Source organism: Microchirus variegatus (genome assembly GCF_963457635.1).
Source record: "Microchirus variegatus genome assembly, chromosome: 2".
In the NCBI taxonomy this organism is placed as follows: Eukaryota; Metazoa; Chordata; class Actinopteri; order Pleuronectiformes; family Soleidae; genus Microchirus; species Microchirus variegatus.
In genome coordinates, this window is record NC_139803.1 from 42,269,021 (window position 1) to 42,333,251 (window position 64,231).

At 39.8% G+C, this 64,231-nt stretch overlaps 4 protein-coding genes across 4 annotated transcripts in view; all 4 read right to left on the reverse strand.

Moving 5' to 3' along the window:
• Positions 1 to 805: 805 nt before the first annotated feature.
• On the reverse strand, positions 806 to 31,005 carry slc12a6 (solute carrier family 12 member 6; the record flags this gene model as incomplete). Its single annotated transcript, XM_083910186.1, has 25 exons — positions 806 to 897; positions 2,335 to 2,468; positions 3,317 to 3,624; positions 7,745 to 7,852; positions 8,135 to 8,266; positions 9,769 to 9,938; positions 10,028 to 10,223; positions 10,438 to 10,606; positions 10,844 to 10,948; positions 11,562 to 11,681; positions 11,774 to 11,872; positions 11,990 to 12,108; positions 12,814 to 12,988; positions 13,064 to 13,121; positions 14,063 to 14,161; positions 14,257 to 14,421; positions 15,841 to 16,026; positions 16,118 to 16,245; positions 16,331 to 16,572; positions 17,653 to 17,783; positions 21,188 to 21,242; positions 22,109 to 22,255; positions 23,818 to 23,946; positions 24,170 to 24,264; positions 30,786 to 31,005. The coding sequence occupies 25 exons, from the start codon at positions 31,003 to 31,005 to the stop codon at positions 806 to 808; spliced, it is 3,582 nt and encodes a 1,193-aa protein (XP_083766312.1).
• A 4,892-nt stretch (positions 31,006 to 35,897) lies between these two features.
• Positions 35,898 to 38,050, reverse strand: nop10 (NOP10 ribonucleoprotein homolog (yeast)). Its single transcript, XM_083910200.1, has 2 exons — positions 37,834 to 38,050; positions 35,898 to 36,241 (listed from the first exon to the last, which is right to left on the reverse strand). The coding sequence occupies exons 1-2, from the start codon at positions 37,885 to 37,887 to the stop codon at positions 36,101 to 36,103; spliced, it is 195 nt and encodes a 64-aa protein (XP_083766326.1). The 5' UTR covers positions 37,888 to 38,050; the 3' UTR covers positions 35,898 to 36,100.
• Positions 38,051 to 39,289: 1,239 nt separating this feature from the next.
• On the reverse strand, positions 39,290 to 55,480 carry lpcat4 (lysophosphatidylcholine acyltransferase 4; the record flags this gene model as incomplete). Its single annotated transcript, XM_083907481.1, has 13 exons — positions 39,290 to 39,462; positions 40,588 to 40,723; positions 40,810 to 40,902; positions 43,985 to 44,141; positions 44,288 to 44,413; positions 44,529 to 44,611; positions 44,692 to 44,746; positions 45,902 to 45,936; positions 47,476 to 47,534; positions 47,849 to 47,909; positions 48,834 to 48,946; positions 51,764 to 52,127; positions 55,412 to 55,480. 13 exons carry the CDS (start codon positions 55,478 to 55,480, stop codon positions 39,290 to 39,292), a joined length of 1,524 nt encoding a protein of 507 aa, XP_083763607.1.
• An 8,262-nt stretch (positions 55,481 to 63,742) lies between these two features.
• The window catches only part of emc4 (ER membrane protein complex subunit 4), a 6,126-nt gene continuing 5,637 nt past the window's right edge, over positions 63,743 to 64,231 (reverse strand). Inside the window, exon 6 of the mRNA XM_083910198.1 lies at positions 63,743 to 64,231. This exon is cut by the window's right edge and continues 130 nt beyond it. The gene's annotated coding sequence lies outside the window, so the exon portion shown is untranslated.

Genomic DNA, 64,231 nt, shown 5'->3' on the forward strand with positions numbered 1-64,231 from the left:
AAAATGTCCCACGATTGCGTTTAAACTTTTCATAACTTTTTATGTCAGAAATCTGATTTAACGTCTTAAAAAGTTTGACCCAATCACAATTTTCTGTCTTAAATTTTGACCGTAATTCTGCGTCAAAAACAAACAAATCAAAGTTTTTCGCTAACCAAGTTAAACCTGGTAAAGTAAAACTCCAGCGTGACTTTTAAAGTCTTTCCTGGCAGAAACTGCTTCGCGTTTTGATAAATAACAGCAGATTTTGACAAAAAAAAAAAAGGACATAATTGTGCATAAACAGTGGATATGATGGTTTTTTTTCCAGTATTTACATGCAAGCTTTTCTTGTTTTTAAAGGTTCAGGTTTCAAATAAAAAAAAACGAGAATAAACTTCTCTGGCTCTTCGAGGAGGAAACGGAAAAAACGTCGTAAAAACGCTAGCGTCGAGACGTTTCAGGCCGAAAACTCGCACGTTTTCCAAAATACATTCTGTACAAAAGTCAACCCTGAGTCTCGTCACGCGCTCTCGCGCGTCTGGTCCTGGACTTCTTTCCGACTTTTACACACACACACACACACACACACACACACACAGTTTTGTTGTTTTCCTTTTTGCTCATTCATGGAATTGTGTTAGCATTCCCGTAGCGACACAAGTGGAATGGAAATCCTTTGTCGTGACAGGAAAAAAGTATTTAAAAAGAAAAATGAAAGGAAAAGAGCTGGTTAGGCCGCTGAGGCCACACCCACAGCTCACAGGCCCCTCCCACTTCCCCCCCCACTTGGCTGCTTCCGTAAAACGCTCGGCCCGGCGTCCGATCAGGAGTAGATGGTGATGACCTCACTTCCTCCGCCTCTGACCAACAGGACTCGCTCCAGTCCTTCCGTTAAAACCTCCAGGAACTCCATGTCTGGACGATGAGTTAAAGGTTTTTTCGCACAGAAAAAAATCGTAAACAAACGCACACAACGTAGCATTAATGTTTCCCATCGTAGCTTTGGGTTTTAAACGCGTTATTTTTAACCAGTTAGTGTTGGAGATTAAAAAAAAAACTCTCCACAACTAATCATGTTTATGAGGTGAAATACGTGGGAGGAAGTGGAATGCTAACAGCAGCAAAGGACAGGAAGTTAGCCAAAAGTTAGCAAAGAATTAGCTAAAATTGGAGAAAAAGCAACAAAAACAAAACAAAAACAAAGTTAGCCAAAATTAACAAAATTTAGCCAAGTAGGAGGAAGTGGAATGCCAACAGTAGCAAATGACAGGAAGTTAGCCAAAAGTTAGCAAATAGTTTGCTAAAATTGCGGCGGCAGATAGCTCAGTGAGTATCTAATGAAGGAGAAAAAGCAAAAAAAAAAAAAAACAAAGTTAGGTAGAAGTGGAATGCTCACAGTAGCAAAGGAGAGGAAGTTAGCAAATAGTTAGCTAAAATTGTTGTGCCAGATAGCTCAGTTACTATCTAATAAAATAAAAAAATTAAAAACAAAGTAAGCCTAAATTAACAACATTTAGCCAAGTAGGAGGAAGTGGAATGCCAACAGTAGCAAATGACAGGAAGTTAGCCAAAAGTTAGCAAATAGTTTGCTAAAATTGCGGCGGTGGATAGCTCAGTTAGTATCTAATGAAGGAGAAAAAGCAAAAAAAAACAAAGTTAGCCGAATATAACAAAATTTAGCCATGTAGGTGGAAGTGGAATGCTCACAGTAGCAAAGGACAGGAAGTTAGCAAATAGTTAGCTAAAATTGTTGCGCCAGAAAGCTCAGTTAGTATCTAATAAAGGAGAAAAAGCAAAAAATAAAAAACAAAGTTAGCCTAAATTAACAACATTTAGCCAAGTAGGAGGAAGTGGAATGCCAACAGTAGCAAATGACAGGAAGTTAGCCAAAAGTTAGCAAATAGTTAGCTAAAATTGTTGCACCAGATAGCTCAGTTAGTATCTAATGAAGGAGAAAAAGCAAAAGAAACAACAAAAAACAAAGTTAGCCTAAATTAAAAAAAATGTTAGCCAAAAGCAAAAGATGGCATCACGGAAGTAGCTTTAAATTTAAATGCACATGCACAAACGTTTGATGACTTCAGGAGGCAGCGTGCAAAACAACAGCATAACGTAGTAATGCTAGCTAGCAGTAACTTTGACGCAGAAGTTCTCGCAATGACTAAAGCAAATAACTTCATTAAAAGCCGTCCAAAATTAGTCTGTTTACTGAAATAAAAGTATGGATTCTGTAGATTTAACAAGTGCCAAAACCTTTTTTTTTTAGCTAAAACAAGTTCACGACTCAACAAAATATAGAACATTACGCTTGTCACTTATGTTTATTTCTGTGTAACTTGATGATAAGGATACAGTTCTCGTCTCCGTCGGTGTTTCGCGGCGGTCCCGGCATGTTCAGCAGGACGAGTCGGGCGTCGTGGGATTTGTTCACAATGACCTCGTTGAGTTTGACGGCCGTGTGCATCCGCCGGACGTTAGAGTGATCCCTGAACGAAAAGAACGAAAACATGAAAAATGCAGCATTTATTGATCCCATCAGTGGCGTAGTCTTGGTTTGGGAAAATAATGCAAATTTGTTTGGGGACCCAAAAAAAATCTCATGCGACCCATCTCTGGGTCCCAACCCAGTGTTTAGGAACCCCTGCACAAGATATTTAGCCAACAAATATATTATTTAAAACATATGGACATTAATCTAAACTAAAATTTGGGGAAAATTCTGCAAATTTGTTTGGGGACCCATAAACATTCTATGCGACCCACCTGTGGGCCCGGAACCAGTGTTTAGGAACCCTTACACAAGACTTTTGGTAAACAATTAAAAAAATAAATCATATTTATTGCATATTATTTAAAACATAACATTAATCTTAACTACAAGGTTGGGAAAATTCTGCAAATTTGTTTGGGGACCCATAAAAATTCTATGCGACCCACCTGTGGGTCCTGAGCCAGCGTTTGGGAACCCTTACACAAGATTTTTGGTAAACAAATAACAATAATTTATTTTTTATTTTTTATTTTATACTATTTAAAACATATCGACGTGAATCTTAACTAAAATGTTTGGGAAAATTATGAAAATTTGTTTTTGGGACCTGAAATAATCTTACACGACCCATCTGTGGGTCCCGACCCAGTGTTTGTGAACCCTTATACAAGATATTTTGTAAACAAATTAAAAAAAAAAATCTTATTTATTGCATATTTTATTTTTAAAATTCTGAACTAATTAATTAACAAAATGTTTGGGAAAAATTTGTTTTTTGGGGACCGCTAACAAATCTCTAGCGACTCATTTTCGGGGTCCCGCCCCAGTGTTTTGTGAACTCACGGCCTGATGCTCAGCATGTCTCTGAAGCCCTCGGGCGTGGAGCAGCCCGACTGCGTCACTCTGAAATGCGACGTCCTCTCTTTCGTCCACGTCATCTGGATGCGTCGGTTGTGTTCGCAGTTGCCGCCGCCTCCTCCACCTCCTCCTCCTCCTCCTCCTCCTCCTCCTCCTCCTCCTCCGCCGCCTCCACCACCGCCGCCGCCGCCGCCCGTCGGCCTGTCTCGCTCCGGGCCGTCGGTTTCGTCGTCGTCGTCCGAGCCGATGCTGGTCAGACGCAGCATGGAGTTGCGGTCCTTCACCAGCTGGGCCTGAGTTTGGCAGAAACCGAAATAAAAACTCTGTTAGTTCTCGCCTCTCGTCAACGTTTTTGAAGCTTTTTCTTGTCGTGAGCTAAAGTGAAATCTCGCTCTTCTACGTCGCTGCTCTCCTTACTCTGTACCTGTCGGCCTCTGTTTCCTGTGCGTCCCACACTCCTGTAGCCGGGCGACAGATACACCTACAAAACGACACAAAGTCACCTAATACTTGCCAAGAAAAACGGCAACGCAATCAGTCTACGCAAGCCAGGTCCAGCCTACGCTAGCAGAAGCTGTGGAGGGAAAAACTACAGGGACACGTCTACGCTAGTGTTTCTAGTGTTTTTAAAATGACGTAAAAAAAAAAAAAAGAAGGTAAATTTGAACCAGGACAAGTTCAGGTTCTTTCAAGTGTGGCACGATTATCTCAAGAATTGTGTTTTTTTAGAAGCTGCTCGTCTACTGCTGCCTCGTGTGGTCATTTTGTGTCACTGAGTTAAATCGGAATAAAAGGGTCTCAAACACTGAAGTATTAAAATGAATTTCCTTTTTTAATATTACAAGTTTATCTCATAATAATCGCAACTTTATTCTCATAATATCGCAACTTTATACTCGTAACGTACAACTTTTTTTCCGTAATGTCACAACTTTATTCTCGTAATGTTACGACTTATTTCTCATAATATCGCACCTTTATTCTCATATCGCAACTTCATTCTCATAATATCGCAACTTTATTCAGATATCGTACATTTATTCTCATAATATTGCGACTTAAGCTGCTGGTCTACTGCTGCCTCGTGTGGTCATTTTGTGTCACTTAGCTAAATCGGAATACAAGGATCTCAAACACCGAAGTATTAAAATAACACGGGAATTTGCTTTTGTTAATATTACGAGTTTATCTCATAATATCGCAACTTTATTCTCGTAACGTTTACGACAATTTCAGTAATGTCACAACATTATTCTCATAATGTCACAATTGTGTTCTCATAATATCGCAACTTTATTCTTATAACATCGCAACTTTATTCTCATAACATCGCAACTTTAATCTCGTAATGTATCGCAACTTTAATCTCGTAATGTATCGCAACCTTATACTTGTAACGTCACAACTTTATTCTCGTAACGTCACAACTTTATACTTGTAACGTCACAACTTTATACTTGTAACGTCGCAACTTTATACTTGTAACGTCACAACTTTATACTTGTAACGTCACAACTTTATACTTGTAACGTCGCAACTTTATACTTGTAACGTCGCAACTTTATACTTGTAACGTCACAACTTTATACTTGTAACGTCACAACTTTATACTTGTAACGTCACAACTTTATACTTGTAACGTCACAACTTTATACTTGTAACGTCGCAACTTTATACTTGTAACGTCGCAACTTTATACTTGTAACGTCGCAACTTTATACTTGTAACGTCACAACTTTATACTTGTAACGTCGCAACTTTATACTTGTAACGTCACAACTTTATACTTGTAATATCGCAACTTTATACTTGTAACGTCACAACTTTATACTTGTAACGTCGCAACTTTATACTTGTAATATCGCAACTTTATACTTGTAACGTCGCAACTTTATACTTGTAACGTCACAACTTTATAATATTACAACTTTATACTTGTAACGTTACAACTTTATACTTGTAACGTCACAACTTTATAATTGTAACGTCACAACTTTATACTTGTAACGTCACAACTTTATAATATTACAACTTTATAATTGTAACGTCACAACTTTATACTTGTAACGTCACAACTTTATACTTGTAATGTCACAACTTTATACTTGTAACGTCACAACTTTATAATTGTAACGTCACAACTTTATACTTGTAACGTCACAACTTTATTCTTGTAACGTCACAACTTTATACTTGTAACGTCACAACTTTATACTTGTAACGTCACAACTTTATTCTCATAACATCGCAACATTATCTGCGTTTTTAGCTTGCGGGGACACATAAGCTGTTGGTCTACTGCTGCCTCGTGTGGTCATTTTGTGTCACTATAAATCAGAATAAAAGGGTCTCAAACACCGAAGTCTTAAAATAACACGTGGATCGACAACTCTTCAGTTGCAGTGAAGTAAAATCGATGATTTTCTCTAAGGACTCTGGTGCAGAGAGTAAAGTCTGTCCAACAGTGAAGAAAAGCATTGAAAACATGGTGAAGGTCGGCCAGCAGGGGGCGCAAACAGCTCAGGCAACACAGACTATCCAACACACCACACTTTTCTAGCTACTGTATTATACCTAAGTAAATAAACTCAGCGAATCCTTCAGATAAACAAACTCTGAAAGAGCAAAAGTGTTTGGGATTTTTGAGACTTAATAAAACAATAAATCAGAAATCTGAAGTTTTTTTGTTTCCTGAAGGATTCATTTGCCCTCGTTTTTTTGGATTCACCCAAAAAACTTGAGCCACTTCAAGTCAAAGTTGGTCTACGTCAGAAGCTGCTGAAGCTGCTGCTTCACTACTGATTCACCAGTGAACTCACGTCATCAAAACTCCAGCGAACCCTCTGACGACAGCAGAGGCAACAACAACACAACAACAACAACAACAACACGACATCAAGTTAAAACTGGGAAAGTCTGCATTTACCTCATGTCAAAATTATACATGAAAACTGTGAAAGAAATAACTTTTATCTACGGACATTTATCTACGGTGCAGCATGAGGGTCAAACAACAAAGAACAAAGTAATATGATGAGAATAAAGTCGTAATATTACGAGATTTAGTATCGTTATTTAATTTAAAATTGAATTGCTTTAATTAAAATGTAAAAAATGTTTAATATTACGACTTTATTCTCACAACTTTTTTTTAAATATAACAAGTTAATCTCATAATATCGCAACTTTATTTTCATAATACCACAGCTTTATTCTTGTAATAACAAGTTTATTCTCGTAATATCGCAACTTTATTCTTGTAATATTACAACTTTATTTTCATAATATCACAGCTTTATTCTTGTAATATTACAAGTTTATTCTCGTAATATCGAAACTTTATTCTTGTAATATTGCAACTTTATTCACAGAATATCGAAACTTTATTCTTGTAATATTACAACTTTATTTTCATAATATCACAGCTTTATTCTTGTAATATTACAAGTTTATTCTTGTAATATCGCAACTTTATTTTTGTAATATTGCAACTTTATTCTTGTAAAATTACAACTTTATTTTCATAATATCACAGCTCTATTCTTGTAATATTACAAGTTTATTCTCGTAATATCGCAACTTTATTCTTGTAATATTACAACTTTATTTTCATAATATCACAGCTTTATTCTTTTAATATTACAAGTTTATTCTTGTAATATCGCAACTTTATTCTTGTAATGTCAAGTCTTTATTCTTGTAACATTATGACTTTATTCTCATAATACTTTGATGAAACAAGTTTATCTCGTAATATCGCAACTTTATTCTTGTAATATTACGTTTATTCTCATAACATCAAGACTTTATTCCCGTAATGTCGTGCCTTTATTCTCGTAGTATAATTACTTTTTTAATATTACAACTTTATTCTCGAAAGATTAAATATAGTTTTGTTATCAACGCCAAAGTGTTCAAATTCTAAATTTCAGTGACTTCCAAACAGCAGAAGAAAATCAAACTTGATCTTCAGTACAAAAATATTTTTTCTTGTAAATTTTTTAAGTATTTGTAAATTTTTTTAACATGTTTTTTTCTCCGGATTTTCTTAAAATAATTGAATAATTGAAGCAGAAATACGGCGATAATGTGTCACTATCTGCGAGACACTGCGTCTCAACAGCGTTCAGTACACTTTACATTTGCGTGTTGACTGAATTTGACGGTCATAACCTCTGACCTCACCTGGGACCTTGTAGCGCCACCTGCCTGTGGCCTACTGCTGCTGCTACCAGGGTTTTCCTGATAAAATGATGCACGACATCCACAGACAAGTTCCCTTTGAGTGTGTTTCACACCACCGCCGCTGTTTGACTCAGGTGCAACTTTTTAATCACCTTTTGTTTTAAATATATATCTATATATAGAGATGTAAACAGACATAAATGCTGGTCAGCAGCCTCCAAACGTTACCTCTCGCTCTCGGTCTGATTTGGAGAGTCTCATCTGTCGCAGCATCTGTGATCTCTGCTCCATCATCAGCGTTCGCTCGTAAGTGTAAGCGCTGATGTCGCTGTCGTGCTGAGGAGAGAGAGAAGGAAGACGTTTTCTTTTTGTCCCCAACAAATCAAACAGAGTGACACCTCTGCACAAAACAATGTTTACTATTAGAAATACTGCACTTTTTTTTCTGGCATCTATATTTTACTACAACTCCTTTAATTATTCAGTGCTAATGTGATGCAAGTTTCTCCGAGTGTTTTGTGATTTTCCATCATGATGGGGAAAAAAAAACATCAACACAAACATTTGTTGATGTGGATTATGAAACAAACAACAACAACAACAACAACAACAACGTACCATCTCCACCACTTCCACGTCAGCCTCAATGCGCAGGTGATAGAGGAAAGTGGCCAAGTCTTTCTTCATCTGGATGGAATTATCCTCCATCTGAGCCACGGTGAAGATCCTCATCTCACATTTACGCCAAGCCTGAGAGAGGAGGAGAGAGAGGAGAGGAGAGAAGAGAGAGAGGAGAGACGAGAGACGAGGAGATAGGAAAGAAGAGAGAGAGAAGAGAGAGGAGGAGAGAAGAGCGAGGAGAAAGAAAGGAGATATAAGAGAGGAGAAAGAAAGGAAAGAAGAGAGGAGAAAGAAAGGAGGAGATAGGAGAGAAGAGAGAGGAGAAAGAAAGGAGAGAAGAAAGGAGGAGATAGGAGAGAAGAGAAAAGAGAGGGGAGAAAGAAAGGAGGAGATAGGAGAGAAGAGAGGGGAGAAAGAGGACATAGGAGAGGAGAGAGGAGAAAGAAAGGAGACAAGAGAGAGTGGAGATAGGAGAGAAAGAGGAGCGAGAGATGAGAGACGAGGAGATAGGAAAGAAGAGAGAGAGAAGAGAGAGGAGGAGAAAAGAGAGAGGGGAAAGAAAGGAGTAGAGAGAGAGGAGAAAGAAAGGAAGCGATAGGAGAGAAGAGAGAGGAGAAAGAAAGGAGAGAGGAGAAAGAGGACAGGAGAGAAGAGAGAGGAGAAAGAAAGGAGACAAGAGAGAGTGGAGATAGGAGAGAAAGAGGAGCGAGAGATGAGAGACGAGGAGATAGGAAAGAAGAGAGAGAGAGAAGAAAGGAGGAGATAGGAGAGAAGAGAGAGGAGAAAGAAAGGAGAGTAGAAAGGAGGAGATAGGAGAGAAGAGAGAGGAGAAGAAAGGAGAGAAGAAAGAAAGGAGAGAAGAAAGGAGGAGATAGGAGAGAAGAGAGAGGAGAAAGAAAGGAGAGTAGAAAGGAGGAGATAGGAGAGAAGAGAGAGGAGAAGAAAGGAGAGAAGAAAGAAAGGAGAGAAGAGAGGAGAAAGAAAGGAGTAGAGAGAGAGGAGAAAGAAAGGAGGCGATAGGAGAGAAGAGAGAGGAGAAAGAAAGGAGAGAGGAGAAAGAGGACAGGAGAGAAGAGAGAGGAGAAAGAAAGGAGACAAGAGAGAGTGGAGATAGGAGAGAAAGAGGAGCGAGAGATGAGAGACGAGGAGATAGGAAAGAAGAGAGAGAGAGAAGAGAGAGGAGGAGAAAAGAGAGAGGAAATAGAAAGGAGGAGATAGGAGAGAAGAGAAAGAAAGGAGAGAAGAGAGAGGAGAAAGAAAGGAGAGAAGAGAGAGAGGAGAGGCAGGAGGTGGACATCGTGGGGAAGGAACACCACATCATTTTATTTACCTTTTAATCCCAAAATATAAGCGAAAGTAGAATAATCTTATATTTTCTGCCCCTAAAAACACAAGACGCTAATCAGCGCAACACAAATACAAAATATTTTAAGTCTGTAAATTTGATATTAGTTGAACATAACGTTTCTTTAGCTTCGCTGTAAAGATTATTCCATCACTTTAGTTCTGAATCTGTCTCTTTTTTTCATAATTCTTTACCGTTTATTGGAAGGCAAAATGTTCTTAAAATGAAAACAAGGTATTTCAAACGTGTTTGTTACGATGATGTTGACATGAGTCACGTCTCAGACCTTGTGCTGACGCAGCAGAAACGGCAGCAGCATCAACATCCCGCCGTCGTGGACGATCCACCACACGTCGATGTAGCCCTCCGTGCACGGCTCGCTGTTGCTGGGGAACAGCGAGATGTTCTTGGGCACCAGCAGAGCCAGGTGCGCCGCCGTGGTCACCCGCACCGTGTCTGCACAGAAGAGAGGGGGCGCTGTAAAGACGCGATAACCAAGACGAGACCCGGCGAGATGGCGGCGGAGGAGGACAAAGCGGACTGACTGATGAAGGTTTTCCACGACTGCGGGTCCTCGCTCTGCCTCCAGGCGTGAGGCCACCCCATCACCACCGTGTTGTGCCTCATCCCGCCAAGGCCGCTCGACTGGATCATGTGGCTGATGCCTTCGCGAGCCTTCTGGGCCACGATGCACTGACAGAAGCCCTTCACGCGCTCCTTATCCATCAGGTGCTTCAGAGTCTGAAATGAAGCAGATGCGGCTGCGTATGAGCAAACCCCCATAGAGCTAAACTGGCGTTTTAAGCTAGCGGGGCGACAGCGGCTACTGCTGCCTCACGTCGGGAAGGTTTCCGTCACCTTACACCATCAGAATTGAGGATTTCAAATGCTTTACAGATGACAGATTTAAACTTAAAGTTCGGCAAGATCCAAACCCCGCCCCCCCCCCCCCCACCTGTTCCGCGGCGAGCGCCTCGCCGTAGCTCTGCAGGAAGTTGCCGGAGACGACGGTGCCGACGATGGTGAGGCCCTTGCCCGCCTTCAGCTGGCTGGCGAACGTCAGCAGGCGCGGAGACTTGACGTGGGCGTCCTCGTCCAGTTTTAGCAACACCAACAGCTGAGGCCTGGAGGACGGAGGGGGGGGGGATGGGGGGGAGGGGGAGACAAACAAGACGTGGGTTCTCCCTCTGAGATTTCACTACAAGAAAACGGCTTCTCCTATTGACCGGTTTTAAATAGCACAGTGAAAAGGTTTGATTACAGTGTCAACGTCCGCCATCTTGCATTGGGGTATTTTTATTTATTTTTTTAGACACACACAAAGTAAAGTAAAGTCAAGTAAATAAAACCATATTCAGTACCTCCAGTTCTTGGTGTGCGGTGGTCCCTCTTCCAGCCTCAGGAGGGCGTAGCGGGCAGCGCTGAGCGAGAGACCGCGGATCCCATCCCCCCACTCTTTCTCCGCTCTGATACAACACACATGGAAACATTTACAAAACACACATACATAAATATATAAATATATATATATAAAAATATACATACATATATACATACACACATGTGATACACACACACACACACACATATATATGTATATATATATATATATTAATATACACACGTGATACACATATATATATACACACGTGATATATATATATATATATATATATACATACACGTGATACACATATATAAATACACATGATACACATATATATATATATACACACGTGATACACATACATATACACACACGTGATACACATATATATATATATATAAACACACGTGATAAACATATATACACACACATACATATATATACACACACACACACGCGCACACACACACGCATACATATACATACACATGCATACATATACATACACATACATGCACATGCATACATATACATGCATACATTTTCTTATACATGCATACATATACATATACATAAACATATACATATACATGCATACATATACAAACCACTCTGGACCGTGCAGTACACACACACACAACGATCATGGGTAAATGGTATAAAGTAAGGGAGGCGTCTCCATGGCAACATACCCGTGATACTCAATGTATTTGTAGATCATGCCAGCGATCACCATGGCAACGATCGCATAGTACCAAGAGGATATGAACATCAGCGCCAGGCAGATAATCATCCCCAAAAATGACAAGGCCCTGGACACAGACAACAGGTCACCATGTGTGTGTGTGTGTGTGTGCGTTATAAACTTTATATACTGTGTGTGTGTGTGTGTGTTGGGTCGTACCAGTGGTAATAGGAAAAGCGTGGTCTCCAGTTGGGCGTCCTCAGGAGAGTCTGCAGGGCACAGGCCAGATTCACAAACAGGTAGCACATGAGAAAGAACCTTAGACAGAAAGAGAGAGAATTCCATTGTTTATGTTAATAATACATTAAAACAAAAACAAAAAACACACATGATGCACACTTTAAAAAGTGTCTTTAGGAGACGGCGGCGTCTTACATGGACAGGATGGGAGCCACCAGGTCCAGGGAGGCGATGAGAATCCCCAGCTCAGCGATCAGGGCGGTCAGCAGCAGCGCCCAGGTGGGCTCGCCGTTAGCTTTCCCGTGACCAAAGACCTGAGATAAAGCCACCGTTTAAAACAATTACACCACTGTCTCGCACTATTAACACAACAAACACCAAACAGCTGCTGCTAACCATTATTTTCGGGTTGCTAATTAACGGCGTCAACGTTAACGCACATTAACGCAAGGCGCGTTTCCCTGACCCGGAAAAAGAAGTGCGTAATGTCATTTTGACGCGCCGCAGCACAGGCACGGTTTACCAGTTAGCTCTGTTAGCTGCATTAGCTACTTTTAGCGCCGTTAGTGCGAACTGGAGCGCTGGTCGTTTATTAAAGGAAAATAGCAGCGCTACAAATAACCAGCGAGCCCATGCACCGCGTATGTGTGCCTCTGTTTTTAAAGTTTAGCGCTACTTTAGAGACCGATTTTAACAAATCGGGAGTCACGTAAACACGACGCCACGCACGTCTTTTTCCACTCAATCGTCGTGGAAACGTGTCACGCGTTAATGTTTGACGCCGTTAAACTCGTTTTTGTTTAATAAACAGACCGCTCCAGTTCGACTGTAGGCGCGCAAATGGGCGCTAAAGGAGCTAACGGAGCTAACTGGGTAAATGGTGCCTGGACTCCGGTGCCGCAGCACGTAAAACACGACGTCACGCTGGTCTTTTTCCGGTCAGCCGTCGCGGGAAAAGTTAACCTGCCGCTAACGCGTTAACGTGCCCAGCACTAATTCAACATAATTGCAGCACTGACCCGCAGGAAGGGGATGATGTTGTCCTTGGCGATGGCCTGCAGGAGGCGCGGCGCGCCCGTCAGCGACTGGAGGCCGGCGCCGCACGTGGAGAAGAAGGAGCCGATGACGATGACCCAGGGGCTCGGCCACGCCAGAGTACCGACCACCAGGTTCCCTTTGACCGAGTCGCCAAATCTGCACGAGGTGAATAAGTGTTTATAACATGTAAAACACATATACACTGTACTTTATATAAGAAGAGACACTGACTTGTCTCGGAGGACGACTCCATCGATGCAGGCGCCGAATAAAATGACGCTGCTCAGGTCTGAACGAGGCAAAACTCAGGAAAAATGACACAAAATCCAACAAAATAAACAAAATAATAATCAGTCTTTGTTTTTAATGTAATTGTCTGGATTAGTCAGTGCTGATATAATATATAAGTCAAAGTAATCAATAAAAAGTATTATGGACAAATAGAGGCAACATGTTGTCGTTTAATTTCAAAACAAAACACTTTTAGTACTTATTCTTATTAAATAAAATTAATTTTTTTAAGTAAAAAAAAAAAAAATTGCATTATAGGACCACTTTCTTTCAATCTGGGTTTCAAAATAAAAGCCACCGATTCAGGCTTTTCCCTACTTCCTGTGTAAAACCTTACACTTGTTATTCTTATAAAATACGTTTTTATAACATTTTTCACTGTATAAAACACATTAATTAAAAACTACGGTATAAAATTAGGCTTTTTAAAAAACTTCTTTTAACAAAAAGCATTATGAGTAAATGCTTACGTAGGATTTTAGAGGCAACGTGTCGTCGTTTAATTTCAAAATAAAACAAACTGTGTCTTTTCAAATGTTAAATTCTACATTTTTAGTACTTATTCATCTAAAATAAAACACACATTTTTAGTTTATGTTTTGATTTGAAGTAAAAAAAAAAAAAGAGGGAAAAGATCACAACACCACTTCCTTTCAACCTGCATTTCAAAATAAAAGCCACCAAGTCTGGCTAACAGAAAAACTTATTTTATATGAATATCAGCTCGTTTACTGATATTAAGTTAATTAAATAAAACACACATGTATATAAAAAAGAAACAGGAAGTCTCATGAAACTTAAAACTCCCGATGCTACGTTAGCTTAGCCTGTAAATCCAGGCTTTTCTGCCAGTTGGAGCGGAAAAATTTGAAGTTAAGTTTGTTGAATAATCGTGATGAAAAAAAAAAAAAAGAAAGAAACTAATTGTTGAAAGGATACAGACGATGGACGTGGTGAGGATGGCGAGGATGGTACCGATGGGGATCGAGCGCTGGGCGTCTTTCAGGTCACCTGACCGGTTTGAACCGGCCATTATTCCTGAGAAAAAGAAGGGATTAAATGAGTATTTCCATTCATATTCATACACTGGCCTTAAAAAGAGTTTGTTTCGTGTGACGATAAGAGTCCTTTACCTGTGACAGAGGGGAAGAAAATGCCCACCAGCAGCGTGAACGAGGTGGTGATGTCGGCAAATACGTACGATTGGTGCGTGGACGCCGGGTGTGCGAAGTGAGACGAGGCGAGCGAGCCTTTCTCCACCACGTCGCCTTTGCTGAGGTAGGAACTCCAAACGTTCTCTGTGGAGACGGCGAGACGACGTTTATTCACGGACAACGCAGGTAAAACTCTTAGGTCATTCTTTTGAAAAAATCCCATTAGCCGCGTAAATGTCAAAATGGCGCCATTTCCAACCGTCTTTTACATCACAATTTCGTTTCCTGAGCTGATTTCAGCGATTTTGGTGTCAAATGACAGGTTACAAATATTTCTTTCTGCGATTTACTCAGAATAATTTTGTGTGTGCGCGCGAATTAGTGCCCTCTACTGGTGAAACTCCAGTTCACGCTTAAAACTAGCTTTCCCAAGTGCGTGAGAAAACAACGGTGGCCTTTGTGTACCAGAAAAGACGTAAAATACTCTATAATAACACTATTTCCGCGTAAAAACTATACAGCGTAGCCTATCTGCGATGCTAAAAAAAAGACGTATTTGTTTCCGATGTGCCCGATACCGATATCAAAAACTCAAGTATCTTACGATACCAATATTACTCCGATAGTTATTTTTAAACAGCCCAAACATGACTCGGCTAAAATGGATTTGGAATTTTTAAATTTTGACAGTTAGTGAATCAGAGAAGAATGCGATATAATATACGTAGGAAATTCTAACTAATAAATCCTTTTTATATTACTTTCTGCCATTTAACGCCGAATATTTTCTAAAATAATATATAAACAATATATGTATAGAATGAAGGACAAAAAGGATTTCTGATCATTCGACACCAAAATCACAAAAAGTCGCCCCAGGAAATGAAATTCTGATGTAAAAGCAGTTGGAAACGGCGCCATTTTGAAATTTACGTGTCTAATGGTATATATCAAAAGAATGACCCAAAAGGTACATTCAGTCAAATTTTAGTGCTTCTTTCCACTTGTGAAAGATTTTCCTGAAAATAAAAACGCAAGAATTAGCGCCCTCTACTGGTGAAACTCCAGTTAACGCTTAAAACTAGCTTTCCCAAGTGCGTACAAAAACTACGGTGGCCTTTGCGTGCCAGAGAGAACGTTAAATGCGCTTGTTTTTCTTGAGCCGGAATCTTTCCAGTCACTCCAAGACCTCATAATTATTATTTGCGTACGATCTTATTTATAAAAAGGCCCAGTGTGTGAGAATTAGTGCCCTCTGCTGGTGAAACTCCAGTTAACGCTTAAAACTAGCTTTCCCAAGTGCGTAAAAAAACCACGGTGGCCTTTGCCTGCCAGAAAGGACGTTAAATGCGCTTGTTTTCCGTGAGCCGGAATCTTTCCAGTCACTCCAAGACCTCATAATTATTATTTGCGTACGATCTTATTTATAAAAGGCCCCAGTGCGTGAGAATTAGTGCCCTCTGCTGGTGAAACTCCAGTTAACGCTTAAAAATAGCTTGCCCAAGTGTGCAAGAAAATTTAAAGAAATGCAATAATCTGCTCTACTAAAAGTCTCACACACACCTGAAATGATCCCACTGGCCAGACCGGGGATTCCTTTGATCTCCGTTAAATTATTGGACGTGAAGTATTCGTCGCAGGTGGAGTTGAGCTCCGCCCCCTGACAGAAGTGCTTCCACAGAGACGTGGTCTTCTCCACCAGAGCGGGAGCACGGCTGGGGTCAAAGGTCGGTGCCGCAGTGATGTTTTCTGTTAGCGTGAAGACAAAACGTCACGGAAACGGACGAAGAAACATCGCAGATTGCATGTGTGTGTGTGTGTGTGCATGCGAGTCACTCACCGCTAACGATTGTGGCGTTGACGTCGTCGCTCTCCTCGGGTTCTTGGGGCGGCTGAAAGAAAGTTTTCGCACACTGGTCGTCGTCGATGGCGTGGCCGTTGATCGTCCGGTTTCCCAGCATGCACACGCTGCAGACAGAACCCGCCGATCAAAGTGTCAATCGAAAACCTGCGATCTAGCGGCACGAGGATCGCTAGAAAACGTTTTACGTACGAAAACTGCGGCGGCTTGAAGGCGGAGACCAGCGCTCCGACGTAGATGGAGACGATGGAGACGATGACGCACGCCAAGAAGATGGACGCCAGCTTGTTGACATACTTCACGCCCACAAACACCAGCAGCGACATGAGCAGCAGGCAGATGGAGCCGTAGACGCGCATGTTGTTCAACATGGCCGCCCCCTCGCCTTCCGGGGTGTCCGACTCGAAAATGGCCGCCTTGGGAGCGATGTACATCTGGTGGAGAGAGGGAGCGATTTCGCAAGATTTAAACGCGAAAAAAAGGTGAAAATGCTAAAAAAAATACATATACAAATAAATTTACATTATGGACGAAAAGTGGTAACATTTTCACGCAAATCTCGCTCTCAAACATACACATTCTGAATGATTTATTTTCACGTGCCACAAGGGGGCGCCAGCATCTTTCCAGCCACTCTAACACTTTATAATTATCATTCGTTTACGATCTTTTTTTTTTTTTTTAAAAAGGTCCAGTGTGCGAGAATCAATGATCGTGGTGCATATATAGCCACAAGGTGGCAGCAAGCATCCCGTTAGCTCAACCCTGCAATACTTCCACTTGGTCTCATGTGCTTGTGTTTAAACGGTTAACACATTAAACTAGCTTTTCCCAAGTGCGTAAGAAAACTACGGTGGCCTTCGCGTACCAGAAAGGACGTAAAATGCTCTCGAATAAAACTATACAACGTAGCCAATCTGCGATGCTAAAAAAAAAATATTTGTTTCCAATGAAAATGTACAGAAAAACTAGGGATGGGACGATACCATTTTTTTTTGTGTCGGATACCGATCAAAAACTTGAGTATCACACGATACCGATATTTATCTGATAGGTATTTTTATTCCAAACAGCCCAAACATAACTGATTTTTATTTACATTTTGACAGTTTGTGCGATATAATGTATGTATCGAATCCTACATTTTTATCTGTCCGATATTATCGGACCGATACCGATATTGACCCGATAAAGGGATTCAAATATATTCAAGTGTGTAAATCAGCCCAATAATGATCGTTGAGGAAATAATTTCAGGAAACGCTGAATAAAGAATGCGAATGCTAATGCTAATGCTAATGCTAATGCTAATGCTAATGCTAATGCTAACAGATAATTCGACTAATTATCCATCTATAAATTCAAGGAACGTCCGTTGTTCTGGTTTCAAACTTGGCAGGTGACTCACCTAGGGTTTGGATAAGAAATACAAGAGATATTTCTATTCATCATTATCGATGATGACGATGGGGAGGAGGAGGAGCAAGGAAAAGGAGGAGAAGTCAAAAACCCACCAGCAGGATCTCGACGGCTCCCAGGATGTACATGGCTCCGGCGAAGGTGGTGCCCAGGTAGAAACAGAGGCCCACGGCGCCCCCGAACTCTGGACCCAGAGAACGACTGATCATGAAGTAGGAGCCTCCCGCTGGAAGAGGGGGCGGAGCCAGGAAGGAGGGAGGAGGAGAAAATGTAAAGAGGAGGAGGAGGAGATGGGATGGATGGTTAGTACCATTATGATGTTAGGAGGTAAAAAAGTAAAAAAAAAAAGGGGGGAGATAAAATGAGAGAAGTCATCCTATGCTTGTAGAGATAAGACAAGAAGACGCTGGTTCAGATCGTATCTGCAAATGACTCCGAGGGCGTCAACGTCGCGTCAACGTTACGTCAACTTTCTTACTTAGTTATTCATTGATTGATATCGCGGTCGAATCTTCTCTTCTGTAGTAAAATCAACAAGAAATGTCATGTATTTATGTCGCTAATTTCCTACGATAACATAGCGGTAGAGGGCGCTAGCATAAAAGTCAGCGCTAGCACAGAAGCAGCCTTTCCTACGGTTTTTATTCGAGTCATTTGTCATTTTTTAACGCAAACATCCGTCAATATCGATAATAGCTACATCACAAATTTTGAGTATTAGCATAATTAGCCATTTAGAAATAGAAACAAACAAAAAAAAAACATTCTGCCGAGTCATGCTTAGCATGACGGTTTCACGCAATGTCTCTGGCAACATATTTAGATATTTTGAGTTTTTGGATCGTTTTGGCTTTGATACGTTGTCTTTGCACGTAAACGCATGATGCTTTTCCATGACGACTGACCGGATAAGACACGCGTGACGTCTCCAGATTGTTAAAATGAGTCTCTAAAGTAGCGCTAAACTTTAAAAACAGACGCACACATGCGCAGTACACTGGTACGGTGGTTGTTTGTAGCGCTGCTCTTTTCCTTTAATAAACACACCGCTCCAGTTCGACTGTAGGCGTGCTAACGGCGCTAAAGGAGCTAATGCAGCTAACGGAGCTAACTGGTAAACGGTGCCTGGACTCCAGTGTCACGGCACATAAACATGACGTCGCACGCATCTTTTTCCGGTCAGTCGTCATGGAAACGAGTCATGCGTTAACCTAGTACAGTTTTTCCACAAATTATAAACAGTTTTGAAGAAATAGGTTTCCTTGTACTGTTGCAAAATGTCATTTATGGAGCTAAATAGGACAAATATTCCCTTTATTGATTTGAAAAGGCTGGTCATGAGACTAAAACGTCACTTTATTCATTATATCCACTTTGATATGAAGCAGAGGGAGTAACATTTTCGCACACATACGTCATTTGTACTCGACACAGCTATCCGGGTTAAAGGTTTTAGCATAATTATATGCAGCGAAATCACCGTGAAGGAGACGAGACGCTGAGATAAGACTAATGTTTGTTTCACAACCAGGGAAACCGCAGACCTACAGGACTAAAAAATAAAAATAGATTGTTTTACAACTCGTAGCTCTGAAGCGTCTACATTTACTGCTTCAGATCGCAATAAATCCACGCACGGCGAAACTTTAACTGAGCCGAGAGACGCTCTCCCAGAGTATAATATGCTGATACAAATTGAACCAGTTTTCAACAGATTATTCGAAAAGGAGTCAAGAGAATCTACGACTTTACTACTGATTCTTTTTTTAAGTTCAGGAAAAAGCAGTGTTTGGTTCCCAAAACGCACACTTTCAACACGTGCGATTGTGCCGCATTTATGGTACGTTCCATTTACATCGGGAAAGGCGGAACTGGGAGTGACGCTAGCCAGAATAGTTCGGACTATTGACATTCCGGAATCCTACATCAGAGTCTGTGAGGTTGCTAAGACTTTACGAATTGAATTCCAACTGGCAACTTGGGAATTCCGACTTTCCGATTAATAATAATAAAAAATCGTAATAAGAAGTCGGGAAGGGAACGAATATTTATTATCCGACTATTAAAAAAATAAATCAGTTGCTGCGAATATTCGTAAATATATACTATAAAGATACAAAAACATGATTGTGCTGCATGTATAACCACAAGCTTGTTAGCTCAACACGCCGTGGACCCTGCATTACTTCCACTTGCTCTCATGCGCTTAAAAATTCAACAAATATTACCACTGAACAGTCGAATATAATTTTTTTTTGCGAGAAACATCCATCCCCGTCACAAAGACAACTAGAGCTGCAACTAAGGATTATCTGTCGATTATTTTCTCGATTAATAAGATGCTAAAACAATCAGAAATCTTGTTTTTTGAATCATGAAAAAAATCTTCAAACAGATTAAAGCGATTATGGAAATAGTGGACGACTCATTGAGTCATTAATGAGATTAACAATGGATTATTTTTGATGTTCTACATCTTCTGTGTGGTTAAAAACGAGCCGACGGAAACACACCTAACGACGTAAAAATACAACAATAAAACGCTCCGTTGGAACCAGTTGATCCACCTGTACGTGTTCGACTGGGTAGGATTTGGGAACTCAAACACTTATGTGATTAACACACGTAAAACGTACACACAGCAGCATTAGCTACCATCTAAAAAGTAGATGGTGAGCGGCTCAGAAACAAATAGAGAAGAGAATGAAATGATATGTTAGACTTTAAAACTCTCTCTACGTTGCCCATTAGCGATAATTCTACCCTCGAGTTATCACAGCGTCACATGCCACAGAGGGAAACATCATCATCAGCACTACGTTTGAGAATCAGCCAGAGGGCGTAAGGTGGTGAATAAATACACTGTGTTTTTGAATGTGTAAACAGACAAAGAGACAGAGATAGAGAGACAGACGGAGGACGGACGGACGGAGGGAGAGACGGGACAAACAGAAACAACAGAAACTCGTTAAAAGGTAAACAAAAAGCACTCGGGGTCGGCGCTGCCACAGCTGCAAGAACAACAACAACCTGGGGAAAACATCGACAAGAGAAGTCAAATGTGTTGCTTTTCCATCAGTGATTGTACCTGGTGCTTGACACTGCCCTCTAGAGGAAGTGCTGTGTAACGTCCATTCAAACACAAAAAAAAACTAACAGTTGTTCGTTAGCAGAAATGCTTCCACGCGCCGCTTTTTTACGATGCTTTGACGCCGTAATTTTATCCACTCGAGAGGACACTTGAGTTTATTTGGGTCCTCACTTGTCACCAAAAAATCACACGTGGAGGCTGAAGGCTAATTCAAAATGTCTGATGACATTTAAAGGCTGGACATATTTGAACCGTGCGGTCACGTTTTAAGAAAAAGTGCATTAGCGTCACTAGCATCTGAACATGAAATATTTTACAATTTCTTAGAAAATTATTCTTCATAACCAAGCGAAATTGGTACGGAAACTGATACTCGACTCGAATCGTGTATCAAAAACCGAACCAAAAAGCCCTGCGTAGAACCGCTACGTCCATTTTCATCCAAAATCCAAGCACTTTCAAGGATTCCAAGCACCGAACCCTGTTGTGTTTGATCCACGTGTGAGGACACGGTGAGACACAGACGGGTGAACACGTACCTGGTACAACTCCGTTAGTGGCGATGGCGCTCATCGATATCGCGGTCAACAACGTCTGAGGAGAGAGAGAGAGTTTGTTAAGTTCATATTTTTTTTACCTTTTTAAGAACAGGAAGTTGAAAAATCGGAAAACTGACCGAACTTTATAACTTTATTAAGCTAACATGCATAGATTTTTTATTATTGTAACACTTTTTAACCCTTTTTAATACCCTTAACGTGTATTGCTGATGTTAGTCGGCACAAGCGTACTTTGCGCTACCACTGTTACGCGACTGTTTGCGCTATCGGAAAAATTCCAACGGTTTCTGAAAAGTTTGATTATTATTGACATTCCAGAATCCCACATCAGAGTCTGTGAGGTTGCTCCGACTTTCCGAGTTGAATTCCAACTTGGACCAGGAATTCCGAGTTTCCGAATACAAAAAAAGCGTAATAAGAAGTCGGGACAGGCACGAATATTTATTATCGGATTATAAAAAGTCAACAACAAAACAAAAAGCTTGTTAGCTCCACACGCCATGAACCCTGCATTACTTCCACTTGCTCTCATGTGCTTGCGCTTAAAAAAATTCAACAAATATAACCACTGAACTGTTGAATTTTTTACCTTTTTAAGAACAGGAAGTTGAAAAATCGGAAAACTGACACAAGCGCACTTTGCGTTACCGTTGCTACGCGACGGGTTGCGCTATCGGAAAAATTCCAACGGTTTCTGAAAGCTGAGAAGTTGCACGTCAAAGCACAACTTGTGGTTATTATGTTTTCATTTTTGCACAAAATCTGTTGTTGATTTACAACTGCTGTGTTTTCCTTCATTTTAAATGGTCCATAACAGTATTTTAACATGCAATAAAGAGCAAATAACTGCCAGATATTGGAAGTTATTGCGGGAAAAACTGAGAGGCCAAAAACACTCACGCAGCAGCAGCATAAGAAGACGATGCAGAGCGCCTGCAGAATGCCGGCCATCCCCACCACCCAGGTCAGACGCAGGAACAGGATGACGCCGAAGATGTTCTGGAGGCACGGCAGGTACACGCCCATGAACGTCCCCATCTGTGGAGACTGTAGGGAAAACACACAAAGTGTTCAATTATTCACAAAATCTGACCTTTTTTTATTGTTATAAGTTCATTTTTTCACTTTCAGTCACCTTGTCTGATAATATCAGTGAAGTAAAAAGTCTTAAAGTATAAGACATTTACTGTAGTTCAGCATTAGAAGTAAAAGTATTCAATTCCTGGCTCTCTTAAGCCCATGTTGCAGCGTGTGAATGGGTGAAAACTGTCAAAGTGTCTCGAAATATAAATCTGAATTTTGAATGTTTTGATGAACTACTCTTGTTTCAATATGTAAGAAGTCGAACCCTGTGGCAAAGTTTTCCAGACTTATTTTTACCCTAATCATCGACACAGAGCTGCCAGAGGCGAGGATTTATTTAAAAAAACAACCAAGTTTTTAATTTAAAAAGTTTTCCAAATGAAGTGAATCACGACAGCAGCAGCAGAACACACCGTCTTATCTTTCACAGACGCTGAGTCGACGCCAGTTTAATTTTAGATTTTTCCCTTTTATTCCCTTTATATAATTCTTGTCCACAAGTTCAGCCTTCATTTCTCAAACTTTTACAACACCTCTGGGATCATAACCGTCACCTTGCTTGTGATAGCTGTCAAAGTACAAAATCCCAGTGCCAAAAAAAAAAGCAATAAAAATTAAAACCCATCATTACATGAAAATTCGAAAAATCTTATTGCGATTACTTTGACGGGAATTGCGATATGATTTGCGATTGTAGAGGTAATTTTTATGTCAATTTAATGATTTCTTTGTTATCCGGAGCAAAGAAACCAGAAAATATTCACATTTAAGAAGCTGAAACAATCAGAAATCTTGTTTAAAAGGCGCCATATGTAAGAATGTGGCCAAAAACGGTTACTACATTCAAATTCTAAATACCGAGGTCTGTTTTAGGTTTCGTTTTCTGACGTAACTGGCAACCCGTGGTTGCTCGGCAGCTGAGACTCTACTGACTGCAATGATTGGTAGACGGCGGTAGGTGGCGCCACATGACGCCAAAACATGATTTCAAAACATAATCATGATTTGCAGTCTGCAAAAAAAACGTTTTTAATGCAAATATTTTGTCTGTAATGTTGTTGTTGGTGAGTTCAGTTTGTTATATGAACATTATTCATGAGTCTCTGTGACATTTTATGGCCAGTTGCTTTAGATTTATTACATAATGCACCTTCAAATTATGGAAAAAAGCTTAAAACGGACGATTCATATATAAATCAATTAATAATCCATTCATTGTTTCAGCTTTAATCTGTTCAAAGTGATCGAATTTACCGGGGTCTTTGAATGCATCTCGTGCGCCGCTCCCGTTAGCTAAACACACAGTGACCACTGCCTTTAAATAAAACTGTGTAAACCACAGTACATAATAAGTCCTAATCAATGCCGATTATTGAAAAACTGCCCGATTGATATCTTTTCTGTCACTTCAAAACACGACGTCCTTGAACGCTAGTTTGCTAACAATTCCTCGTCTTTCACCCGTCTACAGTTCTATACTATTTTGAAAAAGGCCATGAAAGGTAAAAACAGAGAGTGGACCATACCTTGCCGGGTTTCTTCTTCTCGCCGATGCTCTCGGCCTCCTCGTGCTCCTTGGCGCCCTGTGTCAGGTTGGTGTAGTTGGCCAGACGATTGAGCAGAGAGGACACCTTTGGCCGAGTGTCCATCTCCTCCTGTGGGACGAAGAGGGACGGAGGACGAAGATGTGAAAACAATGAAAATATCGGCGGAAGAAGCAGAAGAGAGGAACATGTTGGAAGACTTTCTGAAGATGTTGCAGATCAAAAACGGGGGAATTTCTGGCCCCTAATTTAGCCAAGGAACTGGCACAATTTCTGTTTTTATCCATGTGTAACAGACAAAAAAAACAAGGAACATCGTAGAGACGTTTCCAACCTCAAACAGGGCCAAGTTCCTGTCGTAGAAGTCGTCGTCGTCCATCCCGTGGCTGTTGTTGATGTACACGCTGGACACTTTGGAGTTTCCATCACCTGGACACAAACGAAGAGAGAGAGGGACCGAGTGTCTTAGTCCGACTAATCATAGTCCGACTAAGAGAGGCAATTGGACAACTTGTCTAAAAGTGAAGGAGAAAATCGTTTGAATAGTGCTAGCGCTTACCGAGTTTCCTGTTGACATTCACGTCACGGAAAAAACAACAACGGTGAACGGCTAGATGGAAAGCGCGTGTTTCGTACCTGCTGCGCATGTTATCGTGACGCAAATCCGATCAAGCAAGGCGCGAAGACAGACGTCGACGCAGCTCATGCGTCGTCTCCAGTCCAACTTCGCGTACCCAGTAATCGGACTTTGAATCGCAATTGTCCGGCTAACGCCGTGTTCACTCCGGACTCGATTTTTCACGTCGCTTCGCAGCGGTTTCGCAAAACCATGAGACAACTTGGCGAGTTTCACTGCTTACTTTGGCGAGGCGATTTTCTTAACCCCCGGTCAATAATGCTAGCATGCTAGCTGGCTGTAAACTGTGGAATGGATTTCCCGAACGGATCATTAGTCTGCGCCTCATTGAGACACGCCTCCGTATAGGAAATCCATTCCGCCTATTGCAGACAGCTAGCAGAGCAGTCAGGGAATCTTTGTTGTGGAGACATTTCAGCAGACAACATTAAAGCACAGGCTTGGATCGGATATTTCCGATCCGTCATTTTACGTCTGTATCAGAACCCGATACCGGATCGGATCAGCCCCATCGCTAGTTTCGATTTTAGCCAAAAAGTGCAAGTAAACGCAATGACAGACGGGGCAGAAACTCGTCCTCCTCACCGAGTCCATATTTGTCACTTTCACCTTTTCTAGTCGAGTTGCGCTCACACTAACCAGTTCAGTTCCGCCTCAGTCAGCACAGACTAATGCTTCAGCAGCACCTGAGTCAGCAGCATCACTTCCCTTCCCTGCTCCACCGCACTCACGCTAACCCTCGTACGCAGCGGCACGACTCGGCGAGAGACGTTTATGCATGACTTAACTTGACTTAACGATAAATAATAGCTCCCTATTCTCCTTCTGCATCGATCCGCTGACAAAAACAGACCATATAAGTATATGAATACATTTCGTTATCTCAGCTCTCGGCGGCGCAACCTCGACAAACTCAAAACTGAACCAAAACAAGTTGATTTTTCTTAGGTTTTTATTTCTTCGGGTCAGGAGGAGCAACTCAAAAACCTGTGTGCGACACAAGCGGTTGGTACTGTATCCCAAAATGACTCCATCTTATCAGGAATCCCAGCATTTTTGGTAGCAGAGCATGAGCTGATAACAAAAAAAGGACTAGCATCTGGCCGGTGGGCTGTAACTTCACATTCCCATTCCAAACCGACTTCACAAGTCAATCAACCGCTCGTCGGTTTCCACGTGGGAAAAGATCAACTTGAGCTAATCGGGCAAATATCTTTTCCATCTTCATTTGTTGATAAACTCACATCAAATCAAAAGGTTGTTGTGAATAAATAGAGATACACATCAGTGCATCGTCAGCAGGACGCGCACACTTCACACACACACTCGCGGGAACAGCGCGCGACATGGAATGACGTCCCTCCGGTATGTTCAGCAGCGTCAAACCTGTTCCATCAGTCACGGACGACGACGACAGTGTGACACGCAAGCGTCTCACGGATGTCGAAACTTCCTGTTTTGTTTGCTCACTACGTCGTCGTCTCTGCCCAGTTCCTGACAGACGGGACTGATGCCATCTTTAAAAACACACACTGTTGTCTTTGTTCAGCGTGAAGAACTTTAATTAATGATGACAATAAGGGCCAATTCCAATTCCTATCTTAACCCTCAAGCTCAACCCTTAATCTTAACTGGCCCTCAAAACCAAGTGTTGAGGGTTATTTTGTCACTTAGAAATGGGACACCCCTTAAACGCAGATACGTCTTCAGACTGTAGGGGGCAGAATAACGCGAAAGCTACGTCCAAGTCTGTCAACTCCAAAACAGAAGAAGAACGCATGATTACATGATTTATTTATTTTATTTATTTATCAGTTAGCTATAAGATGATAGAAATACCACACCACGGCTTATTGAAAAGTAAACGATAGCAAACGATCGCTTGTCCGCACCGGCCGGCAAAAGATCGTAAAATAAAAAATAAATGTTACGCAACAATGACGTCAGTAATCCATAATATGGGCCTAAACTAAGATAATACAATGGTTTTCATAATTTTTATATCTCTATTAACAAAGAAAATATTTAATTTGTAGCGTACTCGTTTTACCGCTTTCTGTGCCATCTTTGTGATGTCAAAACACGCAAAGCATTCTGGGTAGCCCTTGCTCCCATGGGTGGTCTCGGGAAAACCTCAATATTGAGGGAGATACAGCCCTTAAACTCGCCCCTCAACTTAATTTTTCTGAGAATCGGGACAGCACTTGCACTAGAGGGAGCACATTTTTGAGATTGAGGGTTAAGATTGAGGGATAAGCAAGGAATTGGAATTCACCCTAAGACTCTCGCAAAATCTAGGAATTTATTTATAGATTTTGATGACTTATCACTAAAATCTAGCTTATTCCGTTATTTCCATGTCATTCTCTTCAGTGTCATGACCCCAACTATCCATATATATCTTCAGTGGCTCTTTTAAAAAAACACAACCCTTGCAAAGATCAGGGCTGAATCTGAGAACGAGCAGGGGGGGGAGTGTTTTTCACTGGATACACTGGATGTTAGCATTTCTGGTAACTAGCTAAAGAACAAGAGCAATCAATATTATTACTGTAATTCCTTTATGAAAAATAAAACTTCTGGACTGCAATTGGATGACATCACTAAAGATAACAGGACAAGTGCAAGTTGCCTTTATTCACCACCAACTAACCAACCAACCGACTAGCAAATAATCAAACACCAACAAGAAAGGACTTTGAAGTGTGCAACTATGGACCGTGTTGAAGGATTTGAAGAACAGGAGGAGGCATCCAGGTGAACCGCGTTGACAAATTCAACCGCGTACAGACATCGTTTTTTTTCTTGTGGCGGGCAGCGTTTGCACGGCTCAGCGTAACCGCGCGCCCCCACCCAACCCTTGACAGAAGATACGTTCTCGGTGAGCGAGGAAGCCCGACGGGTCTAAAAAGAGAGCCAGCAGCTAGCTGGTAAAAGATGACTGGCGTCACGTCATCTTTTATAGCCATGTCAGAACCTTTAAGGAACCTCAAAGCCAATTTCACAACGTGATGTCACGTGAAATCAAAAGAGGGACGGAGAAAAAAGGTAGAATCCAAGAAGGTCAACAGCCAACAACGTGCAAAGGCTTGAATGTTCCACGCACTTGTTTTTTTTAATTATTATTTGGAAAAACTTCAAACAGAATGAGCAGCAACTGCCATAAAAGTCCACAGAAGAAATGTCCTGCTCTTTAGTCCCAGGGGACAGTCTCTTCTCCGGGACCACGGCATACCTGGTGCAGGCTTTCGTGAGAGAGGGCAGCTTCGGACAGGTTCTGCGATGCACGAGGTTCCACGACATGAAAACGGTGGCCATCAAGATGATGAGGCAGAGCTTGTACGCCAACATTGCGAGTCAAGAGGTGGCCGCGCTGATAAAACTCAAATCCCTGGACCCGGACAAATGCAACCTGGTCCAGTGGTACCAGGCCTTCACGGACAGAGGGCACATCTGCCTGGAGTTTGAGCACCTGGACAAAAACCTGTCCGACTTCATGATGGAACGATATCCCCATTATTTCCTGCTCGCAGAGATCCGGCCCATCATCCAGCAGCTCGCCAACGCGCTCAGTCACCTGAAGGCGGCGGGGATCATTCACGCCGACCTCAAGATGGAAAACGTGATGTTGGTCGACCATCTACGGGAACCGTACAGAGTGAAAGTCATCGACTTTGGCCTTTCCTTTGAGGCGTCCGCCGCCAGGATAGGCTCACACATCCAAACCCGCCCATACCGGTCTCCAGAAATCATTCTGGGCCTCCCGTTCACCGAGGCCATAGACATATGGTCTCTGGGCTGCATCGGTGCTACGATGTACCTCGGCACCCTTCTCTACCCTTGCATGAGCGAATACGACATGATGAGGTTCATCGTGGAGACTCACGGTCAGCCGCCGGACGCCATGCTCAACGCCGGATACAAGAGCAGCCTGTATTTCCAGAAATACGTGAGCTCCACCGCCACGTTCTGGAAACTCAAAACTCCAGAGCAGATCCTGAGGGAGCTGCGGATCCAGGCGATGGAGACCAGGACGCTGAAGTTCCGCTCTCTGGACGAAATCCTGTACGTGTGGTGCTTCTGGGCGGTTAGCGACGCGGCCGCCGCCACAGAGACAAACAACAGAGTGGCGTTTGTGAACCTGCTGAAGGGAATGCTTCAGCTGGAAGCCGCCGAACGGCTAACACCCCAGGAGGTGCTGGAGCATCCCTTCATTAGTTTGATTTAAGTTCTTACTAAATCTGACGGTGAGGGAAAAAAAAAAAAAGCCACAGCAGGCACCGCCCAGAAGGGGGCAGCATGTTCTACATAGGTCAAGACAAAGAGTGTAGATACGTGGCTGCAGAAGCCAGACTCGGAGCTAGATCATGTTCAGGACTCAAATGTTGGTCTATCGTTCGATAGCATGATATCTTTTGCATGTATTTATTGTGGCCAAACGTGTCTGGCGTTGTGAACTGTACCAATCCTGCTGAACAAGAACACGGTTGTACGTTTGCATGCGTGTGTTGAGCCGAGGAGTCGCCCATCCTGACAGTAACGGTGCTTTCCACGGAGTTAAAAGGATCGTCCAGTGAAGTTGGGACTTCCGACTCGTGAAAGCTACCGCACAAACCCCTAACATAGGATTCCAAGATGGCTGCCGCTATCCTCAATAATAAAATAAAACTCTGGGCCGCTTTTATCGCTAACTGCACTTCTGTCTTGTTTTCTGTCCGCCGTTGCCGACTCCAAAACTGACGTCACTCCCGGTTCCAGTTCCTCGTCGGCGCCGGAGCTTTTGACCTTTGTGAAAACCGCCGACTCCTTCTTCCTCCTCACCTCCGCGTCACCTTTGAGGAACCCGACTCGATCATTTCAACAGCATCGTTTCCTCCCGTCAGCACGCCGGTTTTCTATTTCAGCCGCCGCAGAAAAAAAAACCGCCTGATCTGCTGTTTCTCTGATACTTCTTGAGAAGGTGAGACGACTCGAAAGCCGTTTTCGTTTGTCCGTATACAAAACAACAGTCCGATCGAAGCCCAATGGGATTAACCGGCTCAGTTTCTATTTATGGAAGCTCATCAAACAACATGGGGGGGCATCCTTACTACAATGCAACCTCTTAAGAGGATCAGTGCGACTAATACAGTTACATGGCTCCATGGTAATAAACCTCTACACCGAGCCTGTGAATCACCACAGCTTTTCTAAAACACTTCTGGAAAGTGGAGTTACTGCTTCTGTGTGTGATAATAGCTAAGTAACGCAAATGCTAACGCTTGTTGAGAAGGTTTCTGCCGCCAATTTCCATGAACTTAAGAGTGGAGACAACTTATACAGGCTGAATACCAGCGTTGAAAACCAACACTATGACCAAATCGGGGTTGGGTCCAGAGATGTCGCAATCGATAAATTTGTCGGTTATTTTCTTGATCCATATAATGTCAGAAAATGTGGATTTTTGAGTTTCCCAACGAAGTTCTCAAAAGTCTATAATTCAGTTGTATTCCGTTTCTTTGTCATACGGAGAGCAAAGAAACCAGAATTGATTTGCATACAAGAGGCCGAAAAGTCAGAAATCTTCTTTTAATTGTTTATTAAAACCACGCAAACAATTAAATCGAATATCAGAACAGTTGGCGACTAATTTAGCCATCAGATACTGGTCGATCAGCTTTAGAATACTGAATCGACACAGATTCCTTATTGCTAGCATTGCTAGCATCCAATTCAGCTGTTGGCATTGTGTGATCACATTAGGCATTATGCTCTCCAGTCATCAAAAAAAGTTAAGTTACGAGAAAACAACGCAAAACTATAAACATGAGCTAGCGCTAAAAGTTTGAAGGTGTAGAAAACTACTCAATGCGCCGTTAGCATCACTTTCTAGAACTAGACATTTATGTGCTAAATAAATAATAAAGAAAATACAAAGACAGGTTAAAATATATGAACCAACCAATTAATCCGATTATAAACTTTCGTTATTAAAGAGTTACAAATCTCACGTTAACTCGGCGGCCATTTTGAACGCAGCACTAAGAAAGTCTCGCCTGTTCAAAGAAGCGCGTGGCGTCGCTCGCTAAAATCTCAGCCCAGTCTGTCGTGATGGAAGCGCGTCTGGCTTACACGTGGATTAAAGTGTATGAAGCAATCTAAGCAGGTGAGATTACATCAGGGATTACACACAATAGAGTGACACAGTGATGTTGTTATGCAGACGACTGTGTGATATATACACATATATAGATGCACTGAACACACCTTGTCTGAGGTGTGTTGTGGGACACAAATCGCTGTGTGTTTGCGTGTTTTTTTTCATATCGTTCACCTTGCTCTGTGTTGCTGTGGTCCGGCGTCTCGGCGCCCCCTCCTGCGGTGGTCGTCAGGCCTCCCGACGCCTCGCTCAGCGGGTCGCTGCGGTTGACGCTCTCCCTGGAGCCGAAGCGCACGCGGGCGCCGGAGCGCGAGCTGATGTCGGGCGACGTGTCGGACAGCCCCGGGAGGTCCTCGGCCTTGGTGGGCGTCACCGTGAAGCGCACCGACGCCATGGCGACTCAACTGGGACGGGTTATAGCGGGAAAGAAAGAGGAAGAAAGCTTGCTGGGGCAGGGGCAGAGACTAGCTAGGCTAGGCTAGGCTAGGCTAGGCTATCTCCCAGGTGACGCCGAGGTAACGGCGGCCTCTACAATTTGTCCTTTTAGAGCTGCAAGTCTCCATTGACGCAAGCTAGTCGTGTACCAACAGGCATGAGAAAGAAAATGTACGTCTTTCTGCGTCCACCACGGTCAGATTTAGTAAATAAATGTATTTATGACACAGATTAATTCCTTTATGATCAACGTGCAATGCTATGTGTGCGTTTTAAATCCGACAAACGAGGACTGAGGCTTGTGATTGGAGTCACAAAGTGAGTTAAAGTCAAATATGTGTTGCTATGGACAGGAAGAGAAAGACAGGGTGGAAAGAATAGAAAGCAAGGGAAGGGGAGAGAGTGAAAAACATAAAGCAGAAGTTAGTTCATACAGTCGAGAAGAAGAGGAACACGTACAAATGTTTATTTTGTGCACAAAGTACAACTCTTCTGTTTACTGTCACCGAGCAGCAAAGAAACCAGAAAACGTTCTCATTTAAGATGAAAATTTAGAAAAACTTCATCAAAAAACAAAAAAACTGAGTGTCAATAGAGTTAAAGCAGACAATTAACGCTCAATTAAATCGTTAGCGCTATAGCAATAGTTGTTTGGCCATGAATTCTCCTGAGACGTTGCTCCACAAACCCATGAATCCAAAATAAGAGGTCATTTTCGCATTTGATATATCTGTCAATTTTTTTCTCGATTAATCGTTAAAATTACGATGTTCTCGAACATCTTGTTTGTCCGCAAACCAAAATTATTCAGTTCTAATGATTTCTTTGTGATGTGGCGCAAAGAAACAAAGAAAATATTCACATTTAAGAAGCTAAAACAATCGAAAATGTTGTTTTAATCATGACAAAAGCTTGTCAAGTTGACGATTAATTTAGTAATCGATGAATTGTTTCAGCTCTAAGGTCATTAGTTGTTAATTATCATGTATTTATTATTATTTTCATAATCGATTAATGTATGTATTAGACTTATAGTCTTTGTTTGGTCCATAAAATGTCAGAAAACCTGGACGTGATGATGTCGGACGTCAAAATATTTCAATTCTTTTGTCAAACGCAGCAACGAAATCAGAAAATATTCACATTTAAGAGGCTGAAAAACCACAGCGTTTGTTTTGAATTACAAAAGAAAAGCTCTAAAAAACAAATAAATACTATGCAAATATGTACTTTTTATTTTTAAGGCTCGTTTACAATGACTGGTATTTGAATGTGAACAGAGCATGACAACACGGTCCATGAATGCCGTAGTCGATCATTGACGGATCTGCTGCCGCGCTGCAGCTCCACTTCACGAGTAAACAGTGGACCGTTTGCGTCTTAATGTCTCCGAACGTGTTCCTAAAAAACAAAAACCTGACGAAAGGCAGGCTCCAACACGCCGGTCCACCCTATAAAACGTCTCGTACGCCGCAGAGACGTCAGGTTTAAGTGTCTGAGGTTTTCCACGTGCACACAAACATGACCAAAAAAATAATAACCACAGCAAAACGGTGCTGGCATGCAGAGGCCAAAAACCTCCTCCGTCGTCTTTGGGGGAAACAGCGACAGGACAGGTGTGGAAACGGCCGAATCTCTGCTCGGTTTAATAATTAAATTATTAAAAAGGAGAGCAGTTCTAACCGGTTGTGCTGGTAGCTGCTGGCTGTTTCCTCTCCCTCTGCATGCAGAGGCAGGACACGCAGGACTCCTGTTTTCATTCGTTCACATTCAGAAATGGACAAAAAAAAAAAAGGGCCTCATCTTTAATGTGTTTGCTTTAACATTCCTGTTTGGTCAACACTGGGGGGGGGCAGCGGGCGGGGGGGCAGCGGCCGAGGCCTTCAACCCAGCATTCAAGGCGACGAGGAAACACCCACGAAGAGGTTATTAGTCTAGACAAACAGATTCACACCTACGGGCAGTTTGTCCCAGAGTAACTCCAGGCATATTTATGACCGGAAATTAAACATGGTCTTTTTTGCTCCGGCGCATGACAGCTAGTGGAACCAATGCAGGGCTTCACAGAGTGTTGAGCTAACAAGATGGACTCAAAAAGCCTCAAAACTGAGTATCTAAGGCCTTATACATAAGGCCTTTGTACATATGAAACACCCCCAAAACGACTCGAGTCACTGCAGTGTATATGCCAGGCCTGTGTGTGGCGCTGTCATTTCCATTGTTTTACTGTAATTTACACGGACATAAAAATACGACCAAAAATGGAGAAGGCGACGTGAAGCATAGCTAGCTAATAGTTGCCATTTTTTCAAAATTGGAAAAAATGGCCAATGTTGTTTTTTTACATCCAAAAGATTGTTTTTAATGACCCATTTCACGTATTACCATATTCATATTTAGTTTAGAGTCATTCGTTATCATTAATTTAAAAAATTATACATATTTTTTTTTTAAATCAGATGGAGGAAAATAAATTGCATATATATGGGTGTCAAACTTTTTTTTAATTAAATAAAATATTATTCTAATATAATGCTTAAAAACCAACATTTTTTTGACGTTGCGTTTAAAACCAATATAGCCTGCTACCACTGTTATGCTAATAATATCATGATTACCTAGCTTATTCTAAGGCTACAAAAACCAAACTAAATATATATAGATATATAAAAGTGATAACGCGCTTATACAAGCGTAATTATGAAGAACTAATTTATATATCTATATATATATATCTATATATATATATATATAGATATATATATATATATATCTATATATATATATATATATATGTATGTATGTATGTATGTATGTATGTATGTATATATATATATATATATATATATAGATATCTATATATATATATATAGATATCTATATAGATATATATATATCTATATAGATATATATATATATATATCACAGGTGTAATGTAAATAACACGATCCATGATACAAAACCTTTATAATCACTATAGCTAAAACCCAGTCATTAGCCAAAACTAGCTAACAATCGATTAATCAGTGAATGTTTTTCTTTCTTTTTGATCGTTCAGCCTCTTAAATTATGTGAATATATGCTGGTTTATTTGCTCCATACAACAAATAAATCATTTGAAAAAACAACTGTATAATTTTGTGGTTTTAATTTTGACAGATTAATCGACGACGATGATGATAATCGCCGTTGCGTTCAGGTGCTGCTGATGCTCGCGTTAGCCGTCACTCACGTCCCATTCTAAGCCAATTAAGCTAACCATTAAGCTAGCCATGAGAATTCTGGCTTGAACCGGTCTGCAAACAACACCAACCCGGTGTGTGTCCACATTCAAGCCCGTTGTTGTACATTTATGTGAATATTGTGTCGTTTTAAAACGCTGCGTTTAAACCGCGTTTTCGTGACAAAAGGAATGCGGCGTGTGTGTCTGTGTTTGTGTGGGGTTAAAGTGAAAGCGGAGTGGAACGCTTTTCGAAACCGGCTGTGATCGGGGGGAAAGACCGCGCGGCTGCATCGGGGCATGAGCCGGGGCGGTTAAAACGAGCCTATTGTGGACGAAACTGGTGATTTATGGGGGGGTTTAAAAACCGAATAACCGGGCTCCAGGTCAAACAACACCGCGGCAGCGTGTGGGGGAGCAGCGAGCCATCACTTCCACGGGTCCAGCGTGTGAGCTGGAGGGAGAGAGGGAGGTGTGCGTGTGGGGCGGAGGGGGGGGGTTCGTGTCGGATGAGGTTAGCCGAATGCTAGCGTTAGCCACGCCGCTGACAAACTGTCAACTCCGCGGAGGGAGCTCCGCAGATTAGCACACACACACACACACATATCTCTACAGTGACACAGAAAGACCGCTCAAAACGTAACGATAATAAACACACGGGGCTCGTACCTGGCTCAGGTTAGCGGTGAGACGAGCTTCCTCCCTGCGGTTGTTGTCACTGACATCTGGGAGGACTTGGCTCCGCTCCCGCAGCTTCTTCTCGCCACTTTTTTTGGTGTGTGTGTGTGTGTGTGTCCAAAAACACGCGAGAGCGCGCGGCGTGTCCCACTTCGCTTGCCGTAGACTACACGGAAAGGCGCATGCGTACTGGCGAACACACTGTCAACACCATGCAGGGAAGGTGCAGTCGCCAAATACCTCATTTTAAATGATATAAAACTACATTACGGTGACATTTGCAGTTTTATAGTAGCACAGTAATATATTATATATAATTAATATAATATCAATAATTGAATACTGTATAAAAACAGACAATTTAACACATCTCAACTCTAGCTAGCTAACAAAACACCTTTGTTTATATTGTGTATTGTTTAAAAAAAAGGTTTTTACTGATTATACTTCTATGTAAATATTATTTTTATCATCAAACTTGTGTTTGTGTCGTCTGTACGGCACTTTAAGAATGTTTTAAGTGATCTATAGAATGTAAACAGTATGTTACAGGACATATACACCATGTATAAAGTATGTGTTGAATACCAACTACTACTACTACTAATAATAATAGTTTGATACATATTTTTTAAGATCAACATATAATTACACCATTTTTTATATTGATTATGTTGTTATCATACTTTGCTGTGACCGCAGTAAATAAATGACCACGTCAAATAGGATTTTCTGTACAAAATAGCTTATAAATGGCTTGTTTGTGCGGCTAAAAAATCACATGACTGGACAAACGGGCCAGAGAACATTTGTATGAGACAGTCGGTCATGAGTTAATGTTTGTGTTCTTCCTCTAATGTTGTTTTTATTCATGATTACTGCTCCTTAATTTGCCTCCTCTTGATACAAACAGACAAATGCAAACACAGTACCATCCATCAGGAGAGGTTTTAATCAGCATGGAAATAAAAAAATGCAGCAAAAAAACCTAAAATGACGGCACGTAAAAAAAAAGAAAGAAAAGTGACGTCAATGACGGCGTAAAAACAATAAACGCAGAGTCCCTTAAATGTGGGTTTTTCCTCTTTTCTTTACAGTCTCATCTCCATCTTCACCCCTCCATTTCCTGGGTCTTGGTCCATTTCTTGGTCTCTTCTCAGAGGATGGGTCTGGGCTGCTGCGTGAGAAGAAGTCCGAAGCGTTTCTTGAGGATCACGCGATGTCGGGAGAACTTGTCGTCCGGGGAGAATCGGGCCGGGTGAGCCGAGCTGGTGGGCTGTCCGTCAGGACTCAGCTTCTGTTTTGAAAACACACAGAAACTTTCATTTAACCCGAGAACACCATCGCCGGTTCGGTTTTCACCCAAGCAAATACATGTATGTGGTTTTCATCTTCATTATTTATTTTTATTGACATTTTTTGTTCCCAAATTCCTAGTTTTCTAGTCATTTTGGAGCATTTTATATGGTCCCCTCGTGATGCTTTTCTTTCATTTTCTTAGACACGGCACAGTTTAAAATAAAAGAACACTACTCAAATTTGTCATGTTTTGATATATTTTGATGTTCTTTTTATTGGGTGTATTTATTATCTAGGGTAAAAATCACCCGCCGTTAGGGATGGATTTGAGGGATAGTGTTCTAGGGTTAAATCTTATTGTTAAACGTTTAGAACAACTTACCAGGTCTGAACGGTGCAAGACTTACCTCGAAAATAAAAAATGTATATTAAAAATTATAAATAAACAAGATCAAGGAGTGTAATTTATGATTAGTTTCATAATCGATAAAGCTGTAGAGATGGGGGGGGGGGGTCGATTCACATACGAATCGGGATTCTAATCATCCACAATTCTGAATCGATACATAAACTTCATTCTATTTTTATTTATTTTATTTTCCAGGTTCCTATATAGAAAAACAACACAAATCACCAGTTTGTGTTATTTGTGTACAGTTAATTGTTGTAACATCTGGGAGAAAAAAGCAGCTAGCCTTAGCTTTTATTTATGCAAGTTATTTTTGTTGTACAGTAAGTAAGTTTTTATTTGTTTTGAATGAATAAATGTTAACTTTTTGTCTTAAGTTTGCCTTTGTGTGATCACATCAGTGGAATCAGTTTGCAAAAACTGTATTGTTTTGATGCCATAATTGGCCGAAACACACGATACGATGCATTGTGTCAATTTTTGAATTGAGAATCGTATGAATCGAGAATCAGATTTTAAATCGAATCGTGAGACACCCAACGATTCACGTTCCTATGAATCTTTAACTTCTTTGATTATTTCTATTAATCGGTTGCGTGTTTGGTCAAAACAGCGTCAGACATTTTCTTGATTTGTAAAAAAACGGGTTAATCAAAGATCAGAATAGTTGACGATTAACTTAGTCATGGATTATTCGGTCAATCATTGCACATCCTGTCATTAACCGGTCAGTTTATTTCACAACAATTAATCGTTTACGAAATTAACCGTCAACTATTTTGACGATCGATTTTTCCCACTTTCTTCAATACAGAAATCAATCAAACTGATACATTTTGGTAAATTCTTGATTATTTTTTGGTAGTTTTTAAATCAGAAAACATCGGAAAAACTATAATTATATAATTGGTTAAAGTTGGTTTTCTTACGCAAAGTCTCGCGATTATTATATTTAAACGTACACAATTGAAATGTTTATTTCGAGGCGAGTTTTCCACCCTCGTGCCTCCATTATTGTTGCCTAAACACCGTATAGACTTAATAATTGTACATGGTTTGAATCCACTTTCGCTTCAGGACCGAATAATCGAACAATAATGGGTCTAAATGTCGGTCAATATCGCTAAAATACACATTTACGTGTTAAATGAACTCGCTGGTGAATGTAAACACGTCGTTACCTTCAGAGTGTAGACTCTGTCCCCGCTCTCGTTCAGGTAATACTGCAGAAACATCGCGATAAAAACACACAAACTGTCCCCGTGGATCCAAAAAACTCGACGAACGTCGAAAAGGTTTGTTTTGTTGTTGTTTTTTTCGTCGAAAACAAACTCGGCGATGGTTAATTTTCGTCTTCTCTATTCCACGTGCGGCGGAAGAAGTTTCTCGTCGTCTACGTCGCCGTCTTCCGGAAATCGAAGTGGTCTTCCGGTTCAGACATCAGAGCGCATGGCACGCTGGGAAATGTAGGATTGAGAACGCCCTCCGCCAAAAGGGTTAGAGACATTTCAAATTAAAAGTCTCACATTGAAACTTCTAAATCGAAAAAATCGTAACTGAGATGTAATAAAACATAGAGTATTAGAGAAATTTCAAATTAAAAGTCTTACATTAACACTTAAAATTTAATAAAATCTCAAATTTGAGACGCAATAAAAACTAAATGTTCCACAAGTTCAAGAAAAGACTGATAACGTTGTGTTCAAGACATCTATGACTGCTAGCATACAGTTTTAGAGAAATTTCAAATTAAAAGTCTCACATTAGCACTTTGAAAATTGAATAAAATCTCAAATTTGAAATGTAATAAAAACTACATTTTCCACAAGTTCAAGAAAAGACTGATAAAGTTGTGTTCAAGACATCTATGACTGCTAGCATACAGTTTTAGAGAACTTTCAAATTAAAAGTCTCACATTAGCACTTTTAAAATTGAATAAAATCTCAAATTTGAGATGTAATAAAAACTAAATGTTCCACAAGTTCAAGAAAAGACTGATAAAGTTGTGTTCAGGACATCTATGACTGCTAGCATACAGTTTTAGATAAATTTCAAATTAAAAGTCTCACACTGGCCATTTTAATTGGGTTAATTCTCCATTTAGCAGTTGCAGTCTGACTAAACATGTCCAGTGAATAGGGAAACAGCGACCTCTAGTGGTGAGAAAGAGTGGAGACGTGACACTAAAACAAAGTTAAAACAATTCACAGTTTAATTCATTCATAAATATAAAACCACTTTCACGTAAAAAATCAACTTGATTCAGTGAACAGTTTCTTTTTGCACATTCCCGCGTCCCGTTTTAAAAAAACAAAACAAAATTATTTTTATAGAATACACATGAGGACATTTTATAAATAAGACACAAAATTGTGGATTTTTTTAAATGGCATCAATTACAAAACAAGGTCATGGTATAAAAATGATAATAATAATAATAATTAAGACACTTGGTTTCAGACTAAATGATGACACAGTATTTTAAAAGTAAAACATCCACCAAACTTTAAAAATACAATCTTTTTTGTCGTAAAATGTTCCTCGCGTTTCCGGAACTGTAGTCACGAATAATACAGTGTTTTTAAAAAAAACAAAAACAACAAAAACAACAAAAAGGCGTCTGGAGAAAAAAAGTGTCACTCAAACTTTTTGTTGTTGTGCAAAGATCCGTTGCCGTTGTGCATGTTTCCGTTGTTGTTGACAGGCTTCCCATTGGCCAGCAGGTGAGGCTCCGCCTCCTCCGGCTGCAGGTATTGGTTCAGCAGCCTCTGATAGGTCGGATGGGTCGTCAGCACTCGCAGAAGATTTTCTGACCAAACACAAACGTTCAGTTAAGTGTCCGTCAAACTTTATAGAATAATCCACCTTTAATCTCTTCATCTCGTGTTTGTATCCAATATTTGATTATTTTTAATTTCACATTTCACCTTTAAATCTCACATTTTCACCTTCTAATGACTTTTAATCTCACATTTTAACCTTTAAATCTTAAATTTTCACCTTCTAATCTCACATTTAAACCTTTAAATCTCACATTCACCTTTAAATCTCACATTTTCACTTTAAAATCTTACATTTCACCTTCTAATCTCACATAATGACTTTTAATCTCACATTTTCACATTCTAATCTCACATTAGTGACTTAATCTCACATTTTCACCTTCTAATCTTATATTAATTACTTTTAATCTCACAATTTAACCTTTAAATCTCACATTTTCACATTTTAATCTCACATGATGACTTTTAATCTCACATTTCACCTTCTAATCTCACATAATGACTTTTAATCTCACATTTTCACCTTGTAATCTCACATTATTGCCTTTAAATCTAACATTTCACCTTTAAATCTTAAATTTTCACCTTCTAATCTCACATAATGACTTTTAATCTCACATTTAAACCTTCTAATCTCACATTTTCACCTTCTAATCTCACATAATGATTTTTAATCGCATCATTTTCACCTTCTAATCTCACATTAATGAATTTTAATCTCACATTTTCACCTTCTAATCTCACATAATGACTTTTAATCTCACATTTTCACCTTCTAATCTCACATTAATGACTTAATCTCACATTTTCACCTTCTAATCTCACATGATGACTTTTAATCTCACATTTTCACCTTCTAATCTCACATTTTCACTTTCTAATCGCACATGTTCACCTTCTAACCTTACATTAATGCCTTTAAATCTTAAATTTCACCTTTATTGGTAGATTAGAAAGTGAAAATACGAGATTAAATGCCTTTAAATCTCACATAATGACTTTTAATCTCACATTATCACCTTGTAACCTCACATTTTCACCTTCTAATCTCACATTAATGCCTTTAAATCTCACATTTCACCTTTAAAAACTCACAGATTCTAACTTGATGACTTGACTTAACCAGGTGAAGTAAAGAATAACAGAGTCACCTTCACAGAGCGATCCTCCACCTGACGCCTCCTTGTACAGCTGAGCAGTGCCGCGCTGTGGGAAACCCAGCAGCGCCCCCATGAGGTCAGAGAACTCCTCTGCGCTCAGACTTCCTGTGGCCTCCCTGTCAAACATCTGCAAAGAGACAGAAGGTTCAGACTCAATCGTGTTGTTATTATTATTAGACTTTTTTATATTGAACAGACTGATTGTGGACGTACAGTGAAGGCAGCGTGGAGCAGAGACTTGAAGCGGTAAAATCCAGACAGAGCAGCGACGCTCAGGTAAAACACTCGCAGGTCCACACTTTCATCCTGGAAGAAGAAGAAGAAACAACAACACAACAAAAACTTTAGCATCAGTGTTTAGGACAATAAATGTGACAGATATACAACTGAGCTGACTTAAGTCTAAAAAAAAGTATCTCGGAATGACTTGAAATTTACCATCATAATAGTCAGCATCGCCCTGAACAAGGATACATTGAAAATATTTGAAAACCTCTTAAGGAATAATTTTCATGAATTTTTGAAATTCATAAAATGACTCATTTGCCCTGATGCACTTTGACAGTGAGCTGACTTTCTTCAAAAAAAATAAAAGTTTCTCGGAATGACTTGAAATTTACCATCATAATAGTCGGCATCGCCCTGAACAAGGATCCGCCGAAATTATTTGAAAACCTCTTAAGGAATAATTTTAGTGAATTTTTGAAATTCAGGAAATGATCCATTTGCCCTGATGCAGTTTGACAGTGAGCTGAGTTTCTTCAAAAAAACAAAAACAAAAAAAAGTATTACGGAATGACTTGAAATTTACCATCATAATAGTCGCCATGGCCCTGAACAAGGATACGTTGAAAATATTTGAAAATGTCTTAAGGAATAATTTTAATGAATTTTTGTAATTCAGGAAATGATCCATTTGCCCTGATGCACTTTGACAGTGAGCTGAGTTTCTTCTAAAAAAAACAAAAAGTATCTCGGAATGACTTGAAATTTACCATCATAATAGTCGGCATCACCCTGAACATGGATCTGTTGAAAATATTTGCAAACCTCTTGAGGAATAATTTAAGTGAATTTTTGAAATTCATGAAATGATTAATTTGCTCAGATGCACTTTGACAGTGAACTGAGTTTCTTCAAAAAAAAAAAAAAGTTTCTCGGAATGACTTGAAATTTACCATCATAATAGTCAGCATCGCCCTGAACGAGGATCCCTTGAAAATATTTGAAAAACTCTTAAGGAATAATTTTAATGAATTTTTGAATTTCAGGAAATGATCCATTTGCCCTGATGCACTTTGACAGTGAACTGACTTTCTTCAAAAAAAACAAAAAGTATCTCGGAATGACTTGAAATTTACCATCATAATAGTCGGCATCGCCCTGAACAAGGGTCAGTTGAAAATATTTGCATATCTCTTAAGGAATAATTTTAATTAATTTTTGAAATTCATGAAATGATTCATTTGCCCTGATGCACTTTGACAGTGAGCTGACTTCCTTCAAAGAAAATAAAAGTTTCTCGGAATGACTTGAAATTTACCATCATAATAGTCGGCATCGCCCTGAACAAGGATCCACCGAAATTATTTGAAAACCTCTTAAGGAATAATTTTAGTGAATTTTTGAAATTCAGGAAATGATCCATTTGCCCTGTTGCAGTTTGACAGTGAGCTGAGTTTCTTCAAAAAAACAAAAAGTATCTCGGAATGACTTGAAATTTACCATCATAATAGTCGGCATCGCCCTGAACAAGGATCAGTTGAAAATATTTGTAAACCTCTGAAGGAATAATTTAAGTGAATTTTTGAATTTCAGGAAATTATCCAGTTGCCCTGATGCAGTTTGACAGTGAGCTGACTTTCTTCTCAAAAAAAAAAAAAGTTTCTTGGAATGACTTGAAATTTACCATCATAATAGTCGGCATCGACCTGAACAAGGATCCGTCAAAAATATTTGAAAAACTCTAAAGGAATAATTTTTATGAATTTTTGAAATTCAGCAAATTATCAATTTTTCCTGATGCAGTTTGACAGTTGGCTGACTTTCTTCTAAAAAAAAAAAAAAAAAAAAAAAAGTATTTCGGAATGACTTGAAATTTACCATCATAATAGTCAGCATCGCCCTGAACAAGGATCCGTTAAAAATATTTGAAAATGTCTTAAGGAATAATTTTAATGAATTTTTGTAATTCAGGAAATGATCCATTTGCCCTGATGCACTTTGACAGTGAGCTGAGTTTCTTCTAAAAAAAAAAAAAGTATCTCGAAATGACTTAAAATTTACCATCATAATAGTCAGCATCGCCCTGAACAAGTGTCTGTCGGAAATATTTGAAAATGTCTTAAGGAATAATTTAAATGAATTTTTGAAATTCAGGTAATTATCCATTTGCCCTGATGCACTTTGACAGTGAGCTGACTTTCTTCTCAAAAAAAATAAAAGTTTCTCGGAATGACTTGAAATTTACCATCATTATAGTCGGCATGGCCCTGAACAAGGATCCGCCGAAATTATTTGAAAACCTCTTAAGGAATAATTTTAGTGAATTTTTGAAATTCAGGAAATGATCCATTTGCCCTGTTGCAGTTTGACAGTGAGCTGAGTTTCTTCAAAAAAACAAAAAGTATCTCGGAATGACTTGAAATTTACCATCATAATAGTCGCCATGGCCCTGAACAAGGATACGTTGAAAATATTTGAAAAACTCTTACGGAATAATTCAAATGAATTTTTGAATTTCAGGAAATTATCCAGTTGCCCTGATGCAGTTTGACAGTGAGCTGACTTTCTTCTCAAAAAAAAAAAAAGTTTCTTGGAATGACTTGAAATTTACCATCATAATAGTCGGCATCGACCTGAACAAGGATCCGTCAAAAATATTTGAAAAACTCTAAAGGAATAATTTTTATGAATTTTTGAAATTCAGCAAATTATCCATTTTTCCTGATGCAGTTTGACAGTTGGCTGACTTTCTTCTAAAAAAAAAAAAAAAAAAAAAAAAGTATTTCGGAATGACTTGAAATTTACCATCATAATAGTCAGCATCGCCCTGAACAAGGATCCGTTAAAAATATTTGAAAATGTCTTAAGGAATAATTTTAATGAATTTTTGTAATTCAGGAAATGATCCATTTGCCCTGATGCACTTTGACAGTGAGCTGAGTTTCTCCAAAAAAAAAAAAAAGTATCTTGAAATGACTTAAAATTTACCATCATAATAGTCAGCATCGCCCTGAACAAGTATCTGTCGGAAATATTTGAAAATGTCTTAAGGAATAATTTAAATGAATTTTTGAAATTCAGGTAATTATCCATTTGCCCTGATGCACTTTGACAGTGAGCTGACTTTCTTCTCAGTTTTTTTCTGAGACTAAACTCCCTTTACCTTTGAGTAGAAGCCGCAGAGCTTGACGGCCGTCTGTCTGTCCGTCAGTCCGAGGAGAGACACCAGCTCGTCCGCGCTGACCTTTGACCCCCGGGCTTCGGACTGACACCTGTCACTCAACTGGTGCAGAGCTGACTCCACCGCATACGAGCCCAGACTGAGAGAGAGGGAAAGTAAGAAAGAGCAAGAAGGAAAAAGAGAGTGAGAAAGTGAGAAAAACTAAAAAGTATAAGAATCAACCAGCAGGGGGCGAATGTCAACCAACATTAAAGAAGAAGAAAAGCAGAGTGTGTGGTCTCTCACCCGCTCGTGTGCAGCAGTGACAGAGTTTTCCTGGCGGGAGAATCCACGGGCAGAGAAACTCCGCCCACTTTACTGACGGGGACTCCGCCCTCCATCACGTAGTCTGTGGCCGGGATGCCGAGTTCTCTGAAAGGACGGTAAACGCGACGCGTTTTAGCGCTTTTTTTTTCTTCACGTGTAGCATCATAAACTCTGGTTTTCTGTTCGTACATTAAAAGTCGTAGATATTTAAAAGACGTACTTGGCCATGAGTTTCTGGACGTTGTCAGCGTACAGACCGGGGTCGTTCTTCTCCTCCTCTGAAGGATGATAAACCGGCAGGAACTGAACCAAGAGAAACAATCAATCAATTGATCGGGTAAATGCAAAAAAACCCCACAAAAGATCTCGTTATAGCTACGTACCTCGATCGACGCGTTGGTGTAGATCTGCGACGTCGTGTGCCACAGCGCCTCATACCTGTCAGACAAACAGGTGACGTTACTAACACACAAAAACGTTTTATTACCTCAAATTCTGATTGATTAATAAATCTGCATTTATCGCAGATTTGACTTCGTCGCGCAACAATGTGAAAAAAATGGTTTCAGGCAAAAATATTGGTGACAGAATTTTTTAATTTCTATATTACGTGAAACAAAAAAATTAAAATAAAAGAGCGTAAGAATAATAATAATTCAGAAGATCCAGCTGAAGAGGACACACTTTAGTTTTGGGAATTTCAGAAAATTCCAAATTTAAACTTTGGGATTTTTGGAATTATTCCTAATTTGTAAATTTAAGTTTGACAATTTATGAATGATTCCAAATTTAAAGCTTTTTATTGGAATTTATGGGATTTTTTTGTCACCCTAATCATGATAATTGATTAACTTCACTTCTTCTGGAAAATAATTTGATGCAAAAATATTGCATGCCAAATTTTCTTGGAATGTTTTTTTTTGTTTTGCATCTTTTAAACATGGCTACCAACAATTCACCAATTATCACGATTAGGGTCACACAAAAAATCCCATAAATTCCAATAAAAAGTTTTAAATTTGGAATCATTCATAAATTGTTGAAAAAACTTAGATTTACAATTAGGAATAATTCCAAAATTCCCACAGCTTTAAATTTGGAATTTTCAGAAATTCCCAAAACTAAAGTTTTACATTAATTTGGAATATTACTACATTTTCCAAACTAAAGTTTCCAATTTGCAATATTTCCAAAATTCCCTAAACTAAAATTCCTATAATTTATAACATTAATTGTTTATTCATAATTATTGTATTGCTTGTATTTGCTTTTAAATTGGCACAGAACATAAAACATTTAAAGCTCTGACGGTCGTTTCCAGGTGTCGTTTCCATCTGAAAACCATTTCCTGTTCCTCTTTAGACGCCATTAAACAAACCGTAAACACTATAAATCTGCGTCACAGCGGGAAGTGTGAGATTACATGAGTGCAGGTTTACGTCACGGCCGTCTCACACACACACACACACTGATGAGTTTTTGAGTTCAATGTCACAGGATTCTCAGCGTATGTGTTGTGTTGAAACCTTGTACTTAAGAGAAACTTTCTGTGTCAAAGTTCTCCACAGATACGAGCATTTAAAACAAACTCACCAGGCTGTTCCTTTGTACGTCCACCGAACAGTGTCCTGATGAAGAGTCATAAAAAGACAGAAAACACACACACACACACACACACACACCACCATTATCAAACACACTAAAACACTTTGTCTTTTTTAGGGCGTAGACTTTTTTATAACAACTCTGATTCCACATTCCACTGCCAACACACCCTGAATGTCTGTCTGTCAGTCACTGAGTAAACTTTCTACTCTACTTTTTAACTCAAGGAAAGGAAGTCAAACAAAGAACGTGTGCTGTATGCGCAAAGCAGTAGAGTAGGGTGCAAATCGCCAAAATGGCCGACTTCCTGTTAAGTTGAGGCCATGGTTACGGTCGATTTTTTTCTTCGTCTTGGTCTATAACATCTTCCCACCAAGTTTTGGAAAATTTTGCGGAACTCGATAAATGCCGAAGTTATAGGGCACTTCCCGTTTTGCGCCAAATGGTCAAGATTAACCAAAAACGCACAACGGGTCGCTGTGACTGCGCCATTTTGAATTTGCAAAACTGTTCGATAACTTTTCACCTTTGATGTGTCGAGCACAAATTGGTGCGTTTTTTATGTCGGTACAACAAATGCACTCGGTGCATATCGCCAAAATGGACGACAAAATTACAAATGGCTGACTTCCTGTTGAGTTGAGGCCATGGTTACGGTCGACTTTATCATTCGTCTTGCTATGTAAGATCTTCCCACCAAGTTTCGGAAAATTTGGTGGAACTTGATGTATGCCGTAATTATCGGGCACATCCCGTTTTGCGCCAAATGGTTGCAATTCACCAAAAACGCTGAGGGGTTACTGTGGCCGTGCTGTTTTGAATCCGCAAAACTTTTTCGCAAACTTTTCACCTTTGTTGTGTCTAGTATATCCGTACAAACAAACGCGTTCAGACCAGTTTGCTAATTTAAGTAGAGTGCAAATCGCTAAAATGTACAGCAAAATTCTAAATGGCTGACTTCCTGTTGAGTTGAGGCCACGGTTACGGTCGACTTTTTTGTTCGCCTTGGTCTAGTACATCTTCCTGCCAAGTTTGGGGAAATTCAGGGAAGCTCAAATTTTGCCTCTAACCTTTAACCTAATTTATATCTTAACAAACTAATCTCTGATCATAGACTGTGCGTATAGAAGGGTGATTTATTGTTTTACACATTTGCAAAAATTAATAATTAAATAATAAGATTAAACAATAAAAATGTGCAGATTGTGCTGATGCCAATGTTTGTTGTGTTTTTGTTAATCCAACAGTTTTTTTACGTGTTAAATCTATCACAAATTCAAAATCACACAGATTTAGGAGATCACGTCAGTGCAATATAAACAGATCAGTGTGTGTGTGTGTGTGTGTGTTATCTCACCTGAGGACAGAGCGACTATCTGTGCTGACAGCTGATAAAGTGTTGTTTATTTAAAATGTCATTTCGAACCTTTTCAATCACATCATCATCTACGATTGAAGTGTAAATGCACAAATCGGGGAAAAACCTTGTTTAAACCCATGTCAAACAGGTGTCACGTGTCATCGCTGAGTGAACGAACGCAGGTGGTTGGTCTGTCACTCACCACTTTGTTGGGGTAACGCAGCAGAACAGGTTGGACGGGGACTCCAGCGAGGAAGGCACCTGATGAATGATGTCACATGCAAAAAAAAACAACAGATTTAAAAAAATCTTAAAAACACAGCACGCAGTGCACAAAGTGATCCACACGAGGCAGCAGTGGACCAGCAGCTTCTGTGTGTTCCCCCCGTGAGCTAAAATCGCTAATCTTCTCTGTGGAGTTTGGTGCGGGAGAGCTTTACAACACTTAACGAACTTCAATTTCGAATAAAAAAAAAAAAAGTCGTCTAACTTGAGCATGTGTTACATTTTAAATTAACCGAGCACAACGTTAACGTCGTGGCTAAAGTGGCTAAAAAAGACGCTAAAATACTGACCGGGCTTGAATTTGATGAGCGCTCGTCCGTTGGTCGTGGTTCCTTCCGGAAACATCAGCATCTGGACGAGAAAATAAAGTTAGAAAGTGGCCAAAACCAACGTTTCCTTCCAGTTGACACTCAACGCTTTTTGTCGATGTCACCGCTGTCGTTGTTGTTGTATCAGCGATGACAAACGACACGGCGGTTAGCAGTAATTAAGTCAGATAAGCAAACAAGACTCGTGCCAAGAGGGAAGATTACTCCACACACACACACTCTCCCTTAAATAAATCCAGATCTCCAGACGCTTTTAATTCATTCTCACTGTTAAAACTGTTAAAATTAGGACTTAATCTCGATTAATGGAGTCAGAAAATGTTTACCAAACGTGGGAAATGATGACGTCGTTTGTGTACAAACCAAAAATGAATCAAACTTTGATGATTTCTTTGCTGTGTGGAGCAAAGAAAGCAGAAAATATTCACATTTAAGAAGCTAATTAAAAAATAAGATAGACTTTATTGTCCAATCACAGCGAGGCTCGACGTCTCAGACTCCTCCCCCTTTTCGTAAAACGCCAGAGCCGTGGCTACGCCGTCAAGAAAAGATGGGGTTTCGTTACCCTTTGAAAAAAACGACGCTAAACCGCAATGACTCTATAAACGGTGTAGTACACATGCCAGGCCTGTATGTGGTGCTGTAACGGTACTACAGACGTACACTACGAACTCAGAAGTACGTGGATAAAGCTAGCATACAAACTCCAAATACAAGACAAAAAACAAAGAATTCACCGGTGCAAGGCGCTAAGTCGCGTATTGGTTTCGCGAATTCTCCGACACTCGTTCTCGTACGTACGAACCCTAAATCCGACAAACCGAAAAACATAAGGTCCAATTTTTCCCGCCAAATTTTTTGCCGTAAAATAATCGACACGTCGGACAATAAAAGCGTAATTTTTAGGTCGTCTTTCAGAGCGTTTCAGAGTGATCAAAGAGGTCACCTGAGGCCAGTAGCCATTGGAGGTCAGCCTCTCCGTGACCTGCGTCACCGCCTTCTTCCTGGACTCCGGATCCTTCCTGCTCACCAGCACAGACTGGTTAAACTCCAGCAAAGCTGTGGGGATTTCAAAAGACATCATTAGAAGCAGAACCGGAGGAGAACGGGCCAAGAAAACCAAGACAGGAAGTAGCGGCGCTGATAAGACGCTGGACGACTGAGTCACTTGTTTACATTTTTAACTGGATAATCATGAATCATTGTTTAGGGAGTGAGACGATACGACGACGACGACCAGGAGCAGAGCGTTTTAGTCCACGTCTGCTGGGAAAATCATGAAAAATACAAAGTTTCACAATAACAATAAAGAAACTATACAACACAACAACAACAGCAGCAAACAAAACGGACAATATTCACGTTTAAGATGCCGGAAAATCTGAGATTCTGCTGTGATTTTGTGACAATTTGTTATTTTTATAATATCAACAGACAGAGCGTTGTGTTTTGATCTAAAATTAAGAAATAATAAAGACTGAGCAATGTTGTAAAACCTCAGTTTTTACATTAGAAATGAGTCAAAATCTATAAAAAAAATCACAGCACTGCGGGATTGACCAGATTAAAACTGTCCAAAAACCCAGTTTAAACCAGTCAGACTGAAGAATTAAGATCGTAAATCCATAAAATCCACTCATAAGAGCGTAAGTTCACATATTTGACATCATTTCACACAGACCTGAGGTCTCAGACTCACTAATAATCGCCCCTTCAAACGATTTCAAAAGGCATAAACAGTGTCTTTGTCAGGACCAATAATCCTCATGGAGACCAAAACCTGGTCCTAAAGAGACAGAACCTCATTTCTGATGACCTAGTTTAAGGTCAGGGTTAAGATTTGAGTTGCGGTGAAGTTATCGTTAGGCATCATTTCAGGTTATGGCCGAGGAAGAAGAAAAAATCGTGTATGTACATATCTGACATCAGCTGTGAGGACCAGTTGTTACACAAACCCATCTTTGTGAGGACAATTTGAGCTTGTGGGGACATTTTTGCCTGGTCCACACAACTTTCATGGATTTTTTCATTAAGCTAACCCCAACCCTAGTGGACCTTTTCATTAAGCTAACCCCAACCCTACTGGACCTTTTCATTAAGCTAACCCCAACCCTAACGGACCTTTTCATTAAGCTAACCCCAACCCTACTGGACCTTTTCATTAAGCTAACCCCAACCCTAATGGACCTTTTCATTAAGCTTACCCCAAACCTAATGGACCACTTCATTAAGCTAACCCCAACCCTAATGGACCACTTCATTAAGCTAACCCCAACCCTAATGGACCACTTCATTAAGCTAACCCCAACCCTAATGGACCACTTCATTAAGCTAACCCTAACCCTAATGGACGTTTTCATTAAGCTAACCCCAACCCTAATGGACCTTTTCATTAAGCTAACCCCAACCCTAACGGACCTTTCCATTAAGCTAATCCCAACCATAATGGACCTTTTCATTAAGCTAACCCTAACTCTAATGGACATTTTCATTAAGCTAACCCCCACCCTAATGGACCTTTTCGTTAAGATAACCCCCACCCTAATGGACCTTTTCATTAAGCTAACCCAAACCCTAACATACCTTTTCATTAACCTAACCCCCACCCTAATGGACCTTTTCATTAAGCTAAACCAAACCCTAACATACCTTTTCATTAACCTAACCCCATCCCTAATGGACCACTTCATTAAGCTAAACCCAACCCTAATGGACCTTTTCATTAAGCTAACCCCAACCCTAATGGACCTTTTCATTAAGCAAACGGACCTTTTCATTAAGCTAACCCCAACCCTAATGGACCTTTTCATTAAGCTAACCCCAACCCTAACGGACCTTTTCATTAAGCTAACCCCAACCCTACTGGACCTTTTCATTAGGCTAATCCCAACCCTAACAGACCTTTTCATTAAGCTAACCCCAACCCTAACGGACCTTTTCATTAAGCTAACCCCAACCCTAATGGACCTTTTCATTAAGCCAACCCCAACCCTAATGGACCTTTTCATTAAAGGGGAAGTAAGTAGTTTATAGTGACATCTAGAGAGGCTGAAATTTACAACAAAGACCTGCTGCTCTGCTCACCCCCTCCCTTCCCTGAGCGCTACGGTATCCTCAGCCGGTCAAATGTCGTCCTCGTCGTCTTTCTCCGTGTCAGCAGATGAGGTTCGTGAGGTGAGGGAGAGGGCGAGCTACCGCGGCCGTAGCAGACAAAGCGGAGAGAGTGGAGGCGGGACTTCAGCTACAAGTAAAGAGACGCTTGTTTTGTTCTCTCGCGTTTGTCCTCACAGGCTCCGGCAGAAACATGGCGTCTCGCTGCTAACAGTGGCTATGCAACCGCGGCCCGCGACCGTGTTATTTTACATGACTTTTTGAAACACTACGAAAATGAAACAAAGAATATTTTACAGCGACTAGACAATGCAGGAGCACATAATATGTATACAAAAGTGGATTTTGGGCAATATAAACCCATAAATACTACATATTGTCCCTTTAAGCTAACCCCAACCCTGATAGACGTTTTCATTAAGCTAACCCCAACCCTACTGGGCGTTTTCATTAAGCTAACCCCAACCCTGATAGACGTTTTCATTAAGCTAACCCCAACCCTGATAGACGTTTTCATTAAGCTAACCCCAACCCTGATAGACGTTTTCATTAACTTAACCCCAACCCTAATGGACCACTTCATTAAGCTAACCCCAACCCTAATGGACCTTTTCATTAACCTAACCCCAACCCTACTGGACCTTTTCATTACCTGAACCCTAACCCCAACCCTAACAGACCTTTTCCATTACATTAACCATAACCGAAAACCTGGTTTTAGGGTTAGGCGCTCAGGAGTGTGTGTGTGTGTGTGTAGTTCCTCACCCCCAATGACCGGCAGGCTTTTATTCTCCGACCGCGACACCACCGTGGCGAGCTGCGTCGGACACAGGACCACCATGTCCATGTAGGTGCTGTGCGGCGCCACCACCAGCACCGGCGCCTCCTTCAGGTCGGCCCTGCGGCCCTTGACCTTCACCCGCGGGAAGCCCAGGCAGAGGAAGACGCCCCGGCTCAGCAGCCAGACGACCGTGTGGAAGAGCCAGTGGCGCCAGCCCGTGATGGGCCGCGAGCGCTCCTCCTCGGACAGGCCGACCAACCGTAGCCGCGCCAGGGGCCACATGGTGAGGAAGCAGAGCGCCGCCAACGTGACGCGGAGGGGGAAGAGGACGGTGCCCAGGACGATGCCCTGAGGATCAAAAAAATCCATCCCGTTATAAGCGTTCACCAGCTCGAGTCTAAAACATTCCAAAGAACAAATTTTACGGGTTTCCACGAGGTGAACTTTTGTTTTCGTCGGTACCTCACGCAACCCTTCACTTCCCCCAAAACCTAAACTTTGACTTTGATGTACACACACATAAATATTTTAATCAACATCCATTATCCTAAGTGTTCAGATAAAGCAGTCGTCTAAATATTATTGCGTTACGTTCTTATCGCCTGTTCCGCCCGTTGGCAGGAACTGTGACAGATTTATAGCCTTGGTCTGGTTTGTTTAGTCTCCGCAGCCATAAATATGAAAGACTCTTTTGTTTTTTTTTAAGACAGGAAATAGCGCCATTAAAAAATATATGCTGCAGAAAGGAAGGCATAACCTTTAATAAAATAAGGATTTTTATTATTTATTATTAATTATTATTTTATCGTTTGTCATTTATTGTTTACTGGATAAACCCGGTGCTAATTCTGTGCTGTGTTGACTTTGATGTTTAGCATAATAGGCTAAGGCTAGCTAAATTTGTGACGTACGTAGCTTTAGTTGATTGTTTTGTGGCTAAAATATTATTTTTCAACACAGAATACAGCACAGATACTATAATATATTCAACTAATATATTTAATAATAAAATTTAAAAAATTTACAGAAATAGATGAAGGCTAGTTAAATTTGTTATGTACGTAGTTTTAGTCAAAAAAGTATTTTTATTTTACACAGTAAAGCCAGATAAACTTAAATAGACATTTACTGTTGTGTTTGACCTGCAGTGAACATCATATATATCACCGGTAAATCAAGTATTTTTTTACAGTGTTTGACCTCCATACTGAGTGGAAAAAGAAGGTGAAATTTAAATGTGACCGTTACCCCGATACTTCAGAAAAGAGAATAGCATAATTCAATGTAAAATGGCTAGCTAAATTTGTGTATCTATTGTGTATATATTTGAGTATCTTTCGACGCAAAATGCAGCACTAACTAAACTAATTGTGTACATGTTGTTCATGGAAACTAATGTTTATTTTCAAAATCGACTCGTGTGTCGATTGTCGTTTCCCAAAACCTGAAACATTTTTAATGATTTACTACTCAAAACGGATCAATCGATGATCAAAACAAGACTATTTTGAAGAATTTAAAAGTACAGAAGGGACGATATCTTTGTGCCCAAAGGGAGCGCTGGAAAGAGGAAGAGAATGTGTAACATGAAAAAGTCACTGAGGCCAAACGCATGTTAGAGAAGGGTGTGTCAGTGTCTGTGTTTGTTTGCAGTCACTATTGTGTAACTTTGTCAGTTTTCATTAAAACACGACTCGGGACATCAGGGTTGCAATGATTCATTAGGATTTTCCGAGGATGATGATTAACAAGCCAATTACGTGACTGAATAATGTGCCACGCCCCGCACAGCTCATTATTGTCCAAATACAAATGTCCTTTGTTGTTGACAAACATAAAATAATAATTTAAAAAAAAAACAGTGACCAAGCACCGAATTCACAAATTTGAGTCACAGAAACCAGCAATTCTGGCTCACACCCATATAACGTCATCGCGTTTGGAAGCTTTGAGTCACTTTTTGATCATCAAAGTCAAATTGGTGTCTGAAGAATGTCAGGCGGCAGATTCTCGAGGGTTATTTAAGACCACATGAGGTCGTTCAGAGTCAAAACAAAAGGCTGTTGTGACGCGATCGTCGTTTCTGTACGATAGCGTTTTTAATTAGTGTCAATTATCTATAGTAGCACTTAAACATCTGCCACCGCACATTACTTTACGTCCATCAGTGGTAATTGGTGCAAAATTGATGAAATATTGTGCCTGAATTTAGCTTTGTTAGCCACATATACATACACACACACACACATATGTATATATGACTTCAGTTTTTTCCATTTTTAGATATTTGTGAGATAACATATTTCAATGTAAATGGGTAGCTATTATTGTGTGAAGTACGCAGTTGTAGTTGTGACTCAACAAGTATTTTTTCGACACAGAATACAGCACTGAATAACTTAACAATATACTTTATAATATTCAACAAATATCTTCAATAATAAACTGTAAAAAATGTACAGAAATAGGCTAAGGCTAGCTAAATTTATGACGTACATAGCTTTAGTTGATTGGTTTGCGACTAAAAGAGTATTTTTCTACACAGAATACAGCACTGAATAACTTAACGATATATTATATTATAATCAACAAATACATTTAATAATAAATGTAAAAAATTGTACAGAAATAGGCTATGGCTAGCTAAATTTGTGATGTACGTAGCTTTAGTTTATTGGTTTGTTACTATAAGAGTATTTTTCTACACAATACAGCACTGAATAACGAAATGATATATTATATTTTATTTAACAAATTCATTTAATAATATAATTTTTAAAATGTACGGTAAGGCTAGGTAAATTTGTGACGTACATAGTTTTAGTTGATTGTCTTTTGATTAAAAAAGTTTTGTTTTTTTTACACAGTAAAGCCAGATAAACTTAACTAGACATTTTCTGTTGTGTTTGACCTGCAGTGAACCACATATATATCACCGGTAAATCGAGCATTTTGACAGTGTTTGACTTCCATACACAGTGGAAAAAGAAGGGGCTAGCTTAATTTGTGTGGGTTAGGGTTAGTTCAAAGTTTTAGTTGATTGGTTTGTGACTAAACGAGTATCTTTCGAACCAAAAAACTAAACTATACTATATTCAACAAATATATATAAAATATTTAATAATATAATGTAAAAAAAAAATGTTGTGACGTACGTAGTTTTGGTTGATTGTTTTTGGATTAAAATAGTATTTTTATTTTACACAGTAAAGCGAGATAAACTTAAATAGACCGAGTATTTTGACAGTGTTTGACTTCCATACACAGTATAAAAAGAAGGGTTAAATGTGACCGTGAAGAGAATAACATAATTCAATGTAAAATGGCTAGCTTAATTTGTGTGGGTTAGGGTTAGTACATGGTTCTAGTTGATTCGTTTGTGACTAAACGAGTATCTTTCGACACAAAATGCAGCACTGACTAAACTATACTATATTATATTCAACAAATACATATATATATAAAATATTTAATAATATAATAATGTAATTTTGGTTGGTTGTTTTTTGATTAAAATAGTATTTTTATTTTACACAGAAAAGCCAGATGAACTTAACTAGACCGAGTATTTTGACAGTGTTTGACTTCCATACACAGGGGTAAAAAAGAAGGGGTTTAAATGTGACCGTTACCCTGATCCTCAGCGCTGTGCTCAGCTTCACCTCGTGAATGAACGGGTGAGGGAAGTCGTGTTCCTCCATGGTGACCTGGAAATACGTGTGGTTGTTGTTGTTGTTGTTGTGTAGAAAAAGTGCACAAAACGAAGACAGTTAAAGTCCGTTTCAGGTGAAGAAAAGTCCCGCTCGAGTGTCAACACACGCTTCTGTGTCGTGGCGTAAAAAAACAAACAAACCCCCCAAAAAAACAGTGCTACGTTAAAAACGTTGGCGTGAAAAAAACGAAGGAAAACGACGAAGTAAAAACAAACGTTTACTGTCTGCACATGGCGACACACACACACTCACACTGACACTCACACACACTCACTGACGAAACCTGACGAACCATCCTCTCCTTCTGTCTTCACACGCCCCGCCCCCCCCGGCCACGCCCCCCGCCGCCTCGCGGCCACGCCCACCACGTGCCACTCTCGCCCGAGTCGAGCGAGAAAAACCGGTCCCTGAAACTCGTCTATGGAAAGCCATCGCAGTCAAAAACACACAAACACGCAAAAGTACGACAACAAAACAACAAAAACTTTGTTTTGAAATATTTGTTAGCCACACGCACACACACACACACACACACACACATATGTGTATTTATATAATAGCACAGATCAAAAGTCAATTCCGCCTTTGATCTGTGCTAACCATGCTAACACAGTTTGTCCTCGCACATCGCTAATCGCTAATAAAACCGTGTTTTGTCGCAATCCGCGCCCACTCGCGTCCCTAACATTGACTTTATACGTAAAAACTCATCGCACGGAAAATCCCGCGTAAACGCAGCATAATGCTAATAAAAAAAAACAACATTTTGTTTTAATTGAACGGTTTTAAGTATGTACATACGGTACATTTTCGTAATTTACTTCTTTTTTTTAACATAATTATAAAGATTTAAAACTTATTAAAAAAATATGTATACTTATATTTAGACGTCTATATATACTTATGTATATACACCTGGATATCACATATGTGGTTAAATATATATATATATATACATATATAAATGTATGGTATGTATAGGCTTGTGTATATATACATATACCTGGATATCACATATGTGTGGATCAATATATATAGGTGTATGTATTTATATATACACTATGTGTATATTCATACTGTATATACACATATATATGTATGGTATGTATAGGCATGTGTATATATACATATACCTGTTATACAGTACATGTGTATGAGTGAATATTTACAGCATAATTTCACAAATTACCATCTAATTTGTTATTTATTGATAGCTCGTATGTTTATCCATATGAACTCTGTTATGTATATATTAAAAAACAAATAAACAATATAGAATATACAAATATATATACTTCAGTTAAAAAAAATTATACTTTTTTTTTTTTTTACATTTTCCACTGTAACATATAAGATTTTTCAAATGTAGCTGAACTGACGCACTCGCGCAACATATTTCACATTTGTATTTTCCACTTCCTGTTGACAAACAAACAAAGCACCAGTGTGCTCATATTTATGGAAATGATCATTTACGGAAAAATAGTTTCTATCATCAAAATTTGAAAGAAAATGCTCTTTGTGCGCGAGTTTCAGGGGAAGATCAGGAGAATAAAACAGCACATGTTTTATATTCTGACGTAAAATGTTGTCGCGTTCTTTAAAATAAATTCACCTTTGACAGAATTATTACAAAACCAGAACAAAAGCTGTGTAAACTGTGGTTTGACCTGTGCTCTAGAGTCTTTTGTTCTGGAGCTGGGTGTTACTGCAGAAACCAAAACTAAAACTCCCTCCTGACACACACACACACACACACACACACACACACACACACACACACACACACACACACACACACACACACACACACACACACACACACACACACACACACACACACACACACATAAAAGCTGTTACGACACTTTTATCTTCAAAGTCAAAGTCCTTCATTAAAGGATTAATTTCAACACAACATACATTTCACAACAGCAAATTAAATGTATCGTAAGTTGTCAAAGCTTATTTATTTTATTTTTTTTAAACTGAAGTGTCGTTATTGGAATTCACGGAATTAATTTTTTATTTTTTCCTTCCAAAGGATCGCATTTTTGACGCACTAAACGTTGGACGAAATGGAGGAAGATTGACATGCAAATCAGAATTGGTGAATTATTTTTTACATTTTTATATTTTTCATTAAAATTTTAAAATTTTAAAAATTTAATTTTTTTAAATTTACATTTTTAAAATGTAAAAAAAAAAAAAATTTAATTTCAAATTTTTAAATATTTTACATTTTTAAAAATTTTAAATTTAAAAAAAAATTAAATTTAACAAATGTAAAAATTACAATTTTTAAAATTTTAATGAAAAATATAAAAATGTAAAAAAAAAATTCAGTTTGAGATTATTATTCTGAGATTAAAGTCAGAATTACTGACTTTAAACTTTAAAGTCAGAATTCTGAGATTAAAGTCAGAATTCTGAGAATCAAGTTAGAATTTCTGACTTTAAATATTAAAGTCAGAATTCTGAGAATAAAATCAGAATTTCTGAGATTAAAGTCAGAATTCTTTATATTTTTTGCAATCTAAAATAGTCAATTATTATGTAATTAAATTACATTAAATTACATTAAATACAACAATTTATTGGCAAATTACTCCAAAGGAAATGCATGACTGGGTTTCGCGGAATCACTTGTTTTCAACCACCTGTTGTAATCGGGGAATGCTGAAATAGAATTTCAATCTGGCGAAGTATGAGATTCTAAAAGTAGAAAAGGTTGATGTCAGAAGTGGGATTCGAACCCACGCCTCCAGAGGAGACTGCGACCTGAACGCAGCGCCTTAGACCGCTCGGCCATCCTGACTTGGTGCACCTCATGGAGTTGTACTCGGTAAAAAAGGGTGACGGCTAAACTACATCTGATCAATAGTTTAAAAACGAAGCGACGTATATTTTGTGTCCTTTTTTTAAATATATATTTAATATAACTCCATATAAAGAACATTGAATAACCAGTGTGTAAAATAATGCGCTGTTAGCTAACGCCTTAACGAGAACACGCTTTTCCAGAAAACAACGAAACTTACCGCTTTCTGTTCGGCTCTGTCCAACATTCCTCCCTCGTGATTGGTCAAATGATGAAGCGGTCGAATTTGATTGGCTGTCATTCATCTATACACTCCCCCTGGAGGTGCTGGTTCGAAACCCACTTCTGACAAGAATCTTTTCTGGTTTTTGAAGCAGAATACAGGTTCGTAATAGTCTCGTTGGTAATAGTAATATCGTAACAGGCAAAATTAAGAATAGAAACAAGAGGGAAACAAAATCTAAATCAGCGTCTAAAACCCAGAAAAGTGGTCAATGTTGAACTTTCTAGCAGTTATTCAGCGTGTGCAGCGCTAAATAAAAGTGCGACTGTCATCAAAGCAGTCGTCATCAAAGCTTTGATGACCAAAGTGCTTCTTTGTATATTAGCTAATCCTTTGATATTTGTTTGTCATCATCTGGAACCCGTATACTTTGTCGGTTTACAACCTATTAAGTAGTGTTTAGAGTTGTCCGCCATACTTGTTCTGGTCGCCCTTTCCACAGGGTAGTTTATCGAGCTGTAAGAAGCAGCCGGTAAAAATCTGGACAGTTGAAAACCGCTGTCGGAATCGTTGTCAAAGAAGACGGTGCCGAGCGGAGAACGCCCGTCGTTGAAGAACAGCGCCGGGGACCGCCAAGGACGCCACCACAACAGGCGAGCCAAAAGCCCAGAGCCAACGGGGCCGTTAAAGGGCTAAAGAGGCCACTGCAACGGAGGAGCCTAGGACAAGAGCTAACAGGTTGTAAGCATCGTTGTTGTCGAGGCTCAACTACCAACTACCTTTGATCCTTTCGATCAAAGCGATTCCTTGGTGAATCAGCACCAACAACCAGATGGCGTTGCAGTTCCAAACCCTTCTCTACACAGCAGCCAATCTTGTCTGTAACGAGAGGCCTATCGGCGCCAGGGCCCAGGAACGAGATGAGTTGGTAGGAGTTATCGCTCCCAACATGATTCTGCTAGGTCGTGATGGGCCTAGCGGCACGCACCTGCTAGAAATATTGCAGTTGGAGACTTGGTGTGGTTGGCCGACCATAAACCGCTGGGTCGGGTTGTCCAGTCTCAGGTGGGCATTGCAAGAGAGGCCAGGGGGTGGAAAACTGTCCCTTCGCCATCCTCCACAGGGACGTCAGGCGGCTGGTAGGCCTACTACCAGTGGAGGAGCAGAAATAAACAGTCCCCCCCACGTGGTGATCCTAGATGAAATCCCCATCACGTGGGGTGTTTCGGTTAAGGGTCAAGACGTCCACCAGTCAGTGGAGTGTTTCGGTTAAGGATCAAGACCCTCCCTCCACCAGTCAGTGGGGTGTTTCGGTAAAGGATCAAGACCCCCCCTCCACCACGGTAAAGGATCAAGACCCTCCTCCACCAGTCGGTGGGGTGTTTCGGTTAAGGATCAAGACCCTCCTCCTCCAGTCAGTGGAGTGTTTCGGTTCAGGATCAAGACCCCTCTCCACCAGTCGGTGGGGTGTTTCGGTTAAGGGTCAAGACCCTCCTCCTCCAGTCAGTGGAGTGTTTCGGTTAAGGGTCAAGACCCCCCTCCACCAGTCGTTGGGGTGTTTCGGTTAAGGATCAAGACCCCCCCTTCCACCAGTCGGTGGAGTGTTTCGGTTAAGGATCAAGACCCCCCCTCCACCAGTCGGTGGGGTGTTTCGGTTAAGGATCAAGACCCCCCCTTCCACCAGTCGGTGGAGTGTTTCGGTTAAGGATCAAGACCCCCCCTTCCACCAGTCGGTGGAGTGTTTCGGTTAAGGATCAAGACCCTCCCCCCACCAGTCGGTGGGGTGTTTCGGTTAAGGATCAAGACCCTCCTCCACCAGTCGTTGGGGTGTTTCGGTAAAGGATCAAGACCCCCCCTCCACCAGTCGTTGGGGTGTTTCGGTAAAGGATCAAGACCCTCCTCCACCAGTCGTTGGGGTGTTTCGGTAAAGGATCAAGACCCCCCCTCCACCAGTCGTTGGGGTGTTTCGGTTAAGGATCAAGACCCTCCTCCACCAGTCGGAGGATACCATGAGGACATTAACTAACATGTAATCAATGTTGTTTATGGAACAAACCTTTAATTATTTTAAGTGAAGTGCTTTCCTGTTCAAGGATGTGACTTTATGTACTTTAGGTAAATGTGACATCTTAAATCTTAATTATTATCATTGACGGATTAATTGTAATCATTAGAACTGTTCAAATCAGTTGCTGTGGCTTAGAACCAGAATTCTGACTTTAAAGTTAAAAGTCAGAAATTCTGACTTTATTCTCAGAATTCCGACTTTAATCTCAGAATTCCGACTTTAATCTCAAAATTCTGACTTTATTCTCAGAATTTCTTACTTTAATCTCAGAATTCTGACTGATCTCAGAATCCTGACTTTACAAAATAATGTACCATCATGTTGTCAGTCATTTAGAATTAAAACTAAAACTTTAAATGACTGAAAGTAAGAGAGAAAAAACCCCCAAAACACTAGCATGAGCCTATGCTGCCCTCTGCTGGACAAAAGGTGAAACGCGCAAGGTTTGAAACAAACACTTGAAAAAGAGAAAGAAATGGTCATTTTGTCGACATGATTAAAAGGTCCAGTGTAACATTTAAGTGAAATTCATCGATAACGTTAAATTTAGCAAACGCTACAAACGCACAAACGCAGCGACGAGAACGCGCAACATTTCAGTCTAAAAACAACAGGTGAAATCACTCAGATCCGGAAATCAACGAAACTCACCGCTCGTCGCTTCCGCTCTCCGTCCAACATTCCTCCCTCGTGATTGGTCGAATGTTGAAGCGGTCACATGTGATGTCATCGTTCTATAGCGAATACACCTCTGAGGGCTGCATCAAGTCAGGATGGCCGAGCGGTCTAAGGCGCTGCGTTCAGGTCGCAGTCTCCTCTGGAGGCGTGGGTTCGAATCCCACTTCTGACATTAACCTTTTCTACTTTTAGAATCTCATAATTCGCCAGATTGAATCACAGATTATTGTTGTCCACTGTTGATATCCCTAGATACTCCTATTTTCACCGCCAAACAAACAATTTTTCTAGTTTTAGAATCTGAAAACAGGTTAAAAGCGTTCGTAAAATGACACTTCTGACATCGTAAAAGGCTGAATATAAAAATGACGCAAATGTATTGCATTCACTTTTTACAGTGAAATGTCATTATTGGAATTCATGGCATTTTTCTTCCTTCCAAAAGATTGCATTTTAATTGTAATATTTATATTTTTAATTGTTTAATTGGAATTATATTTCTTATATTTTTTATTCAATTTTCAAATTTCAAATTTCAAATTTCAAATTTCAAATTTCAAATTTCAAATTTTCAAATTTTTTAATATTTCATTTTTAAATTTAAAATGTTTAAATTTAAAATTTAAATGTTTTAATTTTAAATTTTGCTGGTCAAAAGTTGAAAAGTATCAGATAGAAAAAAAACTTGGAAAAGAGAAAGAAATTTGCTATTTCTCGACATGATTAAAAGTTCCAGTGTGACATTTAAGTCAAATTCATAAATAACGTTAACTTTAGGAAACATTTCAGTCTGATAATTGCAAAATAACAGGTGAAATCACTTAATAGTCTTACTTCATTTTCGCCCAAGATCCGGAAATAAACAAAACTCACTGCTCTTCGCTTCGGCTCCGTCCAACATTCCTCCCTCGCGATCTGTCGATCTTTTGTCATCGATCTATACCGAGTACACATCTGTATCTGCACCAAGTCAGGATGGCCGAGCGGTCTAAGGCGCTGCGTTCAGGTCGCAGTCTCCTCTGGAGGCGTGGGTTCGAATCCCACTTCTGACATCAACCTTTTCCTGTTTTAGAATCTCATAATTCGCCAGATTGAGTCACATTTAATTATCTTGAAATCCTAATTCAGTATTTACCGATTACAACAGGTCGTTAAAAACAAAAAAAAGGGAAAAGGGCCTCACCCGCCGAAGATTCTGAGAATAGTCAGAACTTTGATATTAAAGTCAGAATTGTGAGAATAAAGTCAGAATTCTAAGATTAAAGTCAGAACTCTGAGATTAAAGTCAGAACTCTGAGATTAAAGTCAGAGTTCTAAGATTAAAGTCAGAATTCTGAGATCAAAGTCAGAATTCTAAGATCAAAGTCAGAATTCTGAGATTAAAGTCAGAATTCTGAGATTAAAGTCAGAATTCTGAGATTAAAGTCAGAATTCTGAGATCAAAGTCAGAATTCTAAGATTAAAGTCGGAATTCTGAGATTAAAGTCAGAATTCTGAGATCAAAGTCAGAATTCTAAGATTAAAGTCAGAATTCTAAGATTAAAGTCAGAATTCTGAGATTAAAGTCAACTCTGAGATGTACGTCGGAATTCTGAGATTAAAGTCAGAATTCTGAGATTAAAGTCAGAATTCTAAGATTAAAGTTAGAATTCTGAGATTAAAGTCAGAATTCTGAGATCAAAGTCAGAATTCTAAGATTAAAGTCAGAATTCTGAGATTAAAGTCAGAATTCTGAGATCAAAGTCAGAATTCTAAGATTAAAGTCGGAATTCTGAGATTAAAGTCAGAATTCTAAGATTAAAGTTAGAATTCTGAGATTAAAGTCAGAATTCTAAGATTATAGTCAGAATTCTGAGAATAAAGTCAGAATTCTAAGATTAAAGTCAGAATACTGCGATTAAAGTCAGAATTCTAAGATTAAAGTCAGAATTCTGAGATTAAAGTCAGAATACTGAGATTAAAGTCAGAATTCTGAGATTAAAGTCAGAATTCTGAGATTAAAGTCAGAATTCTGAGATTAAAGTCAGTATCCTAAATCAAATCAAATATTTTTCCCTAATCCTCTCTCATAACATTCAGAATACTTTTATCCCGAAGGAAATTGTTTTTTGTTACAGTTGCTTCATATCAGTCAAGTACAGAAAGAGCACACAAGATAAAAATTAAAAATCTAAAAATTTAAATTTAAAAAGGTGAATTTAAATTCAAAAATAAAAAATGTAAAAATTGAAATAAAAAAAGAGCAAGAAATTAAGATTAAAACAAATAAGTAATGTTCCTCTATGTGGTGTAAAATTTCACCAATTCTGATTTGCATGTCAATTTTCGTCCATTTTCGCCAATGTTTAGTGCGTCAAAAATGCAAACTCTTTGAGCTGCAACAGAACACAAAACCACAGAAAACACGTCCGACTCGAGTCAATAAGGATTTTTTTATTTCATAGAACATGTTCAGTGAGCAGATCAGTATAAATTAGAACAGACCTAGGAGTTAAAACAGGTTAGTAAATATCGCAGAGACTAAACTGATGTTAGTGAATCTTAATTTTAACCGTAAACTGAGAAAGAAGACGGAGGAAAAAAAAAATCGGATTCAACGTTGCGTTTGCGCGAACGTCGATAGAAATCTGTATTTTTTTCGCGTATGAAAAACAAAATAATAATAATCTCCTGTTGCGACGTAGCGGTGAGTTCGGAAGTAGGAAACAGTGACGTTAGCATCGAGTCCTCGGATGTTAGAATAAACAAATGAAATCGTAGATTTAACGCAAAAACAAACGGGACAATTCACAGTAAAAGTAGCAACTCGAGGGGGGGGGGGGGGGTGGGCGGTGGAAAATCCAGACTTCCGCGACAAATGGAACGCACCGTAAATGGGACAGTCGTTGTTTCGTCGTCGTTGTTGTTGTTTTGACGGCGGCCATGTTTTTAATCGATGGAAATACAGAC

Coding starts and splice junctions, on each gene's coding strand:
- nop10 (XM_083910200.1), bottom strand. CDS start 37,887: ATGTTTCTGCAGTATTACCTGAACGAGAGCGGGGACAGAGTCTACACT. Junction 36,242..37,833: donor ACAGAGTCTACACTCTGAAG/GTAACGACGTGT, acceptor TTTTCAAAACAG/AAGCTGAGTCCTGACGGACA.